Genomic DNA, 72,089 nt, shown 5'->3' with positions numbered 1-72,089 from the left:
CAAACAAGTAAAAGAGCTGAAAAACAAATTGGATGGCTGTGTTTTTTTGTTATGGTTATGGTTATGCTAGTTGGCAGACACCTTTGTCCAAAGCGACAAAGAAATACATCATCTTGCACAGTTGGCAAAGCACAATCAATTTGAGCAACATATGCTGCTATGCTATCTGAGAAAGACCTTGAATATTTCAGGAATTCATAGGGTCTTCTGATTAGGTTGAGTACTCATAGGGTTATCATTAGGTTGAGTGGATGACTGAGATGGTTCTTAGTGGTACATATTATTTGATCTTAGCACACCACACCAGCATCTTCACCATGGTTACAGTGTTCAAAATGTTATGGTATATCAGAGGAGTTCTAATACTCGGTATATGGTGGTTACTATATTTATGTTTTGTGGATGATTGTGATGGATTGGAATTGTGCATAGTCTCTTACCAGAGCTGCCAGAGCATAACACACCAGCATCTTCACCATGGTGACAGTCATGTTTGCCAAATCCACTATGGGAGCACTCTGTAAGGGATCCTTCAGAACCGGAGCAGCGGACCTCATCCATCCAGATGTTCCCACTGCCAGTGCCAAAGTGGGCTTCATTGGGGGCAGAGACAGCACCTCCACATCCCAGCTGTCTACACACCACCTGTGCATCTCTCATGTCCCAGCTATCATCACACACAGTGCCCCACTGGCTGTTGTAGTAGACCTCCACTCTACCTGAGCAATTAGTGCTCCCACCAACCAGCCTAACAGCATCTCCTGTAACAAGTGCAATTGCAGGGTGTAGAATGGGAGAGAGTACATAGCCAGCAAACGGACATTACAGTATTACATCATATTGGGTGTTTCTGTGAAGTAATTGAATATTTGCATTAGATATATAGGCTAGTTTGCAAAAGTTTAAGTTTAATTTCTAACAGGCCTATGTAAAAATAATGATTCATGGGTTTCATCAGGGCCCTTACCACAGGTGTATTATTCAAGCATCATGCAGCCTGCATTCATAATCTAGGTGCTTGATTTTATACTGTGGAAATGGACCTGATGAAACCCATGGACATGGTCCTAGACACTCCTAACATAGCGTTACTTATCCACAATTCAAGGTGAGTGCTACAAGATGCATTAGGACATAGCCTAGGTCAGTTTAGCTTTACCATAGACCATCAGTCTCTTGGCCGTCACTTTTCATGTATAGTTATTTGAATTTAGCCTAAGTTTAGTAAACAACCAAACCTTGGATTCAAGACCTTATTACTCGATTTGTGTCGTGTGGCGTGAGTCAGCTTGCTGCACTCAAATCAATGTCAAAAGTCCAGCCTTAACAAAAAGAAAGGAGCAACTGAAGCTAAGCTAGTTTCACTAGATCAAAAAGAGGATGGGACCGACTGGAAACGGTAGAAGGAGACAGAAGTTTAAAGGAACACTTCACCGTTTTTCATATTAAACTACAGTATGTTATTCCCTTAATTAAGGGGCACCTGCACCGCACGCCGGCGACCCGGGTTCGATTCCCGCCCCGTGGTCCTTTCCAGATCCCACCCCAGCTCTCTCTCCCATTCGCTTCCTGTCATTCTCTCTACTGTCCTGTCCAATTAAAGGCATAAAAAGCCCAAAAAAATAACCTTTAAAAAAAGAATAACATAGCCTACCTCTCACGTTTCAATGCGATTGCGTGCACTCACTGGCTCTGGCGCACGGTGCTACTTTGATAGCACTTAGCTAGCCCAGATCATTCATTAGGATCCAAGCAGAGATGAATTTAGAAACGACCAAACAACTCCATGTTTTGCCTCCATGTTACGCGAGTATTCACACGACCAAGTATGGTAAGACAAAATGAAACGTGGAGCATTTCTAAGATGATATTACTTCGACTCGGCGCAGTAATATCATCACTCTTGCACTTTCAGTTTCACTTTGGAGTGAGGATATTACTGCGCCGAGTCTAAGTGCTCCCAAGTGTTATTCCACCCACCACAATATAGGAGAACATGTATTTGATACCATGCTAAAGTTGCCTAAAAAGGGAATGTAAAATCATCATTTGACAATTGATCTTAATGCCTTAATTAAAAAAATGATTAAAAATTAAACCACTGAGGACACCAATTTTCTTTGTGATTGAAGAATGTATCATAAATATAAATGTTCTTCCTTAAATGCTGGGGGAAAGGAAGTAGCCTATTGGACCCCCTATGTAACCATATGGGAATTTAACACATAGGGTTAACATAGGGGCAGGCAGATTTTTATTTTTAAAGGCCAGCTATTTCATGGATCCAGGATATTATGCATCCTAAGTTCCCTTGGCCGTTGGAATTAAAATAGCCCCACATCATCACATACCCTTCACCATAGCTAGAAATTGTCATGGTGCTTTTTCCAGTAGGCCTATTAGCCTGTTTGATGCTCATGAAGCTCAATGCATGCAATAATTGAAGCTTAATAGACATTCAGCACCCTCATATAAACTCACCAGCTTGAAGAGAGGGAGATGGAAAGACTACCACTGGAAAACATATAATGTTAAAAGTAGTTATGTACTGTATTTGAGCTCACAATTTTTAGCTAGTTCATTACAGTGTGTAACTAGTACAGTAAAACAGTGTTCTGAAACAATCCAACAATCTAAATCCAATATATATTGGTGTGTTATCTTGAAGGAGCCCCAAAAAATTAAAAGAAAATGCTATTTCTGTACATTATTGATTATGTTGAAGCAACAATATTTTTTAATGTGTTCTAAATCAGCCCATGCCACCTCACTCACTGTCAAAACAGCGTGTTGCTGTATTGTTACTGTCTTAATATTGTGGAAGAACACACATTACAGTTGTAGGTGTACTGTATCTCATTTGTACCAGAACTGAGTGCAACCATACAGTATGTGATGGGATCTGGGAAAACCTGTCAAATGGTGGTGGGTTAGAGTCTGGATGTGTGCAGGGCTGAACCGCGCATGTTCAACACAACGGAGGCATTGTCGTGACCCAGATCGGGATTAGGGGGGGTGAGTGTTACAGATGCCAGCTAGTTTAGCTGAGTGTGTGTGTGTGGAATGTTGGTAAACCTCACCTCAAACATTGCCTGAAAAAAAGGAAATCTTACCCAAATAATGTTTGAGTGACTGAATAAAAATCTGGGATCGCTTATTCATCCTGAAAATTAGTCATTGCCTTGGACTTGTTAGGGCTGCTTACCTCTCGCGAGTCGTGACAGTGTCTTCTTCACTGCTTTGCTTTATGTGCACTTTTTTGCAATAAACCAGGTTTTTCTTGGTCAGTGTTTATGTTTGTTCATTGACATATCTGTGGGCGCAATGTTTGATGGAAGTGGGGCGCATGGAGATAAATTAATCTCTGTCTGGGTGTACACTATGAATAAGACTTGTGTGAGTCTTTAGTCCTTAGTCCTCAGGGGTAATTTTGGGCTCGAGCTATACAACGATTAGAAAACAGTGTTAAGGCATCTGTTGAGAAGAAGGATGGTTTGGCTGTTCTCCCTACAGGTATCACAGTAGGCTATTTCAGTGCTCTGATTGGTTAGGTCTATCTAATTGAGTGCAGTGCATTTCCCCCCTGTATCAATTGAGTGCAGTGCATTTTCCCCCTGTATCAATTGAGTGCAGTGCATTTTCTCACTGCACTCAATCTATACAGGGGAAAATGCACTGCACTCAATCGATACAGGGGGAAAATGCACTGCACTCAATGGATACAGGGAGAAAATGCACTGCACTCAATCGATACAGGGGGAAAATGCACTGCACTCAATCGATACAGGGAGAAAATGCACTGCATTCAATCGATACAGGGGGAAAATGCACTGCACTCAATCGATACAGGGGGAAAATGCACTGCACTCAATCGATACAGGGGGAAAATGCACTGCACTCAATCGATACAGGGGGAAAATGCACTGCACTCAATCGATACAGGGGACAATGCACTGCACTCAATCGATACATTTTCCCCTGTATCGATTGAGTGCAGTGCATTTCCCCCCCGATTGAGACACGCCCCATAATCTGGTTCCAATCATGCAGTATCAGACTCATATTTTGAAAAGAAAAGTAGCTAATACAAAAACCCCATACAAAGCTTGTCTGTCGTGACTCCTTACCTGTCAGAGATAGAATACAAAGGAGATGTGCTGATGGAAGAAAGCAAAATGTAAACATGAGAGATTGTTGTTGACCCTTTCGTGCATGATATGCATAAGATTTTCAAAACCTTTTTGGATAACCCCATATTTACAACCACACACCACACTTGTGTAAACAAAGAAGGAATTTGACTCTGGTTAACTTCTCGGTTGTACTCAAAGTACAACACTCAAACAAATAAAACAACAATAATAATAATAATAATAATAATAAAAACAGAACTGTAAGAATAGAATGAAGGGCAGCAGAATATGCTTATGTATAAGAATAAATACATGTACATTTGCGAATAGATAGATACTATGGGTGGGATAGAGTGATGTCCGTAGGGGGAATGCGGCTGGGAATGTACGCTGCCTTGTTATCCCTGTCAAGGTTGCCATGGACAACATGGAGGTGGACACCTCAACAGGCGCAAGCAAGATGCAATATCTACAACTTAAAAGAGGGTGGATGACTCCTTTGTTGCATGATAGCTGCCATAGCTTACATAACCACTCATAGAAAGTAAAGTAAAAGAAGAATATTGTTATTAATATTTAGATCAAGGTATTATTTAAATTGAGTTATTTAACTCATTAAAATAAGACAATGTTGTTGTATATGTACAATAATAGTATTTAACAGATATCCCTGAGATCACAAGTCATGTCCACTGACATCGGCCATTTGGGATTTATGATGGGCAGTAGTGATGCGCGGGTCGGGTATTTTTTCAACCCGCGGGTCCCGCTGTTATGAAATTATTTGACCCGCCCCAGCCCGACCCGCACCACTGTATCTATTTTTACAACCCGCCCCGCCCCGCACCCGCGACTATTACATAGCCTATGGGCATTGTAAGTGCTTGGAAACATCGCCTGTAAACTGGCAACAACAAAGGCTATGATTATGAATATGAACGATAATCAGGTCATTATAACAAGATGATAGGCTACACATTTAAAAATTCTAGAAATACACAGCAAAAACCTACAAAGCAGCGTTTGTAATCTAGGCTAAACATCATAGCCTGCGAAATACGTCCGAAATAAGGAGATTGAGGCGGCTGAAAACGGAGAAGAATTTGAAGACAGTCAGTGTTGTTAATTTGATCCTGGACAGATAAAGATTCATCAGTTTGGCTAACTTAGCCTACTTGTAAGCTACTTAGTGTAAATTGACATTTCAAATAGCCTATGACAGTCGAACAGACAAGTTATGCATGTTTGTGCAAATTAGGCTAACGTTATGTGGAGCCATATGGAGGAGGTGGATCATTGAACTGAAAAGGTAGGTTAAGGAATTGTTTGGGAAATAATAACGGTCGGCTAGTCATTGCTGACGTTAGCAATGCATTAGCCCATCAGAGTTCGTTTCTCTGTCATTATGCTGAGGAAAACAACATTAGCACTTGCCATTGAAAGCTATAGCAGCCTGTTGCTGTTCCTGTTGGATCCTGCAGCAAGCTGGCAACCGCGACTCAGAGGGGAGGGAGAGGCGATACGCCGCGCAACAGTATTTTGAAAGTAATTGCAGTGGGCTAGCCTACTCGTTTTGGCCACAATCCTACATACGGTTCCTTTATAGGCTATAGGGAATTGCACGCAACATACATGGATTTTAAAATGTAATTTTGTTTTTAATGACCCGCCCCAACCCGCCCCGCAAATAAAGTGATAATTTCTTTACCCGCCCAACCCGACCCGCGGGTTACCCGCGGGGTCCGCGGGTTACGGGCCGACCCGCGCATCACTAATGGGCAGGTATTCACAAAGACTTTTAAGGCTAAAAGTAGCTCCTAACTGGCGAATTTAGGAGACACTCCTAAAAATAATGGGCATGTCACTCATAACTTTAGGACTCTAATGTTTTTGACTAAGAGTAATTCACAAAGCATTATAACCCTAAAAGTAGCACCAGCTTAAAAGATGTCGAGAGGACTCCTAACTCACTTAGACCTATTCACAAACAATCCTATTGACACAGTGGGGCAAGGGTGAAGTGCCATAGGGGAGAGAGGGGTAAGATGAGCCGTGGGGTAAGGTGAGCCATACCCTTTTTCTAGGATATGGTAAACAAATTAAATTTTATGACAGCATTCTAAGTGGGAGGTGACCCTTTCCTAACATCAGTAGAGAAGGGAAACACATGGAAAATTTGGTAAGAAAGATATTTGGAATAATGTGGTTTTTTGCTCTCTGAGTGAATTCCATGTTTGTCCAGAAGTAAGATGATTTAGAGAAAACAAGAATAAAACAACATTTAGACACATTATATCTGAGATAGTGCCTTTATAAGCTATTATATGAGGGCTAATCAAAATGACAAATCTTAGTCTAGCTTGTCATGAGAAGCATTTTTTTCCCGAAATGGTGCAATGGGGTAAGATGAGCCATAAGAGGTGGGGCAAGTTGAGCCACAAAAAGCCTGACAATATCAGGCCTATATTTTAACATCAGGTTTTTAAATTGCAGTTGAGTTTATTTTTGATAAGGATTACAATATGATATTTTAACATATGAGAATAATGTGTACACAATTATATTTTAACATATTTTAACATATGAGAACAAGATAATATGGTCCATGCATCCACTCTATATCCCTTTTAAACTTTAAATGTTTTTTAAGATAAGTTTAAAGGCTGAATTGGTTGATATAGCTTTTACAGGTCATATTTTGTGTTATGAACAATGAAAGACTTAATAAAACAATCTTTTACATGAGTTTTTGCTTTGGCTTATTTTACCCCACACATTGGCTCATCTTACCCCGTGCATTGGGTAAGTTGAGCCACTTGACCACTTTTTTTCAAAAGGGCATATCACTGGGTCTATAAAATGTTTTCAATGTTTTTTTTAGTCAAATAGTAGCAGGACACTTTGAAGTTTGATATGGTATGAAGATTGCAAAAAAAGACGTCAATGACATGACGCTGTGATGAAAAATGTAAAAAGTGGCTCGTCTTACCCCTCATGGCATCCTCTGTGTTCCTGTTCTGGCCACCTCCTTGTTGTCCCTATCAAAGCGGCCATAAAAGTGGTTCAGCTCAAATGCAACTGTTGCAGGAGTGGGAATGAAAAAAACTTTGGTTGCAACAATACTCTTCACATACTGTTCCTCATTTAAAAAAAAAAAATGATAATAATAATTTCAGTTTCGTTTTGAACTGTAGAATACATCACCAAATTTGAACACCTCTTTTTCCTCACAAAAATTACAATCTGTTTTTAGATGTTGATTTACTGAAGTGTGTACTCACATTTTCTTTTTTGGTTGTCTAGTCTTTAGTCTTATGGATTTATTTTAACTTCAATCTCAATCTCCAGTTAAAAGTTTGGTGCGGTTTTAACCCCAATCACGTAGCGTCATTGTGGGTACATTTCCACACACAAGGAGTAGTCAATGGGGTAAAAAATCTGATTAATTTTAAATTAGCAAAAATGTAAAAAATATTATTATAGGGCTATTCATAATGCTGTACAATGCTCCATTCACTAGAATGGGCCTTCCCAAAGTTTGGAGGTCTGATTATTTTTTTATAACAGACAGTTGCTACTGTATGTATTGACAATGTATGGGACGAGCCATGTAGGAGCAAATGTATCATGTATGTACAGTACTTTGTCTTATGTCTATGTCTGCGTTTCAGGCATCCTGTTTTTGTGTGGTGTTGTCTTGTCTGTTGTGGAGCACACCGCAGCAACTTCTGTTGTATGGCAATTAAAGTATTGAATCTTGAATCTTGATTTTGTTTAATGTAAATGAGACATTAGTTTACATTCATTGTAGAATTAATGCATTGTAAAAAAGAAACATACCTAGGTGTTGAAAATGGTGAGTAGACATTCTTCTACCTCCTCAGTATGCCAGACGTGAGCCAAACTGTGAGGATCTGTGTTTTTTTCTCCTTATTCAATGGTTGGAAGTTATATAATGACGCCCCTGGAAAAATAACTGGAAAGTGCAACTGTTGCAGGAGTTGGAATGCAAAAAGCTTTGGTTGTGGCTATATTCTTCACACTCTGTTCCTCATGTTCTAGTGTGTCACGTCGTGTTGTGTACCAAGAGCAAAAGTCATGGAAGAAGTGAAGAAGTGAAGCTTATTTGATTGGTTCTACCATAGTTGGATTAAAACCACCATCTATTAGAATGGAACTTGGATCATTTCTTCACCATTGTTGTCACGTCAGTGTTGCTCTGATTTCAATCAAATGTAATTAATTTGCAGCAACTTTTAATATTACTTGCATATCACAATAACGCTGCATAGCTTAACAATCTTCCACATGATTGAGCTACCTCTAAATGTATTTATTTTTTTGTCAAACAAATGTTATATATGGACCACCCTAACGCACACACACATACACCATGTCATCATCTCCCTCCCACACATGGTGTTTGAAGGTCAGAGATAGGCCTACATAATGCTGACCCTGTTCAGAATATCCACTCATTAATTAGCCGATATAGTGCTGTAGCATACTGAATGACCACTATATAGTGATGTGGAAAATATGAATTATACTGCAGTTTCCATAGAGGGTTTAATCATCATTTGAGTTAACAACACCTGATTCGTGTCAATGTCAGCTGATTGCTTCAAAAACTACTCAACGAAAACACAAATATCAGAAGTCACTGGTCCCCCTGAGTCGGAGAAATAAAGGTCACAAGTCCTCAGCATAATAGACTTGTCACAAGGTCAGCAGTGGGCGGTTAGAACTTGGAAACCTGTAAGAGCCATAAAAGAAATTCATGTAAATTCATGTAAATTCATGTCAAATAATTTAGTTAATATCTATGTTATTATTTAGTTTAGAAAAGAAAAACTGTTGTATATTTGTAACAGTGTATTATGTTGCATCAGTGTAATTACATTGTAACTTTATTGCCATATTTGGTTGTGTTCAGGCAACTGTCTGACGTCATTACCTAGAGCGGTAGAATGTTCACTGTTAGATTGGAATTAGAGCGCAACAGTCTTTGACCGTGACTACAGGGAAATCTGAATGTGGCTGTATTGTAAGTTGAATATATGTAATGTTACCCACCTTTTTACATTACTAAAAGAACTTGATTGATAAAGAAGTCTCGCGTCATTGACTTAAACGCAGAAAGAAACGAAGAAATTAAGAACCTAAGAAATTGCCCCTACATTAGTCAAAGACTGAGCTCGTGACGGTGGATCCTGACTCGTGGTGGAACTCACGTTGTTGGAAGGAGAAAAACGAAGTCTTCATTCACAGTAAGCCTACTGAATTCTGAAAGGAAAGTAAACTACCTGCTAGTATTCTACAACTGTTTAGTTTGCTTACGGAATGTTGACGAAATGTTGAAAGAAGATATGCACGGAAAACCGTCTGTGAAGTGAATGTTAAGCGGAACATGCTAAGCGGAATAGCTATGCTAGGTTGACTTGCCATTGAAAACGACAGTGAAGTTCATTTAAAAACGAAAGGTGCTTTATTTGAATGCTTGCTGCACACTGTGGATGTCTTTTCACAAGACGATTTGTGAACATTTAGAAGACAGAGAAATTACCGCTGTTTAAGGGAACCGTGATAATTAATGTGCACTAGCATAACCAACGTGGTAAAATGGCTGAGTCAGCAAATGAATGTGTGGATTCTCTTGGCCTCAAGAAGGCGCCAAAGCCCACGGAATTGGCCATAGAAGATAAATTGAATAGACTTCGTAGTGGAAGACAAGGAAAGCTTGCTCTGCTTACTCGCAAGATGCATGATATTGAGCAGATGAAAGAAAATAGAAAGAATGTGGAAATAATTGAAGAAGACATTTCATATGCTTGCAATCGTATCCTCAGTGAGTTTAAAGAATTGAATGCAGAAATGGTTAAGCTTTTACCGGATGCAGAAAAAGAAGATGACCAGACAAAGTGGTTCAAACCTAAATGTGAAAGATTTGAACAGTTTATTTTTGATACTGGACAATGGGTCTCAAAAACACGTAAAGAGCTAAGGGAAGAAGATGAAAATATTGACATTATGCCAAAGGATAGTGTGTCAGGAATCTTCCTACCAGATTCTAGGAGAAGTAGGCATGGCTCTGTGACACAATCTACAACCAGCTCTGCGCGTCTGAAGGCTGAGGCAGAACATGCAGCATTGCTTGCACGTGCAGCTGCATTAGAGAAAAGGCAAGAAATAGATGTTGAGGAAATGAAGTTAAAGGCTAAACGTCAGCATGTGGAGATGGAAGCAGATATTGCAGCTTCTACCGCCAGGCTGAAGATATTAGAAGAACATGCAGATCGTAATGATGACATGAACAATTACTATCTGTCACACCAGAAGGAGGAACGCAGAGAGAGTTTCTTTGATTCCCCATTGAAAGAAAAGCGAACGCCTTTACCTCTTCCGAGGTCATCACAGCCAAAAAGCAGTCATAACAAGACTTATGAATCAGCTAGACATATTCAAGACTCTGGTATCTCACAACAGCTAAGAGGTACTGAGAAAGATCTGCATAGGATTATGCAACGCCAGAATGAAGTTACAGAGTTGCTGGTTATGCAGCAAAGTTTATCTCAGCTTCCTCAGAGAGATGTTCCAGTTTTCTCTGGAGATCCCCTTGCCTATAGGTCCTTTATGAGGGCATTTGAAAGCGCGATTGAGAACAAGACAAGCAGCGAGCAAGACAAGCTATTCTACTTAGAGCAGTTCACAAGTGGAGAACCGCAAGATCTTGTACGTAGTTGCGAACACATGAGGCCAGAAAGAGGATTTAGAGAAGCTAAGAAGCTGCTGCAATATCATTATGGCAACGAACTGAAGATAGCCACAGCGTACTTGAATAAGGCACTCAAGTGGCCACAGATCAAGACTGAAGATGCCAAGGGTCTGAAGACATATGCGTTGTTTCTCATAGGATGTAGGAACACTATGGCAGATATTCAGTTTATGGATGAGATGGACAATCCCAGCAATATGAGGACAGTGATCTCAAAACTTCCCTTTAAAGTCCGAGAGCGGTGGAGGAACACTGCATTCGACCTTCAAGCACGACAAGGAAGACGAGCCAGGTTTGAGGACCTAGTTCACTTCATTGACTGGTATGCTCAAGTTGTCAATGACCCGTTGTTTGGTGACATACCAGAAGCGAACACTGAAACGAAAGGCAAACCCAAGTCTGCTGCTGTAAAGAGCTTTAAGAGAAATGACAGCAAAGGAGTCAACTTTGCCACGGATGTTTTCCCCATTGCAGAAGACAGAGCACAGCCTTCTAAAGAGAAGAATACAGTCAAGTCTACTGACATCCATTAGAAAGCTTGCTTGTACTGTGAGAAGGCACACACTCTCAATTCCTGCAAGAAGATTAAAGAACAAGAACATAAAGACAGACTACAATTCCTGAAAAGCAAAGGACTTTGTTTTGGATGTTTAAACCAAGGACATATGAGCAAAGATTGTAAGAAGAGAATGACATGCGAAGATTGTGCGTTGAAGCATCCAACGATACTTCACATCACAAAAGAAAAGAGTGCTTCTGATAGGAATAGCCAAGATGGAAGTATAACAGTGTTGAACGCTCTTCTCTCGCTGGATCAGGAGACTTGTGGATCTACTGGGGCCGGCGACAGTGAGTGTATTCTTCCGATAGTTCCCGTAAAAGTGAAATCAAAGAAAAGTGACAAGACTGTGGAGACATATGCCTTTTTAGATCAAGGAAGTACCATGACTTTCTGCACAGAGGACTTGATGCACAGGCTTAATATTCATGGAAAGAAAACTGACTTCCTACTGTGCACCATGGGACAACAGAAGAAGACTCGTGGATATGTCTTGACAGACTTAGAGGTGTGTGGACTAGAGGAAACCGAATATGTTGATCTTCCTAGGGTGTTGACACAACAGCATATACCTGTGAAGAAAGGAAACATTCCAAAGCAAGAAATTACAAGTAAATGGCCATACTTACGTGAAGTTCGTCTACCAAACATTGAGGCAGAAGTGGAATTGTTGATAGGTGTGAATGCCTACAAGGCTATGGAACCATGGAAAGTGGTGAATAGCAGAGATGACGGACCATATGCAGTGCAGACGGTACTAGGCTGGATTGTGAATGGACCGAATCAAGAAAACACAAGTGTGAATCATGAGGCTCTTCAAAGCTGCTTGGTGAATCGCATATCGGTGGAGACCATTGAAGATCTGCTGGTTCAGCAATTCAACACAGATTTTCCTGAACGGCGATACGAAGATAAGACAGAAATGTCTCAAGAACATCATCAATTCATGCATTCGGTGACAAAGTCGGTACAGTTCATGGATGGTCACTACTACATAGGATTGCCTTTGAAGGATGTAAGTGTTGAAGTGCCAAACAACAGATGCATAGCCATGCAGAGGCTATCAAATCTGAAGAGAAAGCTCTCAAGAAATCCTGAGTTTCACACAGACTACTCAAGATTTATGGACAGCATGCTATTAGATGAGCAATTGCAGACAGAAAGAAGGGTGTGGTACATTCCCCACCACGGAGTGTATCACCCTAAAAAGAACAAATTACGAGTGGTGTTTGACTGCAATGCATCATACAAAGGATTTTCCCTGAATGATCAGCTACTTCAAGGGCCCAACCTCACAAATACACTCCTTGGTGTGCTGAACAGGTTTCGTAGACAGCCAGTGGCAATCATGGCTGACATTGAATCAATGTTTTACCAAGTCCGAGTTCTTGAGAAGGATGCAGACCTCCTTAGATTTCTTTGGTGGCCTGAATGCAGTCTGGAAGAGGAAGCAGTTGACTATAGGATGTGTGTGCACATATTTGGTGCTACCTCCTCTCCAAGCTGTTCATGCTATGCTCTTCGAAGAATAGTGAAGGATCGACAGGATAAGACAACAGAGAAGGCAGCTCAGATTCTACTGACTAGTTTCTATGTGGATGACTGTTTGACTTCAGTGGAAACAGAACAGGAAGCAGTCACACTAGCCAGAGACTTACAATCGCTTCGTCAAGAGGGTGGATTCCATTTGACAAAGTGGATGAGTAATTCAAGAGCCTTTCTGTCATCTATTCCTGAGGAAGAGCGGGCTACAGAAGTGAAGAACCTAGACATGGATAGTGGTTTGCTGCCTGTAGAACGAGCTTTAGGAGTGACTTGGTGTACTGAGACCGACACTTTTGCCTTCAACATCAATGTGCAGAAGAAACCTCCCACAAGAAGAGGAATCTTATCAGTTGTTGGCTCTGTGTACGATCCCCTTGGGTTTCTGGCACCCTTTGTGCTGCCAGCGAAACTGCTCCTGAGGGATCTTTGCAAACAGGCTGGGACGAGGAGATTGCAGAGAAGCATGTGAAACGATGGACAAAGTGGATGATCGATCTGCAGAAGCTTTCCGGCTTTAAGGTGAATAGATGTTTTAAGCCTGCAATCTTTGGCCCTGTCAAGACTGCTCAGTTGCATAATTTTTCGGACGCCAGTGAGGATGGTTATGGGACCGTGATGTACTTGGTGTTGACCAATGAGTGTGCTCAGAAGTCCTGCTCATTTGTAATGGCCAAGTCCAGAGTGGCACCACTCAAGCAAGTAACCATCCCTAGAATGGAACTAACAGCAGCAACTGTAGCTGTCAAGATGGACCGAATGATGAGGCAAGAACTGGACATGCAACTGATGGAGTCAGTCTTTTGGACTGACAGTATGACTGTCTTGAAATATATTGAAAATGATGCAGCTCGATATAAGACCTTTGTAGCCAACCGAGTGTCATTCATTAGGGAGGCCTCTAAGCCATCACAATGGAGGTATGTGAGTTCGGCAGAAAACCCTGCAGACCACGTCTCAAGAGGCTTGACGGCAGAAACCCTCATGAAATTTGAGAATTGGCTTGAAGGACCTAAATTCCTGCTGAAATCATGTGATGAGTGGCCAGATAAGATGGACCAATTAAGTACATTGTCAGAAGATGATCCAGAGATCAAAGGAAGTGTTGTTACCTGTGTTATCAGAGCTCAAGTGGATGAAGATGCTTTGGACAAGCTCATTGCTCATTACTCTGATTGGCATCGATTGAAGAAGGCAGTAGCATGGTTCACCCATCTGAAGAGGGTGCTACTGGACTTGAGCCAGAAAAGAGCAGAGCTGCGAAAGACCATTAGCATGTCAAATGATAAGCAGGATGAACAGCAAAGCATTATGGATCATGGGATGATGAGATACAAGAAAAACTTGAAGGGCGTGTCAATTGACATGCAGGATTTGATGAACGCTGAACTTGATTTGATTCGATACAGTCAAAGGCAGAAATACGGAGAAGAGATCAAGACCCTGCTGAAGGAAAAGAACAGTGTTAAAAAGGGAAGCCATATTTACAAGCTGGATCCTTACCTGGATGAAGGAGTGTTGAGAGTCGGAGGAAGATTGTGCAGATCAGCGATGCCAGAGGAGGCTAAGCATCCAGCTATCTTGCACAAAGACCTCAGAATTTCCACCCTTATTCTACAGCATACTCACCAACAGGTTGGACACTGTGGACGCAATCATGTCCTGGCAAGACTTAGGCAAAGGTTTTGGATCCCTCAAGCAAACTCTGCCATAAGAAAGATGCTTGCAGACTGCTACATCTGTCGCAGATTGCGCGCAAGAACTGGTGAGCAAAAGATGGCGGACTTGCCAGTAGACAGACTGACACCAGATGACCCACCATTTACATACACTGGTGTAGACTATTTTGGACCATTCCAAGTAAAAAGAGGACGAGCCATGATCAAGAGATACGGCGTGTTGTTTACTTGTTTGACCATGAGAGCAATTCATATAGAAGTTGCGCACTCACTAGACACGGATGCCTGCATCAACGCATTGCACCGCTTCATCAGTAGGAGAGGACAGGTTTCTGTTATCAGATCGGATAATGGAACAAACTTCATTGGCGCCGAAAGAGAATTGCGAGAGGCTTTACAGAATGTGAATGGGTCCAAGATCAAAGAAGAGTTGATGAAGAGAGGAATAGAGTGGATCTTTAATCCACCGGCGGCGTCCCACCAAGGAGGTGTCTGGGAACGCCAGATTAGGACTAGGGCTGAACGATATATTGCATTTGCGATAATATCGCGATATGATGAAGTGCAATTTTCTAACCGCAAAGGCTGCGATTTGGCTGCGATTACCCTCTGGTCACGTGACATGAGAGCTTAAAGTAGCAAATATTTGAAACAGTCCATCAGAGAGTGAACTCGGCAAGCTGCTGGATAGAACCATGGCACCAACATTTTTAAGAGTGCGACTGAAAAAATATCTAGGTTGCACTGGTGCACCTGCGCTGCTCGGCTGAAAGCATGAATGTCTTTCGCAAGTTTTCATTGCAGACAATGCGTGCAAATTCACCAAATGGTATAGATTCAAACCCCTCTCCTTGTCCCGCTTTCTCTCGCTCTCCCTCCCTCCCTCTCTCTCTCTATGTCGTGCGCGCTCAATGGACACCCGCCCCTCGACATGCATATTCAATCCAAATAAAACATTCACAATCGTGAAAGCAATGACGCATAGAAGACGATTAGCTAAATTATTGTAAAATCCGGTTAGCATCATTATTAGCATGCTGCAGACATTTAAAACTCTTGCGTTCAAATTGACTGATCATCTCAATACAGATGTTTTCCAACTTCAAGACTTTCTTCTTGTCCGAAGAATAAAAAAGTATTAACCTACCTTGAAACTTAAACAGACGTGGGGAAACTGAACAGTCCAACCAGTAGACTACGATAAGATAGCCAACTATGCTACTTTGTTTACAATATTTTGAGGCTTCAACCAGACAGCTGACAGCTGACAGACAGCTGAATTAGCTGTCTGAATTAGCTGAGTTGGAATAAGAATAGCAGACAGTCAGGGCCAGATGTACTAACGTTTTGCGCCCATTTTAGGCGTAACGTGCACGTAATAGCATGGCGATGGTATGTACAAATCGGCCGCAATGAGGGAAACGCGCAGACTGCCTGCCGTGGGAGCTGAGAATGGCTATTTGCGCTTTTCCGTGTCATGCATATTAATTCCTGGGCGGATCAGCTGAAAATGGGTGTAACGCGCAAGTACAGGGGAGGAGAGGTGCTAATAGCGATTGATTAAGTATTCCGCCATATGTATGAAAACAGCGCACGTCTATTTTGCGTTGAAAAACTTCCGCCTTCTGAAAGCAGGTGTAATCCAAATTGCGGTTAAATGCATCTATTAGAAAAACGTTTGGAGACAGCTGAATCAATATTCAGAGCATCAGTTTTCTTCATTGTACTATGTCAAAAGCAACCTTAACTTTTGTTTGCCTCTCTAAAATCGTGTTTTATCTTTCACGACATAGCCAATCTGTTAGACAAGCATTAAGTCATATCCTTAGTCTACGTGCAGTAAATCGTTCACAAGTAGACATTTTTTTAAGTGGATTATTAGAACTACTAGGCCTACTCTGTTTGTCGCAGCTCGTTGACATCTCTTTGTATCATGTATGATCGCTAAACTTTTCTTTTTAATGTTGCAATATTCAACTGCGCTTGTAGTTCGAGCTCTACACACGCAGTTAGCGTTGTAGAGGGGGCGGGAACGGGCGGGGATGACCGCTGTTAACGTAATGAAGTGACAGCTTAGTAAATTCCGCGCAATATAGCAAAGCACAGCGTTCGCAGTCTGCGTATACAAAAACTCGCTGTTAGCGCTGTGTTAGTACATCTGGCCCTCAGTGCAGTGTGCAGCCATGAATATCAGGAATTTCTGTATGCAGAACATATCATATGAATTATCTGAAAACTGCATAGGAATAAGCCACAGATTTATTAATATTTTCATATTTTTGCAATCTGCACTTTTGTTTTAATGTTTACACCAGGCTTCCTTGTCAGTAGGCTACTTTCTGTTCTGATGATAGGCCTACAAGGTTGGAAGTTCAAAATATACTATTGTGATTGAAGTAGCTAGTTAAAAAAAAATGTAATTCATCAATTCATGCATCACCTGTCATCATAACAGGTATGACTTCCAGGAAATAACAGTTTATTTTTAATCTAATATGCCCATACTATATGATTTACTGCTTGTTTTTGTTGAATAATTCACAAGACAAACACCTTAAAAAATAATGGCATATCGCATCGCAATCGCAATATTGGCAAGAAAAATCGCAATTAGATTATTTTCCATAATCGTTCAGCCCTAATTAGGACTGTGAGGAAGGTGCTTGGTGCTCTGCTGAAACAACAAGTTCTAGATGATGATGGCTTACACACACTGCTGTGTGAAGTAGAGTCTATTGTCAACAGCAGACCTTTAACTAAAATTTCAGAAGATCCAAACGATCTAGAAGCACTCACTCCAAATCATCTACTACTGATGAAGACAAAGCCTACAGTACCACCTGGAGTCTTTGAGAAAAGTGATGTGTATGGGAGAAGACGTTGGAGACAAATCCAATACCTGTCTGACTTGTTTTGGCGCAGATGGACTAACGAATACTTACCTTCGCTTCAAGAGCGGCAGCGCTGGTCCAAGCTGAAAAGGAACTTTGCAGTGGATGACATTGTCCTGATTGTGGATCCTTCAAGTCCAAGAAGCTCGTGGATGATAGGCCGTATCGTCAAGACCATGCCGGATTCCAGAGGCAATGTTCGGAGTGTGCAAGTTCGGACGAAGAGCAGTGTCCTGGAAAGACCTGTGACCAAGTTATGTTTGTTACAGGAAGCAGTGTAATGAACATGAAGGACTGTATGTAGCGCTGTTCTATAGCTAAGAAATGCTACTTTCAGTTTAAGTTTAGATTAAGACTGTATGCAGTGATGTTTAGATAAGAAAGAATGGCTCTAGTTTGATTAAATAATTGATGTAGTTCCCCCTGCCTACACACAATTAGGGGCCGGGAATGTAAGAGCCATAAAAGAAATTCATGTAAATTCATGTAAATTCATGTCAAATAATTTAGTTAATATCTATGTTATTATTTAGTTTAGAAAAGAAAGACTGTTGTATATTTGTAACAGTGTATTATGTTGCATCAGTGTAATTACATTGTAACTTTATTGCCATATTTGGTTGTGTTCAGGCAACTGTCTGACGTCATTACCTAGAGCGGTAGAATGTTCACTGTTAGATTGGAATTAGAGCGCAACAGTCTTTGACCGTGACTACACGGAAATCTGAATGTGGCTGTATTGTAAGTTGAATATATGTAATGTTACCCACCTTTTTACATTACTAAAAGAACTTGATTGATAAAGAAGTCTCGCGTCATTGACTTAAACGCAGAAAGAAACGAAGAAATTAAGAACCTAAGAAATTGCCCCTATAAAACCTGCCCGAGCCGCCCCGAACTATCAGATGCACAGGACGTGAAAACGACGTGCAGTTACCCCGCGTTCACACTGTCCACGTCCGCCAACGGATCTCATTCACTTAGCATGGGGCGGACTCGAAATGCATTGTGGGTCCGTCCGTTCCTTCAGCTCCGTTGCCTCCGTCAAGAAAGTTGAGAAATGTTCAACTTTTCAGGCAGCGACGGATCCGTCAGCCAATCAGATCGCGTGTATGCAAATACACATACGGCAGACACAACCTCCGAGATCCGTCGACGGACGTGGACAGTGTGAACGCGGGGTTAGTGTTGCAGTTGGTGTTGTTCATTTTCGTTTGAGAGGTGCTCATTAAGAGGCCCTTATACAGTATTTCTAAGAAAGCTTATATAAGGCCCTTATATTTCTAGATGTGCGTGTGTGCCTTACAGAATCATCACCAAACACATCTGGAGAGAGTTTGACAGCAGTTCAAGTAATGACAATAAAAAAAACTGTATTTGTAGAAGGCCAATAATTATAATCTCATGTACATTGGCAATATTGATACAGTACATATACTGTGTGTTAGGGTTCACGGTAAGATATGAGCTGGCCATTGGATTCAGAGCAAAATAGTAGCCACCACGTGCCACGGACAGAGGAACAATGTTGATATGATACCCAGCACAGCACTCTGCTACTGTAGGTGAAAGGGCAAGCTGTTCTTGTGCCGCACAAAAAACATAATTGTTTCATCCATTGTTAAAATGAAAGTGAAGGAGTTTGCACTATGACAGACTGTAAGCCAAAGTTTCAACAAAAATTAGCTATTTTTATTTTCAAATACAGAAATGAGTAGGGGCAGATGTTTCAGTGAGCATTGAGAAAGGCTGGAGGGCTGAAAGTCGGCTCCCGCTCATTTCTGTATTTGAATCACATCTCCTGAAATCATTCCCCTGTTACTATGTCTGATCAGACTTGGTGCATTGAATACAATCATACTTTGTATAATGACACAATAAAATGTTTATCACTGACTGAGAGCACACACACACACACACACACACACTGTATACACAAACACACACACACACGCACGCACACACACACACTATATAGCCAAAAGTATTGGGTCACCTGGCTTGACTCGCATATGAACATCCCCTTCTTAGTCCATAGGGTTTAATATGACGTTGGCCCACCCTTTGCAGCTTCAACTCTTCTGGGAAGGCTTTCCACAATGGTTAGTTATGCTATTTGGCAGATGCCTTTGTCCAAAGTGACACTCAAATAATTAATTAATTAAATTAATTTAACAGTGAACAATTTCAAAAAGTAGGTCGGATGACATTCAAGCAATAACCTAAGATGTTACTTAAGTTCATCTACGAGTCAAGGCAATTTGACCCAATAGCCTACTTTTGGCAATATAGTGTACAGTATGTAGTACATGAAAGGTGACACATAAACTGAATTGACTTTTATCCTTTATTTATCTCTGGTATCAAATATTTATTGTAAACAAAAAGAACAGCACTGAAAATACACTGATGATTTATAGACATTTTAGTATTCAACTAGCAAATCAATTCCAAGGAATTACCAGTGAATGAAAATGCAAAAAAATAAATGCAAAAAAATAAATGTAAAATATAATTTGTTGTTGTTGTTATAAGTTATGTCTTTTTAGAGTTGCTTGCTATGGAGGTTGCTAAGTAGTAATTGCAATAGACACAGACATTGATGGATGTTGAAAAACAGTTTAATGGATGTTGACAGATAGTTTAATGGACATAGATGGGCAGTTTAATTTGTGTTGATAGACAGATAGACAGTTTAATAAATGGTTTGAAGTAAATGGAGAGAAAATTGGATGGAAGGTGCTAAGATGGATGGAGAAAAGGTAATAAATGTTGGTTAGTTCCTAAGTTCACATAGTGGTGGTTGCTAGCTTGTTGGTAGGGTAATTGAGATTGTTGCTCAAGTGTTGCTAAGACACATATGGTGGTTGCAATTCTGGTTGCTAGGGTAATCATGTTAGTTGGTATGGTGGTTGCTAGGTTGACATGGTTTAATAAATGTTCATAGACAGATACTGTAGTTTATTGAATGTTGATAGACAAATAGTTTAATGTATGTGTGTAGGTAGACCGTTTAATGGATGATAGACAGATAGTTTAATGGATGAATAATGCTTGGAAGTAGATGGATGGAGAGAAAGTTGGATGGACAGTGATTTGTAGTAATATTACTAGGTTAATTGTGATAGTTGCTAGGGTGTTGCTAGGGCACATATGGTGGTTGCTATGCTGGTTGCTATGCTCGGTTGCTAACCCCTATGCATGATTTAATAGATATTGATACACAGATACTGTAGTTTAACAGATGTGTATAGGTAGACAGTATAATGTATATTGATAAGACATATTAGTCTGGTTTTCACCATACTAAACTCAATCTTTTAAGATTGAACATTAGTCTGGCGAGGCTGCGCTTTGTTTCTACTGCACTTTGCGTCGCTTAAGTTTCGTTTTCGGCGTGTCACCAGCCAATAGCATGCCAGGACTAATATGGCCATTTCTGATTGGAGCCAAAGATTCTGGCAGTAAATAGCGAAAAGATCTGCTGGTATCCAGCCTGAGCTGCCGGGCGAAATTCAAATTCAGGCAGGGTTCAGGCAGGGTTCACCCAGCCCCAGCCTAAAGACCTATAGTTTAATGAATGTTGATAGACAAATAGTTTAATGGATGCGTGTAGTTTAATGGATGCTGATTGGAAGTAGATGGATGGAGAGAAAGTTGAATAGAAAGTGATCTGTATTAATATTACTGGGGTGATTGCAATGGTTTCTGGGTTGTTGCTAGGGTAATTGAGAGTTGTTAGGTTTTTCATAGGGTTATCATAGTGGTTACTCTGCTATGTAAAGTGGTAGCCTATTTATGTTGGTTGCTAAAGTAAGGTGGAGGTTAGGTAGCAATGAAATGAGACATGAATGTTGATAGACAGTACCCTAAGGATAATTTCATTTCCAAACCAATATATATGGTAACACACCAGCATGGAGCTCATGAACAGTCCAAATTTATTTCATAACCTAGTTTAGTTTTAGAACTCAAGATAATGACCATTGGTATAGTTCACAGGGTGATACTGAAGTCATGCATTTATGCGTTAGAAACCCTGCAACTTAGGATAAGAGCATGCAACGGATCACAGCACTAGATCATTTGTGTAGGCTATTATGTGTGAATAATAAATGAACTTTTCAGTGGTCATTTTTGCAGGTTCATGTAGCCTAAACATAGACATACTGTAGACCTAGTGCTATATAATTGCATTGCATTATGACAGTAGAAAAAGAGCGTTTATCCTATGGAGGGTGCCCAGGCCACACAAAAACAGTTTGACAGTTTGAGTAGGCTACGTTACGTTGGCTGAATGATTATTTAGTCCTATGTTTTTAAAACTGGTGAAATATTCAATGGTCATTTATGCAGGCCTTGCAGTCTCAATTAGACTCATAGAATTTACTGGCATTTATCCTGACTGCAACTTTAGATGAAGCAGTATGCTACAGTATATGAGTTTCATAATAGTATAATATTAGGCCTAATCGTGACTGCCAAAAGACGGGGATCAACATCGGAGGTTGTTGACATTGATTAAGTGAAGATACAGTAGACCTAGCTAAGTAGCCTACATGATTTCAGGCGCAGATAGCCTCCTATCCGATGGCACTATTTAAGCTTTATTTAGCTAAGCAGCAGTTGTGCTACAGCTAATGGTCTCTCATGAGGTGGTATGCGTTAGCCTACTTTCTTTTAAGAAGCGATAATGCCTGGCTTGATAACATTATTTGTTTTACTCGGAAATCGTTCGGTTTGTTAACGTTCACCACACTTTGTGCTTATGTACCAGATGTGGACTATTAGTATCCGAAGCAAGCTTGGAGATGGATATAGCCAGATAGATGGTGAGTGGAAGGTGCTTACTAGGCTAGCTCTGGTTGAACTTGAACTTGAGGTGCAAAAGCATTGTGATGTCATTAGTTTTAACACACAAAGTTTCCGCCCATTGACTTACAATGGGGAAATTTGAGCTTGTTTATGGCAAATGTCTTAAAAAGTATAAAGCTGTCAAACACTACAATTACATACCGCAGGTGTCATTTGAGAGATCTACTGTACGATGGTTGAACGAAGTTTGTACTGTACGTTAAATGGTTAGACCTGAATTAAACGCAATAAAACTGGTCTGAAGAATATTTAATAAAAAGTCCAGTGATAACAGTACAGTACTGTAATGATCATAAGCAGCTGTGTAAGGTACATATAGATCTCACCTTTGCTGTCACACACTAATTTAAGATGAGGATATGCTTTTTATTTATAAGATGAGGATCATTTCTGACATTATTTTTGAAAAACAAAAAAGAAACAAACAGCATCAGACAGATGGGGCACAATCATGGCAAATCAGTGAAGCAAAATCACAGATCTTCATCCACACATGTATACTGTGTTACGATGCAAATTCAACTTCTTCTTCCAGCTGAGATGGTCCCCGCTCTGTCTTCACTGGATCTGCTAATTTTGCTTCTTCAAATGAAGTCATAGGCCCTGGCACAAACAACAATAAGGTTATTACCATAGTCTTTCTATGGGCATATTAATTACCTGGTCCAGCCAGGAGTATGATTTAAAGGATCAATCATAGTAGAATGGGTGCTCACAGTACTCGTCATTGATCGCGTATATATGCTGTCTCTTTTTCTTCCACAGCAACACTGAGCACAGGACTATCGCAAGGAGCAACAGCCCAAGTGTTGGCCCATAGAACACAGAAGGATGCACATGATGGAATAATGCTATATGGAAGAAATTAACATTGTCATAACTTTAACAAAAAAGAAACGATAATATCATGATAATATTTGTGTGTTATCACACATACAGAGAGATACTCCACCTCTTATGTTCACATGAAGCACATCTGTTCTTCCCGAGGTGAACACACGTGCAGACAGAGTGACCTCATAGAAGCAGCTGTAGTTTCCTGCATGGAAAAAGTCTGCTTCAGGAAAGTCGAAAGAGGCAGAGTGATTGACCGCCTGCTCAGTCCAGATCTCCGCTGACCCATCAGAGGTGAGGTGGAAAGAGCCTCCTTGGTACTGTGGCTTGGTGGAGCAGACGATGGAGAAGCTTTTGCCCCAGGGGACCTCTGGGCCGTTGGGCCCCAAGACCAGCTCTCCCTTTGGGGCACTCACAGAGATGATGGGCTGTGACAGGGACACTGGAGGGTATATAAAATCCATGAGCGACATACCTTATATTGCATATAGTACAGTGTAAGTACTGGTTTTCCCTTTTGCAGTAGGGTGTCTATGCAGTATATTAAAATATTAATAAAGAGCAAACCATTATTTTCGATACACTCTAATTTATTCAGTGTACAAAATAGTCACGCCAGTCTTGGAGCATCCTGACTTCATACTATTGTATCAAATGTTCCTAGAACCTTTGCATAGTACTTTATACACTGCAAAAAATTAAATCTAACCAAGAGTTATTAAAATGTATTTAATAAATGTTTTTAGTATGAAAAGACATACCTAGTGCTCTCTCGAAAGATCATTTTGACTTCATTTAAGATGACTTTGACTTATTTTAAGGAGTCTTATCAAGACAAATTACTCAACGCACTGGCACATTTGTTTGTTTTCAGTCTTAAAATGTCTTAAAATAATTCAAACTTTTCTTAAATTAAGTCAAATGATTTCACAAGAAAGCACTAGGTAAGTCTCTTTATACTGGAAACAATACCATCTATATTTTTTTTTATCTTGATATAAGATTAATAACCCTTGGTTAGATTTGATTAGATGAGCAGTTTTTTGCAGTGATAATACAGATGAAATAGATTTTTCTCAGTTTCTCACCAAGGACAGAGAAGCTGACAGGATCACTGCCAGAGGATGTGCTATTGTGACCAGACACTTGTGTTTGATACTGGCAGTAGTAGGATCCTCCATGGGCAAAGTCCACCTGACAGATGGTGAAAACTGCAGAGGTTCCTGAGGCTGCCTTTGTCTCTCTATAGGACCCAGAGAGCTGCTGTAGGGTGAATGTCCCACCCAGGTACTGAGTGGAGATGGAGCAGCTCATCTGGACTTGCTGACCCCAAGATGAATTTCTTTCCGTTTGAAGGATGAGAAGTGGTTTTGGCAGTATATCTGGAAGCAAAAACAGTTGAAAACATTAGTTATCCAACATAAGAGAGTCAAGCTCATCTCTAATCATCCCAAAAGCTCTACGCCCTGTGAATCTTTGCAGTCTCCTGAGATATGTTATGGCCAACTGAGCACAATCTCATGATTTCTTAGTTCTACAATCCTGACATGCCCATTACACTTATGTGGACAGCACGCGTCATTGTTAGTCACATCACATTTAGTGCAATGTGAATTCCTAATGGAGCACATTTCCAACAAAGTTTAATGTTCAAGACAGGACATGTTAGTGCAGAAATCAATACTACTCACATAGAACCAATCAGTACTACTCACACAGAACCAAGGAAATGTTCTACTCGCATAGAACCGAGGACATGTTATTGCAGCAATCAGTACTACTCACATAGAACCAAGGACATGTTCTACTTGCATAGAACCGAGGACATGTTAGTGCAGCAATCAGTACTGCTCTCATAAAACCAATCAGAACTACTCGCATAGAACCGATGACATGTTCGCGCAGCAATAAGTACTACTCAAATAGGGTGTAGGGTCAAGTGCCAGTTCTAGAAGGTGGTTAGTCATGTGGTTTAGAGCTAGAAAAGTACTATCGAGACAAAAATAAAATAAAACAGAAGAAATTAAACGGACATACCAACATTACTGGGTATGGTGTAATGGTGTGTGTGTATGTCTTGCCACCCAACATGACAATTTGACTGCTGGGAATTCAATCTAAGGGCGCACTCACACTAGGTACGTTTCACCCGTACCGTACTGGAGTACGGTTGCCTCGGGTCCCTGGTCTGCACTCACACGGCATATAATCAAACCGTACTAGGGTACGATTGAGTTGCTGTGTTCTAGAATCTTCATGCAACGTGTGATTGTTAATTGGAACGTTATTGTTTATTTCATCATTAATGACGTCGTGCTTCCATGCGTACCGTACCAGAGTCCACCTCCTCTAAGCGTACTAGCGTACCGTACCCCGTTACGGAACGAAGCGATCACACTGGTCAAACGAACCGGACTTTAGGGGCCAAGTGTACTCGGGTACGGTACGAATTGCCTAGTGTGAGTACGCCCTAAGGTAATCGGGAAATTTTCCATTTTTAAAATTTTCCAAGGTCACCATTTTAAAAATCCAAGATGGCAGCCGTATTGACCCTGGGAAATTTGGATTCAAAGATTTTCTGATTCTTCATTCTGCAAGGTTTCCAAAAATATCACTTGTGAACAAAATTCACGTCTTTTATATCAATCCGCAACAAGTGTTGCATGAAAGCTGTTCTAAATTCAGTGTAAACCACGGCCTCTCGGGGCTTATTGCTTAAGTAAGAAGGGTTCTATACCCTACTACGACTGCAAGTGGGGTGAGTGATGTCTGTCAATCAACCCTATGGGATCCTCCCAAACTTTGTTTGAAAACATCATCATTTCACCAAGTCTGATGTCTGTCCAGAAAATCAGACTTTTGTGATGTCTGAACCTTTACACAACACAATGCCCCACGAAGCAGGTTGTTGCATTGAGTATTAGTCACCAAGCATCACTAGTCCACAAATAACGCATAATAACATCAGAACATACTGATTAGTGATTTTTTTTTTTTTTTTTTGCATGGAACATTATTCACTATTTGGCACTAGTCAACAAAGGTTGTAATGAGCTAAGGTCATGAGCTAGCGTCGGGGGCCAACTTCTAATTTTTTAAGTACAATATGGATGAAAGACGTTGAGCACTAGAAGACCAAGCAGCAGAACATCAACAGCCCTAATAGTATGAAATAAAATTGAGGTGTCAATGCACTCATCAGGTTAAGTGGATGATTAGGTGATGTACTAACCTGAGCACACCACACCAGCATCTTCACCATGGTTACAGTCATGTGTTCCAAAGCCATTATGGGAGCACTCTATAAGGGATCCTTCAGAACCAGAGCAGCGGACCTCATCCATCCAGATGTTCCCACTGCCAGTGCCAAAGTGTGCTTTTGAGGGGGCAGAGACAGCACCTCCACATCCTAGCTGTCTACACACCACCTGTGCAGCTCTCAAGCCCCAGCTATCATCACACACAGTGCCCCACTGGCTGTTGTAGTAGACCTCCACTCTACCTGAGCACGTTGTGTTCCCACCAACCAGCCTAACAGTAGAATTTCCTATAACAAGTACAGATTGTAGGGTGTAGAACGGAAGAGAATATAATCAGGCAGCTGATTTAACAGTATTACATCATATTGGGGGTATTCTAGACCTTAAAGGGTTATTATCATGCTCTATCAGTTATCAGTGATCTGCAGAGCTGTAGTGAAGGTGAGTTTTCTGACTCCGGCTAGATTGGCGTCATAATTGATGACCGACTTACCTTCTCTGAACATGTAGCCTCAATTGCAAAATAATGTTGGCTTATCTTTTACAACATTAAGAAGATCCGACCTTATCTGGCACAAGATTCCACACAGCTTCCTGTACAGGCCATGGTTATCTCCAAGCTGGACTATTGTAATTCACTGTTAGCTGGCCTACCTGCTTGTATCATTACAATTGATTCAGAATGCTGCAGTATGGTTCGTCTTCAATCAGCCAAAGAGGACACATGTAACTCCTCTCCTCGGAACTACGGTCTTCTGAGGAGTGTCTGTTGTGTCAACTACTGATAAATGCTAGGTCAAATTCAAGACTCTTTTCACCAGTGGTTCCATGTTGATGGAACACTTCTTATGGGTTATGGTTTATATGTGATGCACTAACCTGAGCACACCACACCAGCATCTTCACCATGGTTACAGTCATGTGTTCCAAATCCACTATGGGAACACTCTGTAAGGGATCCTTCAGAACCGGAGCAGCTGACCTGATCCATCCAGATGTTCCCACTGCCTCTGCCAAAATGGGCTAAATTGGGAGCAGAGGCAGCATTTCCACATCCCAGCTGTTTACACACCACCTGTGCATCTCTCATGTCCCAGCTATCATCACACACAGTTCCCCACTGGCTGTTGTAGTAGACCTCCACTCTTCCTGAACAATTAGTCTTCCCACCAACCAGCCTAACAGCATCTCCTGTAACAAGTACAGATTGTGGGGTGTAGAATGGGAGAGAGAATATAGTCAGCAAACTCATATGACTTTATTACATCACATTGGAGGTATTCTAGTACTCAAAGGGTTACTATCATGGTTACCAGTTAGCATTTCGCTAGCTGAGCTGCGCTTTAAAACTGTACTCTTCAAAACGGAAGTTTTGGAGTTCATCATGCAGCTGAGCACTAACGGCTGATTCACACCGCATGAGTGGCGACTGTGTGTCAGCTGCATTACCTGTCCGTTTTCTTGTCGGTGCCCAGGTCAAAAAGAAGTATACTTAAATATACTAAAAACGTGTTTGGAATTCAAAGTAGTGTAATTGCAATACATTTGTATTTCCTTAGTACATACCTATACTGTACTTAAGTATGTAATTCTGAAGTACACTATCAGTATAGTGAAATTTAAATATATTTTATACTGCCTTTTAAAAATATGCTAAAATGTAAGCATACTTACAGTTACATTTTAGCATATTTGTATAAACATATTTATTCAACACTTACTTATCGTTGCATTTAATTTCATTTTTTCAAAAGTATACTTTTAAAAAATGCAATTAAGTTCAACTTTTAGTAAGTGGTGAATAAATGTGTTTAAAAAAATATGATGAAATGTTGCTGTAAGTGTGCTAAAATTTGAGCATATTTTTAAAGGCAGTATAAAATATACTTTTTCAGTATTTTTTTTATATTCTACAGTAGATTTTGCAAAATGTCTAAAACTTTTTTAATACAGTTAAGAGCACTTATATTCAACCTGGGATTTTAAAGGCAGACTTTTTAGGCATACTTTATTATTGTTGTGCATTTATTATTATTTAGTAACATTTGTTCAGCACTTATTGTACTGTAGGCTACTGTAGCTAACAGGTAAAGAACAGTCGTTATTTGTACAGATATTGTATTTCCATGTTAATTCAGTATCAGAATCTCAGGACTTGGCAGTAGCCTACTCACTCTCAAAAAAATGAAATCTCACTATTGCTCATCTTACTGAATAATTTTTCGTAGGATTTACACAATAAAATTATTAGGTTTCTAGGTGAAATGGAGTCAGTTGTGCGAAACGCATTCGATTAGGTGTTTGGAGGAAATGTGTCCGTCAATGGACGCCGTAGAAGCATTATTTCAAAACACACGAGGATCTCTGGCTGCCTCCTAACTCGTGGATTGTAAGGTATGTATTTGCTATTCACACAGTGTTCTTATTTTGAGTTTGGGGTAATTTTAGGGAGTTTAGCATAACAACAACTTAAATAATCATTCAGCAGATCTCATGTGTAAACTGTAAATATGTTAACTCGAGCAGGTAAAAAAATCATGGCGGCTAAAGGCTGGCTTACATTGCACGATTTTGGCCTGTTTCAACAGTCGGCGACTAAATTTCCAAAATCTTGGGAGTTGTACAAGAATCGCAGCGCGCTCCCGTCATCTAAATCGTTTAGTGTAAGGTGTCAATCTTAGCGGTTTTAAGTCCGTCGGAGGCAGTCTTTTTCTAGTTTTGCCGTTACGACAATATCAAACATGTTTGATATTATCGGAAGTCTTTTCAGTCGTGGCTCATGCAAATAGTGACGTGAACATTAAAAACCAATAGTAACCTTGTGCGAACATGAAACAGGAGGGGGCAAAATCAAGGGGGCAGCGAACGTTCTGAGAGTGTAGACAGTATGGCGGCCGCCATGCTAACGAGAAGACCGTGGCTAGCTGGCCATTCCATTGAATCCTATGGGGCGTAAGCGCCACTTTGACATCAAATTACGTTAGAGCTGAAGCGTTTTAAGCCTTTATATGAACATTTTCTATTGTCGGGGTACATACTACATTGTGAAATTGACATAATAATCTCGTAACTGTCTTATCGGCTGAGTAATTAACGTTTTTCGAAAGTCAATGCTAAAGTGTTAAAGGCGCATGCGTCCAGCGAGAGTAAAGCGTCGCCATAGGTCAGACTACGTGCCTACGTCACATGTACGACACCTGAGCCTGCGCAGGAGACCTATGACGAAATAAGAAGACCTAAAAAAACCGTTGAAATTTGCTTCCTCGGTCTCTGCTGCCGTCTACGTGATAGCTCTGTCCATATCTTTTACTGTCTATGGGCAAAATAGGCGACAGCTGTAGCCTATATGATTATTTGTTATCTCATTTCTTATAATTTATTAGTCGGCTGTTCTACGTGACAGAACAACTCTATATCTGTTAGTGATGTCACACATCAAACAATGCTGCAGAAACGCGAAAAAATGACTTTGATATGAGTAGGCTATCATGTGAGTTCCTGTTAATGATGACGTACGTGTAGCCTAGTGCACGATGGAAATAATTTGAAGGAATCTAGCAGCAGTCTTGTAAATAGTGACCCACAGTCTTTGCAAAATCCTAATCTGAGACTGGCCTGTGACTAGACTGTGACTAGAAACTCAATGAATTGTCTTTAGATGTGAGAGGGTCTGAGACAGTAGTCTTTCAAAAATCTTTTCCAAATCTTTGCAAAGTCTGTCAATGTAAGGTAGGCTTTAGTTATCATCTCAGGCTAACGTTAGAATTGTATCATGTTTCCCAGGTCAGTTTTACTCCCTGCCGAAGATAGGGATGGTTATGCCTTGATGGGATTGTTTCATAAAACATGAATGTTCATGGAAGTGACCAGGTCAGGATGACTCCACGTGTTTACTGTTTTATGCTAGCAGTTAATGGTCGGCTATCAAGGTAGCCACTAGCCCCGCACAAACCCAGCCTAGGTTTATGGCTTAGAATACTAATAGTTCGATTATTATCTGAAAAGTGTAATGTTTAAACGTAGGTACGGCCAGTCTGTTTGACCAAATTGTCCTTGTGTGTCATGAACAATTTGCATTGGTACAGACACAAGTTCGTCCAGAAACATTTGAATTATTTTAATGTTAGTGTAGCAAACTACACCATCTTGCCTAGTCTCTGTAACGTTACACAACCATTAGACTTCATTATTTTTGTATGAGGTGCTCAGCATTATTGTAGGCTATTGGCTCTCATTTGACTTATATATCAGTTAAAAGAGTAAAGCAAATTGCAGTTTGCCATTGAAAAGCTTTGTTGACAACCAAATATTTGGTAATTAAATAATTAGAAGTTTTTCATGATCATGGGAGAGGCTGCCTACTTTAAATGATTGAGTGATTAGTTAATCACAAACAGGCCGAAAACATCGTTTTCTTCATAGTTCTAAAATGATTCAGTAATCTAATACTATTATAGTTTTACATGGTGTAAATTTGTTGAGTTTGATATGCTTTCTTTCTCCACAGATGTGGCAGCGCAGAGTGCAGAAGCATTCTTACAGAAGCATCAGGTTAGCTCATGGTTACTTTGGTTGTAGACACTCATACCTATGTGCATATTCTCATTAAAACCATGGAATGCTCTTCATAGTCACTTAAGCAGATATCATGCCAATAAAACAGTCCAAAAACCTGTTAGTCTGACTACATTAAACTGTCGTTTGAGTCACAAAAATTTACATTGCATGTTTAAGGGCTGTTTGTGTTAGGAATGTTATTTGTATTCACAATTTGTTTGAATTTGAGAACACACTTAACTATTGTATTCAAGACATACCATGACACAGATCAATATTTTCTGTATGTTAATTGTTATTCTTTCTAGGTTGTTTTGTACATTCTTTCTGTCTCCTCTACCCTCGTATGATTCAAGATATATGCAGAATTTCACACGCGTTGTGCAACTGAAGTCCAAGTTTATGCCAGAACTTGACATCATCTGCTCCAGGCTGTCTGCTGAGTGCCATAGGAAGGGAGGAGAAACAGGACATAAGATTAAGGAGATCATGGCTGCCATGGATTGGGTTAGTGAGAAGTAGTTTTGTGCCTCCCACTTTGAAAACCAATATTAGGCCATGAGCTACAGGCCGTACCATGCACCTGCCAGCTAAAAATCAATGTGTTCCAAAAAATCCAATCCAAGTTAACGTTGGGGGGTTGCACAGAAAGGCATTGTAAACATTAAGATGCCTAATTTGTAAGTGTAAGTAAAGTAGTGTTCAGTTATATTTCCCTGTTTTGCAGAAGGCAGAGACTATTTGCACCCGGGTGTAAATAATGAACATTACTATTTACACCCGGGTGCAAATAATCAACATTACTATTTACACCCGGGTGTAAATAGTGTAATAATCAACATTACTATTTACACCCGGGTGTAAATAGTGTAATAATCAACATTGCTATTTACACCCGGGTGTAAATAGTGTAATAATCAACAATACTATTTACACCCGATGTCTAACATCCATGTTCTCTGTCAATAGGCCTGTGTATTTACCAGCTCTACAGTAGGCTAGGCCTAATAGTTTTGAACAGTTTTTAGCTGTTTTGCCATGTCTGGGTTACTTGGAAGTGATTATACAAATATTAGGGTAATGAGTGGTCATGTGGTAGCTTCATCAAAGACAAGCTACTTTAAAGAGTTGTTTTCTGAGTTGTCTTCCAGGCAGCGCTGCCACTGTTGACTTAAAAACACTTAATCCTGGCCCCGGCAGTGGCGCAACTGGCTGGGGCACCTGCACCGTACGACGGCGACCCGGGTTCGATTCCCGCCCCGTGGTCCTTTCCGGATCCCACCCCGACTCTCTCTCCCACTCACTTCCTGTCATTCTCTCTACTGTCCTATCCAATTAAAGGCATAAAAAAAAAAAAAAAAAAAAAGCCCAAAAAAAAAAAAAGCCCAAAAAAAAAAAAAAAAACACTTAATCCTACTCCTAACCTTAACCCTAACCTTAACCTAACCTTAACCCTAACCTTAACCTTAACCCACGCCTAAGCGCCTTCCAGGCAGCGTTGGGGGCTCAAAGTCAAAACACAACCTTTCTAACAACTACTGAAGCCTACTTCTACTTAACTCTACTCATAACTGAAATAAAACCAGTAAATCTTTGACAGGTTCAAAAAGCACAAACTCTTATTTGCCGCGAGGTAACGTCATCTAAGAAAAAAGAAGTCATGGTGCGTAGCAGCTACTTTGGCAGGCAAAAAAAAAAAAAAAATTCATCTGAAGTTCGAACCCAGCACCTCGAGCATGGTAACACAGTGACTTTACCGCTGTACTACGCCCCGTCGAAGAGGTAGGGGAGAATACTAATTATTGACTAACTTGTTGGGGTTGCTAGGTAACGGTAAACAAAACAAAAGGATCGTGTTTCTTGATTGTGCTTGCAAACGGACGGCTTTACCCGTTCACTGAATAAAGTTTGTGGAAATTTAGCACCACTTTCCCATCTCAAATATAGTTTTAATAATCCTAACTTGTTAGATTTAGGTAGGCCATCTCCTGCCAAGATGGTCCCGCTATGTTGGATAGCACGCATTTCCGGTTTGGGTGCAAATAAGAAAATGCCTCCATTCCACTATTTACACCCGGGTGCAAATAATCACTCCGTTTGCAGAATCCTATCATTGGCTCGTTGAGAGTTTGCCACCTGAAAGCACTTGTTGTGTACTTGAAGACCCCAATAAACTCATAAAGGAATACCTGGTAAGTGCAAATGAATATCCAAAAAACAGTGTAACTTCGGCGAAAATTGACCTCAGACTTCTTTTCTGCATGAAAACACATAAAATAAGCTGTGGAGATGGACAGTATTTTTCACTGATGAAGCACTACAGAGCTTGCATCGGTGTATACTATATTGCCAAAAGTATAGTGATGTCAATAGACATCCTATTCTTAATTCATAGGGTTTAATATGATGTTGGTCCACCCTTTGCAGCTATAGCAACTTCAAGTCTTCTGAGAAGGCTTTCTACAAGGTTTAGGAGTGTGTTTATAGGCATTTTTGACCATTCTTCCAGAAGCGCATTGGTGATGTTGCGCATTGGTGAGGTTACACATTGATGTTGGACGAGGAGACGGGCTCTCAGTCTCTGCTCTAATTCATCCCAAAGGTGTTTTATTGGGTTGAGGTCAGGACTGTGCAGGCCAGTCAACGCTAAACTGTCATCCATGTCTTTGCGGATCTTGCTTTGTGCACTGGTGCACAGTCATGTTGGAACAGAAAGGGGCCATCCCCAAAACTGTTCCTTCAAAGTTGGGAGCATGGAATTGTCCAAAATCTTTCTGTTCCAACATGACTGTGCATCAGTGTGCAAAACAAGGTCCATAAAGACATGGATGATAGAATTTAGTGTGGATGAACTTAACCGGCCTGCACAGAGTCCTGACCTCAACCATGACTTCAGTTATTAGCTGGTTTGATGCTCATTGAGCTCAATGCAAATCAAACCAGCTAATAGGCTAACTGAAAAAAAAACATCATACCAGCCTCTAGGTATGGTGAAGGGTATGTGATTTGGGGCTATTTTAATTCCAAAGGCTGAGGAGACTTTATCAGAATGCTTATTATCCTGGATCCATGAAATAAGTGGCTTTTAAAAATAGAAATCTTCCTGCCTCTATGGGAATTTAACATAGGGGTGCAAATACTTATGACTCCTGTATTTTAAGGAAGAACATTTATTTATTTACGATCCATTACATTCACAAAGACAATTGGTGTCCTTTTTTTTACTAAAGGCATTAAGATCAATTTAAAAAAATATTCTTTAGTCAACTTTAGCATGGGTTCAAATACTTATTATCCTCGCTGTATATGTTCTATTTTCTGACACAATGTGATAATTATTCTTTGTATCATAATGTGATACTGACCCTTTTTATATTGCATCCTTGTTTTAGAGCTGCCAGATGGTGTCATCACTGAAAGCAGTCATAAACAACATGGCAGATTCATCTATTTCCTCCAGCCAAAGCGACTCACCACGCACTATCAGTGACACTGGCAGTGAAGACATGGTATTATGACTGAAGGACCTTAAACCGATCCCTCATTAGCATTGGTATTAGATTAACAGGAAATGTTATTTATTTTAGCTTTTGTTTATACTTCATTTTACTTCATGTGGCTGAATTGTTAGCCAGCTGGAAACCAGTATTTTTGATAATGTATTTGTTTGCCCTTTTTTTTCCATTTAAGGCGCCTAGTTTTAAAGAATATTGTGAATGCACTCATTAATATATAATAAATACTGGATTAAGATATGCTCATAAATACTGGATTACTGGAAGTATTTTTGGTATGTTTTAAGTGTGCTCCAAGTGTTAATAAAAACATGTTGAAAAAGAACGAGGTTGTATTGTAGCAGTATTTTGAGACAACAGAAATACACTAATGTGTATGCTAATTTGCAGATTTAATGACATTTTAAATGTACTCAAACTGAAATATGATTTAAGTATAATAAATATACTTTTAGTTGTTCCATTTTAACACAAAATAGTGCATTTAATTTATAATTAAGCTGTATTTAAGAATATCTTTAAGTATGCTCATTTGCAGATTTAATGACATTTTAAATGTACTTATACTGAGATATGATTTAAGTATGATAAATATACTTTTAGTTGTTCCATTTTAACACAAAATAGTGCATTTAATGTATAATTAAGATGTCTTAAAGAATATCTTTAAGTGCACTTAATACACTAATAGTTGTTCCAAAATAACACAATTAAGTATGCTCTTCTATAGCATGCTAAAAGTACAATAAGTATATGGCAAGAAAATACTACTTAACCCTTATGTTGTCCTTGGGGTCAATTTGACCCCAAGCAGTGTTTAACATCATAAAATATATGGTTCACTTTTTTTGTTTTGCTTCAAGTTTCATGACTTCCTCATTTGAAGGGTACAGCAGAGTAAACATGAAATTTGCACAAAAATATGTTTCCAATGTCCTGTAAAAAAAATAGTTACGTTGGTGGTATTGGGGTCAATTTGACCCCATTTTTATGAAACATGATGAAAATGAATATTTGACAAATTATGGATATTATTATTGTAATAGTATGAGAACATGTAGTTATTATCATTATTGCATATACAAGTACATATTACATATAAGTTATTTTGGCAGGTCTGAAAAAGTCCAAAAAGTCAGCCTTTGGGCTGTTGACACTGGATTGGCCATATTGCCAGTCAGGGTTCCAGGGTTCATAAAGGGGTGTGGGGGGGTGGGATTGTTTTGTAGGGCTTTTGATGGTGGTTATTACACTCTTGTTAAGTAAAAAAACTGGGTAAAAAAAATAATTTTAATCATTTTTTGAGAGTTTTTTTAGCTGGGGTCAAATTGACCCCAAGGACAACGAATGTCGGTAAGATTTGAGGACAACATGAGGGTTAAGTATACTTTTTTTTTACCTGGGTGGCCATGGTAACAGGTCAGAGCGTGCACACTGCCTGCATGACACGAGTGTCTCAGGCGCGACTCGAGCAGCACTGGAAACGTGTGCATGCTAGAAATAGAACCGGCGCCTATTTTGGTATTTTTGTCACCTACGGAACAGAAATGCAATGCACACGACACGTCTGCAATTGGAAGAATCCCTAGTTCAGACCAAGTGCCAGAAACGTCTCTGATAGGACGCTGCTGCAGCTAGTCTGCCTATTAAAACATCTCTTCACTGTCTCTTTTCAATGGAAATGCTTCCTACTTTTTTTTTTTTTGCGGTTTAGTTATGTTATGTTGGGTATCTCTGTGTACGTGGCTATATGGAGATACTGTATAATTATTGATTCAGTGTCTAATAAGCCCATGTGGGCTGGGCACCAAAAAAGGTGTTTGACACTTAAATAAACAATATCAATCAATCAATCCAACAATCTCGCATGTCATGTGAAAAACAGTTGGCTTGGCAGTGATATTTTTAGCATGCACACATTTTTTGTACAAGATTAGGAATGTAGTTCAAGATAACGCTAACATGGTCCTCTATCACTGTATGAAGAGTCAGAGACCATCAGGTGATTAAACATTAGGGGTTTCCCGGCTGCCGTGAGGACAACTCTGTCATTCGGTACCTGACCTACAGTATCTGTGTTGGTTTTCAACCGGAACATAGGAACCGGAAAACCTTGCAGGAACAGATTGAAAAAGTCTATACCGTAATTTCCCGACTATTAGCTGCAGCTTATACATTGATTTTGCTAAATTTCCTCTACTGTGAGGTTAATACAAGGGGGCAGTTAATATAGTGTTAATATGGTTTTGTTTCTTTTAACTTGCATAAAACACTGTCCTGCGGCTTATATGCGGGAAATTACTGTAGAACCTGATCCTTTTTCCTGTATGACCACGTCATGCTAGCAGCGGCAGGTGTCTGCTCTCTGACACTGATCTGCAGAGCTGTAGTGAAGGTGAGTTTACTGAGACTGTGGTGCTGACCGGTGGCTGGCTGTGTAGAGGGCAGTGCAGAGGGCCGTATAGGGGGCTCTGTAGAGGGCAGTGCAGAGGGCAGTGGCTCGGCCAGCTTGAGGTCGTATTTTCCCTCAGCGCCCATGCGGTACTTATATTGATGGCCGCTGTCCCACCTCACCTGGATCCAGCCACTCTCACTCAGTTGACCAATCACACGGCCCAGACCGGGCGGGGTGCCATCCTGAAATAAGAGACAAACACACGTGCGCACACACATACAAACAAACATAGAAACAGACAATCACAAACAAAGTACATGCACACTCAAATACACACACACACACACACACACACACACACACACAATACTGGTCACGTACCTGGTTTCCCCACTTCCAGTCCTGACCCCTCATGACCCTGGTGCCGATCTTCATCATGGCGGCCATCTCTGGACCAGATATTGTGCTGTTATCTGCAGGGGGAGAGACAGCAGCAACATTCATACATATATAGTGGGGAGCACATGTATTTGATACCATGCTAAAACAGGAATATAAAATCATCATTTGACAATTGATCTTAATGCCTTAATAAAAAAAAAAAAGTAAAAATCAAACCGCCAAGGACACCCATTTTCTTTGTGATTGAAGAATGTATCGTAAATAAATAAATGTTTTCCTTAAATGCTAGGGGAAGGAAGTATTTGACCCCCTATGTAACCTTACGGGAATTCAACAGGGGCAGGCAGATTTTTATTTTTAAAGGCCAGCTATTTCATGGATCCGGGATATTATGCATCCCGATAAAGTTCCCTTGGCCTTTGGAATTAAAATAGCCCCACATCACCACATACCCTTCACCATAGCTAGAGATTGGCATGGTGCTTTTTCCAGTAGGCCTATTAGCATTCAATTTGATGTTTGATTTGCATTGAGCTCAATGAGCATCAAACAGGCTAATAGGCTGTTACAGGGTGCTACCATCTTTTCCAAGCTAGATCTTCGCAATGCCTACAATCTTGTTTGTATCCGTGAGGGTGATGATGAGTGGAAAACTGCGTTCAACACCCCCACAGGACATTACGAATACCAGGTCATGCCCTTTGGTCTCACTAATGCCCCCACCAAGTACACTGTTCCAGGCATTGATTAATGATGTCCTTGAGATATGCTGGATAAATTTGTTTTTGTGTACTTGGATGACATTTAGATTTTTTCTCATAGCCTGCAAGATCATGTCAACCATATATGGTTATACTGTTTTTTCATTGGCTGATTAGTAAATTGCTCTATTGCTTAATCCATTTGTTGCAATTGTTCCTGTGATCTTGTGATCTTTTGTGAGTTTTTGGATTTTTGACGGATTTTTGAATGACTTTTTCCCTTCCTGTGATTAGATTCTTTTCTGTTGAACTGTGATCCCTGGATTTTGTGCAAGATCTCTGAGTAAAGTCTTCACTGCATCTCTCTCGTCTCTCTGCATCTCTGTCCTGTATTCACACCTGACAGTGGTGTAGCATGCATAGAGACAAAAATGTTTTTGCTCACTAATCTAACTCTGGGGGAGACAGTGAATAACCCCATTTCATGAAACAGTGTTGTGTTCCTTTAAGTGGATGATTATGTGATGAACTAACCTGAGCACACCACACCAGCATCTTCACCATGGTTACAGTCATGTCTTCCTAAGCCATTATGGGAGCACTCTGTAAGGGATCCTTCAGAACCAGAGCAGCGGACCTCATCCATCCAGATGTTCCCACTGCCTCTGCCAAAGTGGGCTTCTTTGGGGGCAGAGGCAGCACTTCCACATCCCAGCTGTCTACACACCACCTGTGCATCTCTCATGTCCCAGCTATCATCACACACAGTGCCCCACTGGCTGTTATAGTTTAACTCCACTCTACCTGAGCACCTTGTGCTCCCACCAACCAGCCTGACAGCAGCATTTCCTGTAACAAGTACAGATTGATAGGTGTAGAATGAGTCAGAATATAGTCAGCAAACTGGCATGACAATAATACATACAATTGTGAGTATTCTATTACACAAAGGATTACTATCATCAAGTTCAGTGGATTGTTATGATTCTTACTTACCTGAGCACACCACACCAGCATCTTCACCATGGTTACAGTCATGTCTTCCTAAGCCACTATGGGAGCACTCTGAAAGGGATCCTTCAGAACCAGAGCAGCGGACCTCATCCATCCATATGTTCCCACTCCCCGGGCCAAAGTGGGCTTCATTGGGGGCAGACACAGCACCTCCACATCCCAGCTGTCTACACACCACCTGTGCATCTCTCATGTCCCAGCTATCATCACACACAGTGCCCCACTGTCTGTTATAGTAGACCTCAACTCTACCCGAGCAATTAGTGCTCCCACCAACCAGCCTGACAGGAGCATTTCCTGTAACAAGTACAGATTGAAAGGTGTAGAATGAGTCAGAATATAGTCAGCAAACTGGCATGACAATATTGCATCAAATTGTGAGTATTATATTACACAAAGGGCTACTATCATCGAGTTCAGTGGATTGTTATGGTTCTTACTTACCTGAGCACACCACACCAGCATCTTCATGATGGCCACAGTTGTGTGTTCCTAAACCACTATGGGAGCACTCTGTAAGAGATCCTTCAGTACCGGAGCAGCTGACTCGATCCATCCATATGTTCCCACTGCCTCTGCCAAAGTGGGCTTCATTGGGGGCTAAGACAGCACCTCCACATCCCAGCTGTCTACACACCACCTGTGCATCTCTCATGTCCCAGCTATCATCACACACAGTGCCCCACTGGCTGTTGTGGTAGACCTCCACTCTACCTGAGCACCTTGTGCTCCCACCAACCAGCCTAACAGCATGTTCTAGAACGAGTACAGATTGCAGGGTGTAGAATGGGAAAGAGAATATAGTCAGCAAACTCATATAACTGTATTACATACTTCTGGGGATATTTTAGTACTTAAAGGGATACTATCATGCACTATTAGTTGACATTGCAGTAACTGACCTGCGCTTTAGAACTGTACTCCTCAAAACGGAAGTTTTGGAGTTTATTATGCAGCAGAGCACAAACGGCTGATTCACAAAAACAAGGGTGCCAGGTGCCAGTTATACTTCTAGCATGCAGACATTTTTAGCGTGGCTTGAGCTGTTCCCAAGGCATTTCCGGTGGCACAGAAAATGACTTCAAAATGACTAAATTTTCTCTGCCACAGAGCTGCAGTAAAAGTACCTTGTGGACAAACAAAATATTTAAAAGTTCCGTTTTAAAGTTGATATTTTGTAGATCATTAAGCTATAGTCTCATTCTTTTTCAATTTAAAGTATCTGTTTTGCTTTTCCATGTTTCAACCGGAAACCTTTTATTTATTCTTTTTTTTTTGTTGCCATTTTTTGTTTTTTTTTATTCGGATAAGACAGTGATGATAGACAGGAAGCGAGTGGGAGAGAGATGGGGATTGTTTGGGATATGACCGCAGGTTGTATTCCAACCTGGGCCCCCGTGGGCACTTGGACCCGTACATGGTATGAACGCTTTAGCCTGTTGCGCTACAGCACCCCCTCAACCCGAAACCTTATAGGAACAGATTGAAAGAGTCTAAAGAATCTCATCCTGTATGAGCAGATGACTGCTCTCTGAGACCTATCTGCAGAGCTGTAGTGAAGGTGAGTGAGACTGTGGTGCTGACCGGTGGCTGGCTGTGTAGAGGGCAGTGCAGAGGGCCGTATAGGGGGCTCTGTAGAGGGCAGTGCAGAGGGCAGTGGCTCAGCCAGCTTGAGGTCGTATTTGCCCTCACGGCCCATGCGGTACTTGTTTACATGGCCGTTGTCCCACCTCACCTGGATCCAGCCACTCTCACCCAGTTGACCAATCACACGGCCCAGACCGGGCGGGATGCCATCCTGAAATATGAGACAAACGCACACGCACACACACACACACACACACACATATGCAAACACACACACACAGACATTTCACAAAAACATGTGTTGAGTAGATGTTTAATGTTTCTCCCCCCACCCCCCCCTCTCTTTCTCTCTCTCACACACACACACACACATACACACACACATATGTTGAGTAGATATTCACTATTTCACACACACACACACACACACACACACATGGGCATACACACACGCACACACACGTGCACACACACACACACACACACACACACACACACACACACACGTGCACACACACACACACACACACACACGTGCACACACACGTGCACACACACGTGCACACACACACACACACACACACACACACACACACACACACACACAGTACTGGTCATGTACCTGGTTTCCCCACTTCCAGTCCTGACCCCTCATGACCCTGGTGCCGATCTTCATCATGGCGGCCATCTCTGGACCAGAAATTGTGCTGTTATCTGCAGGGGAGAGACAGCAGCAACATTCATACAGATGCACACCACCATAAAACAAATTGTATCACCTAAATATATTGAAATTGTTGAAAAATGTGTAAACTACAGTGGAAAAGTTTGGAATCACAAGTCGTTCTCAAGAAGCAGGTTGTTGCATTGCGCATTAGTCACTAGGTGGAACTACTCCACAAATGACACATAATCATCTTGGATAATTCACTCAGAGGCCAATATACCATAAAAATTAATTTTTTGGCCAACAGTTTTTGATCTGTTGATACGGTATGTGTTAGTAGCAGCACACCATTAAAGGGATAATCCGGAGTGAAATGCACTTTGGATCAATTTTTCGGACTATTGGGAGTACATACGTTGAGTTGACACCAAAATCATGTCATTCGGATGTATTTTGAGAAAGTTCGAGCTCACCGTTTTTAGCCAAAACTAGTTAGCCTGGAAGTGACGCGGGCATGTCCTTTCGCCGCTACAAAACGCTATTTTTATACCTCTTCTACTGTTCCAAACAACACTACACTTACGTGGTAGTGAGTAGAGGATCCCTAAAGCCAAACCGAAGTATCCCCACGTCTTTATGTGGTCGGATAGAGAGTCCAGAATGAATTTAATCGAGTCCGTACCTTTCCGGAAATGTTAATAAAGTGTTGTTAAAACGTTGCTAGCTGCAGCTGCGACATTTCCGGAAAGGTACTGACTCGATTAAATTTATTTTGGTCAGACATAGGTGGCAACCCTATGGCAACCAGCCTAACAGCATGTCCTAGAACGAGTACAGATTGCAGGGTGTAGAATGGGAAAGAGAATATAGTCAGCAAACTCATAACTGTTTTACATAATTCTGGGGATATTTTAGTACTTAAAGGGTTTAAGCGGATGGCGTGAAAGTGAAAGTAGACGTTCGAAAGGCCAACGAAAGCTAAGGTTGCTTTTGATGTAGTACAAAGACGCAAAACTGGTGGTTTAATTAGCGATTTTGTTGTCCTTGAATGATTCTCTTACAGATGCATTTAACAGCAAACCGCATTTAACACCTGCTTTTACAAGGCGGAAATATTTAGGCGCAAAATAGATGTGCGCTTTCACGGGCAGTTTTAGTACATACAGGGGAATACATAATTAGGCGCATATTACAGTTCTCCTCCCATCTTTTTACACGAACCTCCTACTATCATCTGACACTCCCATAAATCCATATGCATGAGACGGAAAAGCGCAATTTGCCATTCTCAGCTCCCGCTACAAGCAGTCTGCACCTTCACCTCATTGCGGCCTGTTAGTACATACAGTACCAAGCCATCATTTTATACGCACGTTGCGAAACAAATACGCCTGAAGTGGGCGCAAAAGCGTTGGTACATCTGCCCCTCTGTGTTTGTTTTCAATGTTGGAAAACCTTCTAGGAAGAGATTAAATGAGTCTATAGAATATCATCCTGTTTCCTGTATGATCACGTAATGCTAGCAGCAGCAGGTGTCTGCTCTCTGAGACTGATCTGCAGAGCTGTAGTGAAGGTGAGTTTAATGAGACTGTGGTGCTGACCGGTGGCTGGCTCTGTAGAGGGCAGTGCAGAGGGCAGTGGCTCGGCCAGCTTGAGGTCGTATTTTCCCTCGTGGCCCATGCGGTATGAGTTTATATGGCCGTTGTCCCACCTCACACGAACCACACCACTCTCACTCAGCGGACTAATCACACGGCCCAGACCGGGAGGGATTCCGTCCTGAAATATGGGACAAACACACGTGTGCACACACATACAAACAAACATAGAAACAATCAATCACAAAGTAAAGTACATGCACACTCAAAAACACATGTTGAAGAGATGTTTAATGTTTCAGCCAGACACACACACACACACACACACACACACACACAGAGTACTGGTCATGTACCTGGTTTCTCCACTTCCAGTCTTGACCCCTCATGACCCTGGTGCCGATCTTCATCATGACAGCCATCTCTATACCAAACATTGTGCTTTTACCTGCAGGGTAGAAACAGCAGCAACATTTGTACAGATGCACACAATCATCAAACAGATTGTAGAAATATGTATCGCCTACTTCATTTTTTCTTTCAAAGGCAAAATATGTACACTACTATGGAAAAGTTTGGAATCACAAGTGAGCATTAGTCACTGGCACTACTTCACAAATGACGTATATTCGGCTTGGATAATTCACTCAGAGGCCTATTTAGCGTAGAAAAATATTTTTTGGCTAACAGTTTTTGATCTGTTGATACTATATATATTAGTTGCAGCACCTCCCTTTGAGAAATATAAAGAAATGTCTGTGTACAAAGAATGGGGCAGTCAAGCAATGTGTACAACATGGTGAAGTTTGAACCTTTACATCGCAACATAGTAGCAAGTTGTACTAAGTAGTTATTAGCCGTGCTGGGTAGTGGGAAGTCTGATTGGGGACAGCCCCATGATTCATTTCACCTATGTTCATGTCTGCACCTCAAGTGCTCTAGTGCCACCAATGGTTGGCACTACATCCATGTGCGTAATGTTTGAACCATATACCAGATCTTGAACGTTGAGGCATATTTGGAATCCTTGAAAGCTGCCGAGTTCATCAATTTGTGTCACATGGTACCTTCCACCATATTGGATTTTTATCAGAAATGCCTAACACTTTTCACAGGTTACAAATTTGCTCCGATTTTCACGAAACAGATGATCTTCAGACCAAGCCTGACAAAACATTCTTAGAGGCGTTTCGATATTCATAAGTGTTCACTCAATACACAAATCCAGTGAAAGACGGAAGTAATGCAGCGCCGCCTTTACTGCGTGCCTGGCTGCTAAGAAAGTAGCATGTTGGTTCCGTTGGCTGTTGCAGAGGTTAGCTGTAATTAATACACGTCTTAATACCTTATGCTGTTAAATAATTTCCTTCATCGGTAAGTTTTGGCCACAGACATCATCTACCCAATGTTCCCTTTCACCTGACATTTTCTTTCATGAGCAGGATCTCTTGTTAGACATCCTCTGACAGTATGCTTTCATTGAATAACACAGGCAAGTGTCACTCGTTACACTCCGCAGGCACGCAGTAATGGCGATGTGCAAGATGGCAGCGCCCATAAAGTTCCCGCTGGATTTGTGTATAGAGCCAATCCAGTTTGACAGCAAAGCCGACAAACAGGAAGTGAGCTCATCCCAGCAATGCTTTGATTTATGAAGTCCAAACTTGGGGACTTGTTAACTGATTGTGATGATGCACCAGGAAATTGACATCAATTAGACTCTATAGGGGGCACTGTGATACAGGAAGTGAGCTCATAACTCAGCAATGCTTTGATATGCAAAGTTTGGACGAAGATTGTTTATTTGCTATATATATTCATATATTCATTGTTTCTTTTTTTATTAGGTTCTTGCTTGAATTGATATTGTTTCTTGTTTATATTACTATTCTCCCTATAGTAGTCTGACCAATCTTTTGAATTGTCCACTGTTAAATTATTTTTTTATTTTTTTATTTGTGTGTCGCTTTGGACAAAGGCATCTGCTAAATACCAATAACCATAATCATAACCATAATCATAACAACATACTAATTAGTCACAGATTTTTGCATGGAGCATTATTCACATTGTGCCATTAGTCAACAAAGGTTGTAATGAGCTAGGGTCAGATGCCAACTTCTAATTTCCTAAGTGTAAGTACAATGATTCAAAATGTCGATGAGCACTATAAGACCAAGCTGCACAGCATCAACAGTCCTAAGTATTAAATGAAATTGGGGGTGTTTGACTAACCTGAGCATACCACACCAGCATCTTCACCATGGTTACAGTTATGTGTTCCAAATCCACTATGGGAGCACTCTGTAAGGGATCCTTCAGCACCAGTACAGTTGACATCATCCATCCAGATGTTCCCACTGCCAGTGCCAAAGCTGGCTCCTTTGGGGGCAGAGACAGCACTTCCACATCCCAGCTGTCTACACACCACTTGTGCATCACTCATGTCCCAGCTATCATCACACACAGTGCCCCACTGGCTGTTGTAGTAGACCTCCACTCTACCTGAGCAATTAGTGCTCCCACCAACCAGCCTAACGGCATCTCCTGTAACAAGTACAGATTGCAGGGTGTAGAATGGGAGAGAATATAGTCAACAAACTGATCTAACAGTATTACATCATATTGGGGGTATTTTAATACGTAAAGGGTTACTATCATGCTCTATCTAGCTGCGCTTTAAAACTGTACTCTTTAAAACCAAAGTTTTGGAGTTTATCATGCAGCTGAGCAATAACGGCTGATTCACACGGCATGAGTGGCGACTGTGTGTCAGCTGCACTAGCCTACCTGTCCGTTTTCATTTTGGCAGCCATGGTAACAGGTTGGAGCGTACATACTGCCTGCATTACACGCAAGTCTTAGGCGCGACTCGAGCAGCACTGAATACGTGTGCGTGCTAAAAATAGAACCGGCGCCTATTCTGGTATTTTTGTCACCTACGGAACAGAAATGCAATGCACACGACACGTCTGCAATTGGAAGAATCCCTAGTTCAGACCAAGTGTCAGAAACGTCTATGATAGGACGCTGCTGCAGCTAGTCTGCCTATTCAAACATCTCTTCACTGTCTCTTTTCAATGGAAATGCTTCCTACTTTTTTTGTGTGTGTGGTTTAGTTATGCTAAGTTGGGTATCTCATAATTATTGATTCAGTGTCTAATAAGCCCATGTGGGCTGGGCACCAAAAAAGGTGTTTGACACTTAAATAAACAATATCAATCAATCAATCCAACAATCTCGCATGCCATGTGAAAAACAGTTGGCTTGGCAGTGATATTTTTAGCATGCACACATTTCTTGTACAAGATTAGGTATGTAGTTCAAGATAACGCTAACATGGTCTTCTATCTCCGTATGAAGAGTCAGAGATCATCAGGTGATTAAACATTAGGGGTTTCCCGGCTGCCGTGAGGACAACTCTGTCATTCGGTACCTGACCTACAGTATCTGTGTTGGTTTTCAACCGGAACACAGGAACCGGAAAACCTTGCAGGAACAGATTGAAAAAGTCTATACCGTAATTTCCCGACTATTAGCCGCAGCTTATACATTGATTTGGCTAAATTTCCTCTGCTTTGAGGTTAATACAAGGGGGCAGTTAATATAGTGTTACTATGGTTTTGTTTATTTTAACTTGCATATAACACTGTCCTGCGGCTTATACACAATGCGGCTTATATGCGGGAAATTACTGTAGAACCTGATCCTTTTTCCTGTATGACCACGTCATGCTAGCAGCGGCAGGTGTCTGCTCTCTGACACTGATCTGCAGAGCTGTAGTGAAGGTGAGTTTACTGAGACTGTGGTGCTGACCGGTGGCTGGCTGTGTAGAGGGCAGTGCAGAGGGCCGTATAGGGGGCTCTGTAGAGGGCAGTGCAGAGGGCAGTGGCTCGGCCAGCTTGAGGTCGTATTTTCCCTCAGCGCCCATGCGGTACTTATATTGATGGCCGCTGTCCCACCTCACCTGGATCCAGCCACTCTCACTCAGTTGACCAATCACACGGCCCAGACCGGGCGGGGTGCCATCCTGAAATAAGAGACAAACACACGTGCGCACACACATACAAACAAACATAGAAACAGACAATCACAAACAAAGTACATGCACACTCAAATACACACACACACACACACACACACACACACACACACACACACACACACACACACACACACACACACAGTACTGGTCACGTACCTGGTTTCCCCACTTCCAGTCCTGACCCCTCATGACCCTGGTGCCGATCTTCATCATGGCGGCCATCTCTGGACCAGATATTGTGCTGTTATCTGCAGGGGGAGAGACAGCAGCAACATTCATACATGTACAGTGGGGAGCACATGTATTTGATACCATGCTAAAACAGGAATATAAAATCATCATTTGACAATTGATCTTAATGCCTTAATTAAAAAAAAAAGTAAAAATCAAACCGCCAAGGACACCCATTTTTTTTGTGATTGAAGAATGTATCGTAAATAAATAAATGTTTTCCTTAAATGCTAGGGGAAGGAGGTATTTGACCCCCTTTGTAACCCGATGGGAATTTAACAGGGGCAGGCAGATTTTTATTTTTAAAGGCCAGCTATTTCATGAATCCGGGATATTATGCATCCCGATAAAGTTCCCTTGGCCTTTGGAATTAAAATAGCCCCACATCACCACATACCCTTCACCATAGCTAGAGATTGGCATGGTGCTTTTTCCAGTAGGCCTATTAGCATTCAATTTGATGTTTGATTTGCATTGAGCTCAATGAGCATCAAACAGGCTAATAGGCTGTTACAGGGTGCTACCATCTTTTCCAAGCTAGATCTTCGCAATGCCTACCATCTTGTTTGTATCCGTGAGGGTGATGAATGGAAAACTGCGTTCAACACCCCCACGGGACATTACGAATACCAGGTCATGCCCTTTGGTCTCACTAATGCCCCCACTGTTTTCCAGGCATTGATTTATGATGTCCTTCGAGATATGCTGGATAAATTTGTTTTTGTGTACTTGGATGACATTTTGATTTTTTTCTCATAGCCTGCAAGATCATATCAACCATATCTGGTTATACTGTTTTTTCATTGGCTGATTAGTACATTGCTCTATTGCTTAATTCATTTGTTGCAATTGTTCCTGTGATCTTTAATCTTTTGTGAGTTTTTGGGTTTTTGACGGATTTTTGAATGACTTTTTCCCTTCCTGTGATTGGACTCTTTTCTGTTGAACTGTGATCCCTGGATTTTGTGCAAGATCTTTGAGTAAAGTCTTCACTGCATCTCTCTTGTCTCTCTGCATCTCTGTCCTGTATTCACACCTGACAGTGGTGTAGCATGCATAGAGACAAAAATGTTTTTGCTCACTTATCTAACTCTGGGGGAGACAGTGAATAACCCCATTTCATGAAACAGTGTTGTGTTCCTTTAAGTGGATGATTATGTGATGAACTAACCTGAGCACACCACACCAGCATCTTCACCATGGTTACAGTCATGTCTTCCTAAGCCATTATGGGAGCACTCTGTAAGGGATCCTTCAGAACCAGAGCAGCGGACCTCATCCATCCAGATGTTCCCACTGCCACTGCCAAAGTGGGCTTCATTGGGGGCAGAGGCAGCACTTCCACATCCCAGCTGTCTACACACCACCTGTGCATCTCTCATGTCCCAGCTATCATCACACACAGTGCCCCACTGGCTGTTATAGTTTAACTCTACTCTACCTGAGCACCTTGTGCTCCCACCAACCAGCCTGACAGCAGCATTTCCTGTAACAAGTACAGATTGAAAGGTGTAGAATGAGTCAGAATATAGTCAGCAAACTGGCATGACAATATTACATACAATTGTGACTATTCTATTACACAAAGGATTACTATCATCAAGTTCAGTGGATTTTTATGGTTCCTACTTACCTGAGCACACCACACCAGCATCTTCACCATGGTGACAGTCATGTCTTCCTAAGCCACTATGGGAGCACTCTGAAAGGGATCCTTCAGAACCAGAGCAGCGGACCTCATCCATCCATATGTTCCCACTCCCCGGGCCAAAGTGGGCTTCATTGGGGGCAGACACAGCACCTCCACATCCCAGCTGTCTACACACCACCTGTGCATCTCTCATGTCCCAGCTATCATCACACACAGTGCCCCACTGGCTGTTGTAGTAGACCTCCACTCTACCTGAGCACCTTGTGCTCCCACCAACCAGCCTAACAGCATGTCCTAGAACGAGTACAGATTGCAGGGTGTAGAATGGGAAAGAGAATATAGTCAGCAAACTCATATAACTGTATTACATACTTCTGGGGATATTTTAGTACTTAAAGGGATACTATCATTAGTTGACATTGCAGTAACTGAGCTGCGCTTTAGAACTGAACTCCTCAAAACGGAAGTTTTGGAGTAGAGCACAAACGGCTAATTCACAAAAACAAGGGTGCCAGGTGCCAGTCATACTTCTAGCATGCAGACATTTTTAGCGCGGCTTGAGCTGTTCCCAAGGCATTTCCGGTGGCACAGAAAATGACTTCAAAATGACTAAATTTTTTGTGCCACAGAGCTGCAGTAAAAGTACCTTGTGGACAAACAAAATATTTAAAAGTTCTGTTTTAAAGTTGATATTTTGTAGATCATTAAGCTACAGTCTCATTCATTTTCATTTTAAAGTATCTGTTTTGGTTTTCCATGTTTCAACCGGAAACCTTTTATTTCTTCTTTTTTTTGTGCCTTTTTTTGGGATAAGACAGTGATGATAGACAGGAAGCGAGTGGGAGAGAGATGGGGATTGTTTGGGATATGACCGCAGGTTGTATTCCAACCTGGGCCCCCGTGGGCACTTGGACCCGTACATGGTATGAACGCTTTAGCCTGTTGCGCTACAGCACCCCCTCAACCGGAAACCTTGTAGGAACAGATTGAAAGAGTCTAAAGAATCTCATCCTGTATGAGCAGATGACTGCTCTCTGAGACTGATCTGCAGAGCTGTAGTGAAGGTGAGTTTACTGAGACTGTGGTGCTGACCGGTGGCTGGCTGTGTAGAGGGCAGTGCAGAGGACCGTATAGGGGGCTCTGTAGAGGGCAGTGCAGACGGCAGTGGCTCAGCCAGCTTGAGGTCGTATTTGCCCTCGCGGCCCATGCGGTACTTGTTGACATGGCCGTTGTCCCACCTCACCTGGATCCAGCCACTCTCACTCAGTTGATCAATCACACGGCCCAGACCGGGCGGGATGCCATCCTGAAATATGAGACAAACGCACACGAACACACACACACACACACACACACACACACACACACACACACACACACACACACACACACACACACATATGCAAACACACACACAGACATTTCACAAAAACATGTGTTGAGTAGATGTTTAATGTTTCTCTCCCCCCCTCTCTCTTTCTCTCTCTCACACACACACACATATGTTGAGTAGATATTCACTATTTCACACACACACACACACACACACACACACACAGTACTGGTCATGTACCTGGTTTCCCCACTTCCAGTCCTGACCCCTCATGACCCTGGTGCCGATCTTCATCATGGCGGCCATCTCTGGACCAGAAATTGTGCTGTTATCTGCAGGGGAGAGACAGCAGCAACATTCATACAGATGCACACCACCATAAAACAAATTGTATCGCCTAAATATATTGAAATTGTTGAAAAATGTGTACACTACAGTGGAAAAGTTTGGAATCACAAGTCGTTCTCAAGAAGCAGGTTGTTGCATTGCGCATTAGTCACTAGGTGGAACTACTCCACAAATGACACATAATCATCTTGGATAATTCACTCAGAGGCCAATATACCATAAAAATTAATTTTTTGGCCAACAGTTTTTGATCTGTTGATACGGTATGTGTTAGTAGCAGCACACCATTTAGTCAAAATATATAAAAAAATGTGTAAATGCAAGTCTGTGAGTCTGTGTGTAGATCATTAAGCTAAATTAATTATGATGTACGTAGATTAGCGATCGTATCGTTGTTTGCGCCAAGGCCAACATGCCTAAAGCACGCACTATGATACTTCAGTTTATGTCCTAATTACCAATCCTGAAATTCGATGGGTAATCTGGGCCGTTCTCCGCCCCCTAACGCAATTAGAGAAGGACAACAACTGAACGACACTTCAATCAGAAGTGCAGTTGAATGAAGTTACAGTAACTGATGACAACATTAAAAGGAATCCAATGTTTAGCGATCATGAAATAATACAATGCATAATGTCAACAAGCAGGAAGATAATGAAGAGCAGTAGTTCTACTCAAACTAGGCTTAATTGTGCATCTATGGAAGATTTATCAAATCTAACAAGTAGGAAGCTGACAGTCATGTGTTCCTACAGGTGTCTATACACCACCTGTGCATCTCTCCTGTCCCAGCTATCATCACACACAGTGCCCCACTGGCTGTTGTGGTAGACCTCCACTCTACCTGAGCTAGGGTTTCCACCTGTCCCGGTTTCAACTGATTGTCCCGGTTTTCAATGGTCTGTCCAGGAAAAAAAAAAATATTCTCCCGGGACACTGAATGTCCCGGTTTTTCTATGTTGTCCTAACTACGGCCTGCGGGCCAACTGCGGGCGACACGCACTTTAATGCGGCTTGCCGAGCATGCGTTATTTTATTTTTTTAAAAAATATTTTTTGGGCTTTTTTTGCCTTTATTTGTATAGGACAGTGAAGGGTGAGACAGGAAGTAAGAGGGAGAGAGAGATAGGGTGGGACTGGGAAATGACCGCAGGTCGGACTCGAACCTGGGCCCCCGTGGGCACTCGGACCCGTATGTGGTATGAACGCTGTAGCCTGCTGCGCCACAGCGCTCCCCGAGCATGCATTAGTTTATCATAGATCTGGCCTGCCACACTTATCATTGGCTGTTCGCTATTTCTTTCCAGCAACGACGTTGTGGTTAACATTACTGCAAACTGCTGTACACTCTTCTTAGAGAACGTTTACAATGTCAATATCTTAACAGCATGTTACATAGAGATGATACTCGTTGAAATCTCTATTGCAGCAAATCTAATTTGTGTTAATGTCACTTATAACGTAATTGGGAACGCGTTTGAGCGCGCACGAAAGGGAGAGCGAGCGCCAGCTGGATTGACATTGTTGATAACTGATATCTCATTTTTATAAGAAACGTTTAAAAGAAAAACGCGAAGAGTAGTTACACTCCTGAGCATTTAAACTGAGTGTCAAGAGTCTTAAAGTGACAGTGCACCATTTATAAATGAATTAAACAGCATCATAACCGTATTTAACAAAATTACTTTATCATTATTATCATTTGAATAATATATTCATATAGCCTATTATTATTATTATTATTATTATCATTATTATTATTATTTTCAAGACCCAATGTGGCCCTTGAGCAAAAAGTTTGGACACGTAAAATTCACCTTTTACCTGTGCCCACTAAATCACCCAAAATAATAAAGATTAGACATATTATGGAAAGCAATTAACTCAACAAATCACTAGCAGATGAATAGTATTACAATTATATAACTAATAAAAAAATCTATGTAATAATAGTATAGTAATAATATTAGTAAACACATCTGTTTCGCTGCAGTATTTTTGTCATGGGTTAGATGCGTGAAGGCCGCCGCTGCTTATAAGTAAAAGGCTTGATTGGGCTGCCGAAATGTCTAGGATTTTGGTCAGACATAGGTGGCAACCCTATGGCAACCAGCCTAACAGCATGTCCTAGAACGAGTACAGATTGCAGGGTGTAGAATGGGAAAGAGAATATAGTCAGCAAACTCATATAACTGTTTTACATAATTCTGGGGATATTTTAGTACTTAAAGGGTTTAAGCGGATGGCGTGAAAGTGAAAGTAGACGTTCGAAAGGCCAACGAAAGCTAAGGTTGCTTTTGATGTAGTACAAAGACGCAAAACTGGTGGTTTAATTAGCGATTTTGTTGTCCTTGAATGATTCTCTTACAGATGCATTTAACAGCAAACCGCATTTAACACCTGCTTTTAAGGCGGAAATATTTAGGCGCAAAATAGATGTGCGCTTTCACGGGCAGTTTTAGTACATACAGGGGAATACATAATTAGGCGCATATTACACTTCTCCTCCCATCTTTTTACACGAACCTCCTACTATCATCTGACACTCCCATAAATCCATATGCATGAGACGGAAAAGGGCAATTTGCCATTCTCAGCTCCCGCTACAAGCAGTCTGCACCTTCACCTCATTGCGGCCTGTTAGTACATACAGTACCAAGCCATCATTTTATACGCACGTTGCGAAACAAATACGCCTGAAGTGGGCGCAAAAGTGTTGGTACATCTGCCCCTCTGTGTTTGTTTTCAATGTTGGAAAACCTTGTAGGAAGAGATTAAATGAGTCTATAGAATATCATCCTGTTTCCTGTATGATCACGTAATGCTAGCAGCAGCAGGTGTCTGCTCTCTGAGACTGATCTGCAGAGCTGTAGTGAAGGTGAGTTTACTGAGACTGTGGTGCTGACCGGTGGCTGGCTGTGTAGAAGGCAGTGCAGAGGGCCGTATAGGGGGCTCTGTAGAGGGCAGTGCAGAGGGCAGTGGCTCGGCCAGCTTGAGGTCGTATTTTCCCTCAGCGCCCATGCGGTAGGAGTTTACATTGCCGTTGTCCCACCTCACACGAATCCACCCGCTCTCACTCAGCGGACTAATCACACGGCCCAGACCGGGGGGGATTCCGTCCTGATATATGGGACAAGCACACGTGTGCACACACATACATACAAACAAACAAACATAGAAGCAAACAATCCAAAAGAAAGTTCAAAAACACATGTTGAATAGATGTTCAATGTTTCAGCCAGACACACACACACACACACACACACACACACACACACAGAGTACTGGTCATGTACCTGGTTTCTCCACTTCCAGTCCTGACCCCTCATGACCCTGGTGCCGATCTTCATCATGGCGGCCATCTCTACACCAGATATTGTGCTGTTATCTGCAGGGGGAGAAACAGCAGCAACATTCATACATATAGATGCACACAATCATCAAACAGATTGTAGAAATATGTATCGCCTACACATTTTTTTAAGTTAAGAGGATACATACCTCTCACGTTTCAATGTGTGCACTGTCATGATTTTCAGGACTTTCTGGCGGCCTCTGGTGGCCAGTTGTTGTATTGCATGTTTTTACGCACGCATCTTTGTTAGCGTCTAATCAATGTAATGCATTGCACCTGTGTCTTGTTGCCTCTGTCATTGACCTGATCATCTGGTATTTAAGCGCTGCTCACACCATGTCCTTTGCTCAGTCTTTGTTTGATCATTGCTGTGTAACACTGCCAGGCTTTGCTACAGGAATACTCTTGGTACCTTTTTGGTTCTCTGGACTCTTGAACTACGTTTTGGATTACTCTCTCTCTTGGATTACCCTCTCTCTTGGATTACCCTTTAACCCTCTAACCGCCCAAGGCGCCGTACGGTGACAAGCACAATGTGAGAAACACAAGTGAGAAACACAAGAAGAAGACGCATTTCCTGTTTATAATGCGGAAGTGAAATGTGCGATCGCGTTGCACAAATTGAAGCAGAAAAACAGGAAATGCTAAAAAAACAACCTCATGTGTTATGAAGTCTTGGGTCTGTCATTCACCTACTCTGATTCTGAAGGAGAATATCTGCCTTTTGGAGATTATGATCGGTCGTCCATTGGAAGTGACAGTCAAGATGCGTCTGTGAATGGAGGTGCGTCTTTGCGTGTATACTGTACGTCAGTGTCTACCTGCAGCAATGTTGGCCAGAGGGTTCAAATAAGCATGGTGTGCTTGGTGCAAGTGATAATCATGATGATAGTGTCTGTAATGGACTTGGTACAGACAGCAGGGCTAGTAAAAATAGTGCTCTGGAGAACTACAAAGTCACCCGCGATAGGAACTGATTTGACCAGGCTACTTCATTGTATAGTAACATGGGGATTGTGGTAATACTAATAGTTTACTATTGTTGGATTACAGGTGACGGTGGTCCTGTTTGTTTGTTTTGTCGGAGAAATTACAAAGTAAAACTGCTCAAATGTGTTCAACAACCAGTATTTACTGAAAGGTGCATAATTTGATGTTATTGCCATCCTATGCCATCATAATATGCAAATTAGATGAGTAAATAAACTTTAGTTCATACTCAATGATTTTCACATTTACAGTAGGACTATATCTCTGACCACTTTCAAGCCATGGCCTTTTGAAAATGTTATGCAAAAATAAAAAAAAGAAAACCCCGGACAGTTAGAGGGATAAGGATTACAGCTTGGCCACATTTTTCTGCTCTTTTGGAGGAACTGAACTTTGTTAAGGTATCGCTGTGAAATTGCCTATTTTGAGTTACTGTTATGCCTTTTGGATTATCTCCTCCTTTGATGGACTTGTGTTATCTCCTGTGTGTTTTGTGAGGAAAAAACTTCGAATAAAGCTTCGGAATAAAGAACAGTTTGCTATACAAATCTCTGCACTTGAGTCTACCAGTCACTGTTAGCTCAATAGGCTAGGAGTTAGCACTTGGATACAGCGGCCTGAGTTCAATTCCCGAGCGTGACTAAAGGACTGAGCCATGACTGAGACCTCAGGAGCCGCCTTCACAAACGTTTCTGATATGGAACGCTTAATGGCTACCCTAAAAAGTTTTGGAGCTACCATGGACACACATGCACAAACCCTAATTACGCAACAGGGTATAGTTGGCAGACATGATAAAACACTGAGGGAGCTGCTGGAAGAAGTGCGGAGGATTGGTACCTCACCAACTGTGGCACCACACCTAGTTCCGGTGGTTCCTGCACCCCTTCCAGGCCCTGGCCCTGAACCTCGACTGCCAGCACTCCAAAGATATGACAGTAACCCAGGTGGGTGCCGAGGTTTTCTGACACAGAGTGAGCTGGCATTCGAATTACAGTCTTCTATGTATCCCTCTGATCGATCCCGAATAGCTTACTTGATAAACCTTGTGACTGACAAAGCCTTGGCTTGGGCAATTGCTATCTGGGGCCAACAGGGCCTAATTTGCTCTAATTTCAGGGCTTTCAATGAGAAATTCTGCGTGTTTTCAGTCAGCAGTAGGTCAAGAAGCAACCAAAAAACTCTTGCAACTCTGCCAGGGGCATAGCAGTGTCGCAGATTATGCTACAGTATGTCCTTCAGGACCCTGGCAGCTGAGAGCGGATGGAATCAGGAGGCCCTCATATCGGAGTTCCATTATGGGTTGTCAGATACCCCAAAGGATGGATTGGCTTCTGTAGGCCCTCACAATGAGTTTGAGGCTCTGGTTTCTTAGGCCATTCAGCTGGATAACAGACTGCGAGAGCTTCTGGGAAAAGGCCAGCCCCGTCAAGGCAGGGGAGGGCTATGACGGGGGCAACTTTGTCTTTCGACTCCCCAGGTGCAGGAGTGTTCCTTCCAATACTACTTTCATGGGGTGAGCAGCGATGCAACTTTTAGGCTTTTATTGATTCAGGTACTGCTGGGAATTTTATGGACATTAACCTGGCCTGACGATTACAGGTGCCCCAGAATGCTGTTAATCCATCTCTCTCTGTTGTGAGGATCCCAATTCTCAGGCTGATGACATTATTTTCAATCATAATGTGGACTCTTGATTAGCTATGAAAAATGTCACTACTACAGCAACTTTGAGTAACCTTTTACCTGAGAAACTAACTTGGAAGCAAGAAATGTAAATACACTGTATTTGTCTTAACTGATACCCACTGAGGAGAACAATGGTCTCTGTCCCTCAGACAATGTAAATGCAGTGTACGTTGTGATGTGGTATTTTATTAGCACTGAAGGAAACAATGGTACTCAGTCTCACCCATAGCATCCCCCATGTGATCCCTAAAGGAATGACTCTTAACCTGTCGACCTCCAAACATGTGACTACTCTCAAATGCGTTTAAACTGTCATGAACTGGGTAACCTATAAAAGGGAAATCAATCCAGATATTGAGGAGTTATTCTGTAGCCAGATGCTCCCGCACCGTATGTGTGTAATCTTCAATCCTCTGAGCTGGTAATGTATTTTCATTTTGCACGATAGCCTAAGTAATTCCTTTAACCTGTTGAAGTAACTTTCATACTATGCATTTAGATGTACTTCTGTAATGTGTTGGATGAATAACTTGTACCTGTCGAATAAATTGTTAAACTCTGACCAGCATGGCTTTCTTGCGGCAATTAGATCTCCTTTGGGTTACGGTGAGCCACAAGGAACGGCTAGGATTAGTTCTTGTGGCCGTACAGGCTAATCAAGTGAAGGTGGCATGCTATTAGGAGAACTGACCGTTGTATTATACTGTGATGGATCGCTGATTTTGTTAGTAGTCTGGAATTCGGCATGTAGAACCTTAGCACACCCTGAACCCTCTGTAGCTTTGGTTAAGTGTTTATTTTCAGGTGAGTGTAGCGACCCAGGTCAGCACCGTAGCCTCTGACCGGTCTGCAGCTAGGATTATTACTTGTGTTTTGGTACCTCCCGAATTAAGCGGCCGAGGAGGGCCTGCGCAACACTATCCCCGGAGAAAACTAATCTAATTAGCAAATTGTGATAGAAAGCACTCATAGAATGAATTGACGTTCATATTCAAATATTTTGGGTGTCTGCCCACTGTCTATAGTAATATTACTTTGTAACAGAAACTTCCCATATTTAGCAAGGTCAGAAATGATTAGGTTAACAGGGGTTCTATAATCAATTGATATTTTCCAACAGTGCGCAGATGCTTCACGAGTTTTCCTTCGACCGCTTTCTGTTCCCTCATTGGTTCAGAAAAGTGACGTCATTACACTGTCACTGCTCTGGATGGTCATTCATTAGGTGAAGGGAAGGTGACTCTTGCCACAGCTCCTTTGGGTCTTCTAGTGGACAATCATCAAGAGGGAATCACTCTTCACCTGATAGATTCACCAGTTTCCTGTAGTTATTGGCTTTCCTAATGATAAAGCGCTTGTCATTAGGAAATGATATTTCCTAATGACAAGCACTATAAGACCAAGCTGCACAGTATCAACAGGCCTAATAGTACAGTATTACATCAAATTGACTTACCTGAGCACACCACACCAGCATCTTCACCATGGCCACAGTTATGTGTTCCTAAGCCACTATGGGAGCACTCTGTAAGGGATCCTTCAGAACCAGTACAGCTGACATCATCCATCCAGATGTTCCCACTCCCCATGCCAAAGCTGGCTCCTTTGGGGGCAGAGACAGCTCTTCCACAATGCAGCTGTCTACACACCACCTGTGCATCACTCATATCCCAGCTATCATCACACACAGTGCCCCACTGGCTGTTGTGGTAGACCTCCACTCTACCTGAACAATTAGTGCTCCCACCAACCAGCCTAACAGCATCTCCTGTAACAAGTACAGATTGCAGGGTGTAGAATGGGAGAGAAAATATAGTCAGCACACTGATATGACAGTATTACATCTTATTGGGGATATTTTAGTACTCAAAGGGTTACTATCATGGTTACCAGTTAGCATTTCGCTAGCTGAGCTGCGCTTTAAAACTGTACTCTTTAAAACGGAAGTTTTGAAGTTTATCATGCAGCTGAGCACTAACGGCTGATTCACACCGCTTGAGTGGCGACTGTGTGTCAGCTGCATTACAGCACTGGAAATGTGTGCATGCTAGAAATAGAACCGGAGCCTATTTTGGTATTTTTGGCGTCTAAGGAACAGACACACAACGCACACAGCACGTCGCCAAACTGAACAATCCCTTGTTCAGACCACCGACGTGGCAAGTGCGTTGCGTAAATTATGTGCTTCCAACACGTTTCTTGTCAGGTGAACATTTTTCATCTTTCATATTTCTAGAATGCGCTCATTTTCAGTGTGGCTCGAGCCAAGGCATTTCCGGTGGCACAGAAAACGACATTGAGCTAATGGTAATTTGTGTACAAACAAAATATTCTAAAATTCTGTTGTACGTTGTGTATTTCTTGGGTTAATTCTTGGGGGGAAATTCTCTCATCCAGCGGTGAAATGGTATATTGCAACAGACTCAGATGTGGTTCAAGATAATGCTAACATGGTTTTCTATCTCCATATGAAGAGTCAGAGATCATCAGGTGATTCAACGTTAGGGGTTTCCCAGCAGCAGCCGCGAGCACAACTCTGTCGTTCGGAAACTGACCAACAAATTCAAAAGAGCTAGAATTTCAGGTACTGTATGTCCTAGCCATACTCTCGTACATTCATAATGTACAGAGAGTCTGGCCACTTTCCATAGCCAAGCGTGAACCTCCTTGAATGCGGATACTCTGTTGATGTTTAAAACTATTGGATATGCCCAGAGCCACTCAGATCTGCCATAACCAATTGCTAACGCTTGGTTGTGACGTGACCTGCTCTGCTCAAACTAGCCCACAACCTCAACGTCATCATTCTCAGCTACTCCTTCTGTTTACTGATTGGACCTGCATATTTTTGTTTTGCGAAAACCAGCGAATACACCGCAGACCCAGTCGACGTACTGAAGGGCAATAAAAATTGAGCGGAAGTACGTAGGAAGGTGGAGCCAGGCTAGTAGTGATGCGCGGTTCAGCCCATTACCCGCGGGTCGGGTGGATTTGGGTAGGCCTAGTAGTTTTTTCTAAATATTACGGGTGGGTCGGGTCAAAAAAGTAAAAATGCACATTTCTCACTTGTTAATTTCCGACATATTAGGTGGCGATGCGCCTGCAATACACAGGAGGTGTGGTCAGCGCAAAACATAATTTCTCCTAAATTCAACACCCAATTGCGCCATGCGTGACTGAAAAAAGTCAATCGCGCATTCGCTACTTTATGGACATGGAGCCTAATGATCTGGGATATCGAAGGTTGTGCACAATGCGAGAACACCTTGCTTCTGTCATACACACGAATAAACAGCTGTGCTTGTTAAATGCAGTGTTTCACGCAAAGGCTAGCCTATGAAGTTGCAAGGGGAAATATGAATGGAAACTTGTTATGTCCATGAAGATGAGATTTAACACTGGCTATGTCTAGGCTGCAGATTATGAATGGTGTGGAAGAGCGCAGACTGTCAAACTGACCGACCATTGTAACCCGCTGTTATCCTCATGTGGGAGAATTGGGCTAATTAGGCTACGAAAGATGCTAGGTGCGTTTTTTCCTTTCCGCGGGTCGGGTCGGATTTGGGTCACAATGCGAACATATTTTTGCGGATTGGGCGGGGCGGTGTGGATCTCCTGAAGAGTCGGGTTGGGGCGGGGTTTAAAAAAAGCCCACCCGCGCATCACTATAGGCTAGGTACTGTATGTCCCTCCTTGGCTAATGTATTCTAAAGATGGGGGCCAAAACATGGCTGTCACCATACAGACGAATCACTCGTATGTATTCTCAATGGCAGATTTTACGCTGACAAGAATACTTTGATTTGTCAGTGGAAGTAATTACACATGAATGAGCACATATTTTTGGAAGAAAACATTTTTTTGCTAAGAATCAACTCAGAAAAACTACACAATGTAGCTTTAAAGTCGATATTTTGTAGATTATTAAGGTAAAGTCTGATTCATTTACAATACAAAGTATCTGTGTTGGTTTTCAAGGTTTCAACCGGAAACCTTGTAGGAACAGATTAAAAGAGTCTAAAGAATCTGATCCTTTATCCTGTATGACCACGTCATGCTAGCAGCAGCAGCGGCAGGGGTGTGCTCTCTGAGACTGATCTGCAGAGCTGTAGTGAAGGTGAGTTTACTGAGACTGTGGTGCTGACCGGTGGCTGGCTGTGTAGAGGGCAGTGCAGAGGGCAGTGGCTCGGCCGGCTTGAGGTCGTATTTTCCCTCAGCGCCCATGCGGTACGAGTTTATATGGCCGTTGTCCCACCTCACACGAATCCACCCGCTCTCACTCAGCGAACCAATCACAAGGCCCAGACCAGGAGGGATTCCATCCTGAAATATGTGACAAATACACACGTGCGTGCATACAAACAAACAAGCAAACAAACTATCACAAAAGAAAGTACATGCACTCTCAAATACACATTTTGAGTAGATGTTCAATGTTTCTCTCTCACACACACACACACACACACACACACACACAGTACTGGTTATGTACCTGGTTGTCCCACTTCCAGTCCTGACCCCTCATGACCCTGGTGCCGATCTTCATCATGGCGGCCATCACCGGACCAGATATTGTGCTGTTATCTGCAGGGGAGACAGCAGCGATTTATTTCTAATTTTGTAGCAGGTAGCATGCCATCAGGAGAAAATAGGAAAAAGAAAAGAAAAACCAAAGCTCCAAACAATAGCTCCAAATCAATCACTAAACTCTCAAAACTATAGCAAAATGAGCTTACACAAATCCCCTTCAATTATAAGGTAATAGTTTACACTGCACAGAGTATTAGGCCTTTGAGCAGGTGCACAGTGGCTCACCTCAGACCATTCTACCTCTCTCCTCGCCCAGTTCCCCCCAGAGACTTTAAAGCCCTGGCCTGAACCATCGCAATTAAATCAATTAACTAACCAAATGGACATAACTCATTAGCACACTCCAAACTACACGGCTCACAATGCAACACAATTACAATAGTCGCTAATTCAGCACATAGCAAATATATTTTAAAAACCCCAAACACCCCCATTGTCTTGTACACTTCACTTTTGCCCGTCGATGATGTCACACGCCATACAGTTCAAATGTCCCTCGCGACTTCCCGTCGGATATGCAGAATATAATTATTTGCCCTTTTTTTTTTTTTTTTTTTTTTGATTAAAGAGGGTAGTTGCTCCAGACCCACACTCCTTTTCAGAAGGTGGCGGTAATGCACACCATTCATTGCTTGCCAACCGCCATTAAAAAAGAAGAAGAAGAAGAAGACGACTTCCCGTCGGGTCTTTTGTCAGTCCCCAGACCAGGAAGTGAAATGCAACTCGGTGAGTTCGAAATGTTTGTTAAATGTCCATGTGTCCTCAACCCTCAGTTGCCACCCTGAAAGCAAGGATCACAACTAGTCCTGTGTCTAAATAAAGTGTGTTTGTAAATCACATTGTCCGTGTTGTGTATTTAGCTCCTGTGTGAATCAACTTGCTGTAATGGGCAGCACCACCATTACACACACCACCATAAAATAAATTGTAGAAATATGTATCGCCTGCTTCATATCTATTATTGAAACGGTTGAAAAATATGTACACTACAGATTGGATCACAAGTGAGCTTTAGTCACCGGCACTACTCCACAAAAGAGGCTTTATCAGCTTGGACAATTCACTCAGAGGCCACTTTTGATCTGTTGATACTATATCCGTCAGTTGAAGCACCCCCTTTGAGCAAAATATAAAGAAATGTGTGTGTACAAAGTACTGTATAGGGCAGCCAAGCAGTGTGTACAACATTGTAAAGTGTGTGAACCTTTACATCATAACATACTAATTAGTGAAGGATTTTTGCATGAAGCATTATTCACCTTGTGGCGTTAGTTGACAAAGGTTGAACAGTAATGAGCTGGGGTCAGTGGCCAACTTGTAATTTCTTAAGTGTAAGTACAATATGGATGCAAAATGTCGATGAGCACTATAAGACCAAGCTGTAGAGCATCAACAGCCCTAAGTATTAAATCAAATTGGGGACTAACCGTAGCACACCACACCAGCATCTTCACCATGGCTACAGTTATGCGTTCCACGATGGGAGCACTCTGTAAGGGATTTTTCAGCACCAGTACAGTTGACCTCATACATCCAGATGTTCCCACTCCCCCGGCCAAAATGGGCTTCAATGGGGGCAGAGGCAGCACCTCCACATCCCAGCTGTCTACACACCACCTGCGCATCTTTCATGTCCCAGCTATCATCACACACAGTGCCCCACTGGTTGTTGTAGTAGACCTCCACTGTACCTGAGTAATTAGTGCTCCCACCAACCAGCCTGACAGCATCTCCTGTAACAAGTACAGATTGCAGGGTGTAGAATGGGAGAGAGAATATAGTCAGCATACTCATATGACTGTATTACATCATACTGGGGGTCATACTTTTAGTACTTTTAGTTACTATGATAATCTATCAGTTATAGTAGATTTTTGTTTTTTTAATGCCTTTAATGCTACAGTAGGACAGTGGAGAGTGGCAGGAACATTGACAACACAATACAGTAACTTAAAAAAAGATCAGCAAACAGAGTTAAGGCATCTGTTGGGAAGAAAGATGGTTTGGCTGTTCTCCCTACTGGATTCACAGATAGACTATTTTGTTGTTCTGATTGGTTAGGTCTAATACTTCAAATCTGAAAAGAGTTGAGTATGGCTATGACTCAGTATAGCTAATACAAAAACCCCATAAAATGCTTTGAAATGAATTTTACTATATTGTACTGATGTTATAATATGTGTGTTGCGACTCCTTACCTGTCAGAGATAGAAAACAAAGGAGAAGTGCTGATGGAAGAAAGCAAAATGTAAACATGAGAAACTGTTATTGGCCTTGACTGTTAATCGCTACTAACTTGCATCTGAATCATTGTTTTTTTGAACACCTACACCCAACTCTCTCATGTAAGGCATAATGTATAGAATGCTGGTCATTATCGGGAAAATAAGGATCGACAAGGCGAACCGGAGCTATCAAATTTGGGCCGCGCGCCAGAGCCAGTGATTGCACGCATTGAAACGTGAGAGGTATATCAACTCGTCTTAGTTAAGGGAATAACACAGTTTAATATGAAAAAAAACGGTGAAGTGTTCCTTTAAAGATGCTGGTAAGGGGGCAGTGTGTGTGTGTGTGTGTGTGTGTGTGTGTGTGTGTGTGTGTGTGTGTGTGTGTGTTGGGGGGAGCAGTGTGGGGCAATGGCATACTGATGATTCAGAGGTGGGGGGCAGTGTGTTGTATGTATGTGGCTTAATAAGATGCTGGTAAGGGGCAGTGTGTGTGTGTGTGTGTGTGTGTGTGTGTGTGTGTGTTGGGGGGGGGGGGGGGGGGGTTACCAGTGTGCTGAGTATGTGTGGAGTTACTGTAGGTTAAGGTGGAGTTGGAGGGCAGTCAGGTGTGTGTGTGTGTGTGTGTGTGTGTGTGTGTGTGTGTGTGTGAGTGAGGAGGAAGAATACATAAGAAAGGTAATACATAATAAATAAAATAAATAATAGTAAAAACATTCTGTTCACTAATTTGATATGATTTTAAAATGCTAACTGGGAAAACATTGAACATGGAGAACCCTTTTGTTATAAGCACATTATGTCCTCTGAAAAGAAATAGACGAACAAAGAAATACATAAATAAATAAAATGCAAATGATCTCAGCTGGTATTTTGTCTGTAATGCAGTGAAATTGAACTTTTTACTGGTAGTGTATAACTCTTGTAGAATAATAATATTTAACAGATATTCCAGAGATCACAAGTCCATATCCACTGACGTCTGCCATTTTGGATTTATGAAGTAAAATATCAGCATGGTAAGCATTTAATAAACAACATCATCATATAAGAATATTATAAAGGCATTGGAAATTCTCGTAATTTGGCTTGGAGTAAATATGTCAAATTGTGGTTTACACAACAATGTTCCCTTGAAGTTCTTGGCTAGTTCTTTGGAACGTGCAGAAGTGATTCCTTGCTGACCTATGCACAATGGAAACTCCCCGACCACTCATCGATTCTAAGAGTAAGCATTTCTGTAAGCTCAGTCTTCATTTCTTTGGTACTGTATGGCAGTGGTAAAGGCTTTGGGACATAATTCTCACGGTCAGTCATCCAGCTGTTGCACTGATCACTACCCCATTCATCATCTCCACCGTTCATCAGCTCAATTTGTTTAGAAAACACCTTTTTTTTTCTTCACTTGATGTTGATGTGAGTTTTTACAGACGTGTGTACTCACTGTTTCTGTTTTGTTTCTTTAGTCTTTAGTCTTATAGATTTGTTTTAACTTCAATCTCTAAATGTTGGGTACCATTTTAGCCCCAGTCAAGCAGCGTCTCACTCCCTTGCTTAACTGGATACAACAAGAACATATTAAAGCTGAAGTCTATCCTCATGCCAACACGAAATATGTGACCCTCCATAGTGCCCCCAATTTCTTTAATACATATTAAACTAGTAGGAGCCTCAAACTGAGGAGCATTAGAGGGTAACTTTCCACACATCAATGGATTAAATAATCTGATTAATTTTAAATGTGCAATGTGTAAAAATTATATTATTATCGATTAATTATCGCATTGTAAAAAAATATACAGTGGGGAGGACATGTATTTGATACCATGCTAAAGTTGCCTAAAAAGAGGAATATAAAATCATCATTTGTGTTTTCCAGTGCTCATTCGATCAAACAGGCCAACTGGAAAAAAACACCTTGCCAATCTCTAGCTATGGTCAGGGTATGTGATGATGTGGGGCTATTTTAATTCCAAAGGCCAAGGAAACTTTATCAGGATGCATAATATCCTGGATCCATGAAATAGCTGGCCTTTAAAAATAAAAACATATTTAAAAATCCTCCTGCTCCTATGGGGATTTAACATAGGGGGTCAAATACTTATGCCTTCTAGCATTTAAGGAAGAACATTTATTTATTTACGATACATTCTTCAGTCACAAAGAAAATTGGTGTCTTTAGCGGTTTGATTTTTACTCATTTGTTGAATTAAGGGATTAAGATCAATTGTCAAATGATGATTTTATATTCCTCTTTTTAGGCAACTTTAGCATGGTATCAAATACAGGTCCTCCAAACATATCTACCTACGTGAAAGCAAATTATAAAGCATGTATTATTAGTTGTTATTATTATTTATATTTCCATCAAAATTATTCGTTTTTGTTGCCTGCAATGCAATTTGATTTTGTTTAATATAAATGTGGCATTTCTTTCCATTCATTATAGAATCAATACATTGTGAAATAAAATAGACATACCTAGGAGTTGAAAATGGTGAGTAGACATTCCTCTCCCTCCTCGTGATGCCAGACGTGAGTCAAACTGTCTTACAATCTTTGAGGATCTGTGTGTCTTTTCTCCTTATTCAACGGTTGGAAGTTATAGTGGCAAAATCACTGAATCACTGAAACTCAAAGTGCAACTTTTGCAAAAGTTGGAAGGAAAAAAGGAAGGAGAAAGGTTGCAGCAATTCTGTTCCTCATTTCTATGTTCTGGAATGAACACACACACACACCATTTCATCATCACCTCATGGAAAGCTAAATGTGCCGCCATGCCATGGTGGTAAAATGACTCAGCCGCTCAGTTCTGCACTTTTTCTCCATAAAAATAAATTACACTTGTCAATTTATATGCATACATTATCTCCTACTCTTGTAGCTCATGTGTATGTAAATTAGTGTGTTGTGAGTTTGCTTTTGTGTATAACGGTATGTGTGTGTGTGTGTGTGTGTGTGTGTGTGTATGTATATGTGCATGCATGTGTGTGTGTGTTTATGTGAGTGTGTGTCTGCACAAGTATATATACTCTTTTGATCCCATGAGGGAAATTTGGTCTCTGCATTTATGCCAATCCGTGAATTAGTGAAATACACACAGCACACAGTGAGGTGAAGCACACACTAACCCGGAGGAGTGGGCTGCCTGCCACAGCAGCGCTCGGGGAGCAGTGAGGGGTTAGGTGCCTTGCTCAAGGGGAGCAGTGAGGGGTTATGTGCCTTGCTGAAGGGGAGCAGTGAGGGGTTATGTGCCTTGCTGAAGGGGAGCAGTGAGGGGTTAGGTGCCTTGCTGAAGGGGAGCAGTGAGGGGTTATGTGCCTTGTTCAAGGGGAGCAGTGAGGGGTTAGGTGCCTTGCTCAAGGGGAGCAGTGAGGGGTTATGTGCCTTGCTCAAGGGGAGCAGTGAGGGGTTATGTGCCTTGCCGCCTTGTTCAAGCTTGGAGCAGTGAGGGGTTAGGTGCCTTGCTCAAGGGGAGCAGTGAGGGGTTAGGTGCCTTGCTCAAGGGGAGCAGTGAGGGGTTAGGTGCCTTGTTCAAAGGGAGCAGTGAGGGGTTAGGTGCCTTGTTCAAGGGCTTCTGCGTGGATGTGGGCATGGGAGAGTAGTGCTCAACCATTCCCTCCACCCACATTTTTCCTACTGGTCGGAGATCAGATCATTTGAAAAAAAAAAAATAATATGGATGATTACCCTTGTTTGAGAAAGGGAAAAAAAGGGTGGAATGTTTTAAGAAAATGTTTTGAAAGTAAGTTTTCCCTTAACTTTTTTGTGCAGTGTATATCAGAGTGATTGGCCTTCGCGTGTGTCAAAGTCATGCTTAGCATTTGAGTGTAGGCCTATCAACATAGAGAAGACCACCTGACAAAGAGAACTATCAAATTGTGTAACTGTGCGTTCAGACCAAAACCGTCAAAAGCGTCAAAGTCGCTGGTGAAGCTCATAGCCCGACGCTCAACCCAGTTCGGCGCCGAAAGCGTCAAAGCCATAACGTGAAACATTTGAACAAACCACAAGCAGCAATCCTGCGAGTTTGACATTCTGATTAGTTGACGCCGAACCGTGTCATAGCTCATTACCATAAAGTTAACTGAGGTTCAACTTTTTTTTGACGCCCGTGAAGCTCATGAAGTCACGCTCACGCCCAGAACGCTTTTGACGCCGGTAACGCCGACCCTCCATAGAAAATTAATGATTTCCGGCGCTCTTGACGCTTTTGACGGTCTTGGTCTGAACGCACAGTAAGAATCAAAACACCTCTTGTACATAAATCGGGCTCTGAACAGCTGCACAGCTTATCTGGCCCCTGCTGAACTGCACGACATGTACCACCCACATGCAGGTTATAACTCAAATATCAAAAGAAATACAAATATAAGGAGTAATAATAGCTATAATAATATAATTATAATGAACTAATTAATGATCATTTTAGAGGTTGTGTGTCAATAGCACATGAGATCAATGACAAAATGTCCGAGAGGGCCAGTGAGAGGGAGGGTATGTGTGAGTGTGTGTGAGAGACAGAAAGAGAGAGAGAGAAAAAAGGCCTCAAACGCACACAATTTCCCAATTGTGAGTGTGGAATGATGTTTGACTACTCTATCCACACAGATTAAACCATTTCCAACTTCACACTTGATTGGTTTTCAATAAAGTTCTTATAATCTCACCACACGGATCAACATTCCTAGATAGAGTCTTTATTGTCCTATAAGGATATTCTTCTTCACACATCAATCAACATTCCATAAAAGAGATAGCAGCATTTGATGTGCACATCACATATAACATATCACACATCAGACATCACATATTGCACATTACAAATCACACATAACATACAACATATAACATAACATATAATGTGACACCCACCATACACCCCCTCCCTTCTAGTTCCCCTCACCCCCCAACACAGTGCAAGCAAAAGTGGACAGTGCAGACAACATAAACACAAAAGAATAGAGGGGATGGATTATTGTCACCGGAGTTTGTTAAGTGCAGTGATTGCTGAGGGTACAAAACTTTTCTTGAAGCACGCTTTTTTCCAGTCCAGGGCTCTGCATCTGCGGCCAGATGGGAGTAGGGTGGAAAAACCGGTTCAGGAGATGGTCAGGGCTGCTTGCCATGGTGCGGGCAAGGCGTGTGGTGGCTGTGTCATTTGCATCAGTGAGGCTGTGGGTGGGAAGCTGTATTATTTTGGATGCTAAGTGGGAGATTTTAATGAGTTTGTTCTTGCTGGTGACCTACATGTTCATAAGCATCGTTACCATGCTCCTTTATCATTCATCTCCCCTGCAGTTCCGACCAAATATTCATGGGTTTCATCAGGTCCCTTTCCACAGGTGTATAGAATTAAGCACCTAAATTATGAATGCAGAATGCATGGTGCTTGATTAACCCACCTGTGGAAAGGGACCTGATGAAACCCATGAATATAAGCCGTATGCACCTGCTATTTAGCCTGGGTGTTCCCATGCTGCCTTGTGCGTGATTTGATTCATGCTGCTGAGGCAGCCTGGAAGTTACCTCCCTAGTTTTTGCCTCAGATAGGGGACCATTCACAGAACAGGGGGGAAGCAAGACGATGATGAGCTATGCACAGACACATTTGATAGACATCCGTGGTGCCCAATAAACGGATCTGGGTATTCGTTCAAATACAAGAAAATGAACGTTTGGTTCCCAGACCACGTCTCCTTGAGAAGTGGTGGTGCTAGCCAGGCTAGATATAGACAAGATTTAAACAGAATCTGAGACAGTCCAGCAACTACCTTATCTGATTTGACACGCAATGACCCAATACAAATCCTTCGGCGTGCGCCTTAAATGCAGAAGTGTTATCTCTTCCTTTGAAGGAGAGGTGCAAACGCACACCAAAGTCGAGGTGCAGGCAACTAGGTTTAAAACTTCGTTAGAGAGAGAGAGATCCGAGTTATAAGTCAGCTTTTTATTAAAGCGAAAATGATTCAGCCTTTATGGTCTTCTTCAGATCGCATGATCACATTGTTATCTCTTTCTTTATCATCTTTATCATGTCCTCCGCTGGCCCTGCTATATTTACTTTCCTGAATTTCTTCAGGTGGGTGTTGACTTGCGTGAGGTAGCGGAAATTGTACAATGCCCCCCCCCTCTCTCTCTCATTCTTGTACAGTATTTTAGTTTTGAGTAAAATTATTGTGGGATGTGGTCTGGTGACAAGCTGCCTTTTTAAGGATATATTGGAGATCTGCTGTTAGTCCTTGAGCCATATGGGTTGGTCAGTACCATCTGAGGGGAATAAGCCTCATAGTGATTTTTGGCTAGGTATACCACCCTAGAGTTAGACAATAAATAGCATTGCATAGCTTTTCAGTGTGTTATAACTCTGTTTGGCTATTATATGCTTACGCAGAGATTTATTACAGGCTAGTAGGCTAAACATCTTAATTAATATTATCCCCACAAAACTCCACAGCTGATTACATTATGTCAAAGAATGTATTGAAAGTTGCCTGAAACATTATGCATAAATATGTAAATAAGCCAAGAACAGGAATCTTAACTTTTACTTGGATAAAGTCAGGTTCAAATTTCTCCTTTTTGTTGACATATTAGAATGAAATGTTATTCCAGAATTTCTACGAACTGAGTGGATCAGACAAACTTAAGACAAGGGATATGAAGGCTTAGCTATCACCTCAGTTATGGGGGTGGGGGTGTCAACTTTAAGTCATGTGGATGTTCCAAGGTGAATGACTGGACATCCCTCACCATCATGTCGTCTGTCAGTGATTGCACAACAGAATGTCAGCCTTTTAGATGATGGCTTAATTTTCCCTGAGCTGGGCTTGGCCCCTTAGTTCCAGTGAAAGGAACTCAGAATGATTCAGAATTAACCAAGAATTTTTGGACAATTACATGCTCTCAACTTCGTGGGAACAGTTTGGGAATGGGCACTTACGGTATAGTGTATGCCGCCGCAATGCAAACATTTTGGAATCAGAGAAAAATTCTTAACAAAATGTCCTTTGACAACTATATGCATTTTGTTACCGATTTAGCCTCACAAGTGAAAGAGTTAAGGTCTAAACATGACTCCTCAAGGAAATGATGGACAGTAGGCATACAACTGAAATAATTTGATATTATGTTAGGATATATGTCTGGAACACACATTCAAAGTAACAATTACATATAAATAAACGTTTTTATCACTTCATCTGTTATGATCATTTATGCTGTATCATTCCATGCTAACCCTCTAAGGTCATCCCTGTCTCCTTATTGAATTACGTTAAGATAAGGTAAGGTAACATAACATAAAATGACATTATAGGCAACATAACATGACATAGCATAACATAACACACTGTAACATAACATAACATACAGTAACATACAACATAACATAACATAAGTAAGGGATAATCAACAACGCGCTGTGCGTTTATAGGAAAATAATGCACGTTTGAAGGGGTAATAAGGCCCCTACGCCGCAGGCATTTAAGGAAGAACATTTATTTATTACAGTGCATGAAAATGCACTGTACTGTTATTCCTAGACTTCTTATTACAGTGCATGAAAATGCACTGTACTGTTCTTCCTAGACTTCTTCTTCTTATTATTCCGCTGACAGCTTTTTCTAACCGCAATTTCTCTTTAACCGTTTAACTTAGTAACTTCATTCAAACTTTGTAAAGTAGGTATTCTAATGGATCGGGTTGCTATGACTTTTCAACTTTGTAACTTTGTAACTTTTTGAACTATTAAATAAAAACTATTAAAATTTCCCCATAGACTTAACATTTGCCTCTATGACATCACAATCGGGTCGTTGAGCAATTAGAATCTTATGCCAGGTGGCCAGCCCCACCTGCAGCAGCCCTCTCTCTATCATTCTTTAAGCATACAATCTCTCTGTGAAGACTACATATCCTGTTAACTGTTTCCTCTGTCCACAACTGTTTCAAAATAAAAGTCCTCACTGCAATAATACACTATTAAATCATTTAACCACTGAAACTACTCAACTATTTAACTGTTCAACCATTCCAACTGTCAGTTATCATCAACTATGCCTCCAGTCAACTAAATGAAACCTCCATGTACCTAGCAACCAACATAGCAACCATTAAAATTAAGCGTTTTTGACAGTTTCCATAGCAACCAACATGATTATACTACAGTAACTTCTTTATTCCTGATAGTGGGCACCATGGATACCCTAGCAACTACTGTTTCAAAATAAAAGTCCTCACTAGCAAGTTAGCAATGTTAGCACGGTTAGCATAGTTAGCATTGTTAACATAGTTAGCATTTTTAGCATAACTGCTAAAAATGATTAGCTAAGTTAGCTAATCAACCTGGTTAGCATTGTTAGCATAGTTAGCATTGTTAGCATAGTTAGCATTTTTAACACAACTGTTAAAATGATTAGCTAAGTTAGCTAATCAACATGGTTAGCATTGTTAACATAGTTAGCAATGTTAGCATAGTTAGCATTTTTAGCATTACTGCTAGAAATCATCAGCTAAGTTAACTTATCAACCTGGTTAGCATTGTTAGCATAGTTAACATTTTGGAATACCTGTTAGAAATTATTAGTTAAGTTAGAACAGGAATGTTTAAGCTTTAAAATGTCTACCTTAACACTATCAACTCTCTTT

General features: G+C 41.4%; 1 protein-coding gene across 1 annotated transcript; it reads right to left on the bottom strand.

The window, feature by feature from the left end:
- Positions 1-22,688: 22,688 nt before the first annotated feature.
- LOC134076973 (deleted in malignant brain tumors 1 protein-like) lies at positions 22,689-66,039 on the bottom strand. The gene is made up of 30 exons (XM_062532296.1): positions 65,922-66,039; positions 63,414-63,443; positions 62,643-62,948; positions 61,118-61,209; positions 60,771-60,948; positions 58,082-58,393; positions 53,888-53,979; positions 53,498-53,711; positions 50,485-50,576; positions 50,004-50,217; positions 48,894-49,205; positions 48,432-48,746; positions 47,186-47,277; positions 46,801-47,014; positions 45,220-45,531; positions 43,341-43,432; positions 42,988-43,165; positions 41,342-41,433; positions 40,717-40,930; positions 39,577-39,888; positions 39,115-39,429; positions 38,653-38,967; positions 37,397-37,488; positions 37,044-37,257; positions 27,428-27,739; positions 26,521-26,835; positions 24,377-24,670; positions 23,407-23,730; positions 23,171-23,305; positions 22,689-23,057 (listed from the first exon to the last, which is right to left on the bottom strand). Exons 1-30 carry the CDS (start codon positions 65,947-65,949, stop codon positions 22,960-22,962), a joined length of 6,105 nt encoding a protein of 2,034 aa, XP_062388280.1. The 5' UTR covers positions 65,950-66,039; the 3' UTR covers positions 22,689-22,959.
- Positions 66,040-72,089: the final 6,050 nt, after the last annotated feature.

Source organism: Sardina pilchardus, chromosome 3, assembly GCF_963854185.1.
Source record: "Sardina pilchardus chromosome 3, fSarPil1.1, whole genome shotgun sequence".
Taxonomy (NCBI): domain Eukaryota; kingdom Metazoa; phylum Chordata; class Actinopteri; order Clupeiformes; family Clupeidae; genus Sardina; species Sardina pilchardus.
This window is presented reverse-complemented; position numbering and strand designations above follow the sequence as displayed.

Bases quoted from the DNA above. Each gene is read 5' to 3' on its own strand.
- LOC134076973 (XM_062532296.1), bottom strand. From the start codon at position 65,949: ATGTCTACTCACCATTTTCAACTCCTAG. The intron at 39,889-40,716 runs GTCAGCACCACA...TACTCGTTCTAG, and splicing joins CTCTACACAGCCAGCCACCG to AACATGCTGTTAGGCTGGTT. The intron at 24,671-26,520 runs GTTAGTACATCA...TTTTGCTTCCAG, and splicing joins TGCTGGTGTGGTGTGCTCAG to ATATACTGCCAAAACCACTT.